Raw genomic sequence first — 60,948 nt, forward strand, 5'->3', positions numbered from 1 at the left:
GATATATTACTCTTAATTTATTATACTTTGTTAATGAAAGGCTGGACCTCTGGGTCTGCTTCCTCTATAGCTGGAAATTATTCCCCCCCTCCCCAGATGTTCTCTTACAAGCAAGTTGGGGTGGAGGTCATAGGACACCTTGAGATGCTGTAGAGAAACGGGTAGCAGGTGGCCTGTAGATAGGGAACATGGGGGAAAGGGGCTTGGTATTCCTGTGACCAGGCCCTTCAAAGTTTTTTTTTGCAGGGGGGCCCAGCCAACACTAGTTGCACCACTGGTCAATACAAGAATACAACATAAATAAATCCAAAATATACTTTAATTACAGTCAAGTGTTGAAGAGGCAGAGGAAGGCGGTCCATACCTCACAGAGCTTAACAGGAATGTAACGTCATAGGAAAGTAGGATATGCTGTATGCAACATAGTTGCTCAGAAGGAGCATGCTGGGCATTTACTTCAAAACCACTAGGAGCAATGGGCTAATACTTCTATGCTAAGGGGTTAATGTCTTTTTATTGTTGTTTTGCAGTTAAACGTCTCAGTGCATACTTTATACACATTTCAATGAACCCTTTCCTAATTCCTGTCTTTTCTCCTTGCCAGAATCATAAAGTAAATTGGTCAGAATCTTACAGGAAGCCAATCTACCTTGAATAGCGCCAAAGATCACGAAAAGCTGAGTTTGAAAGGAAAAGCCAAGCGAGTTCATATTTCACATTGCTGAACTTGGCAAAATACAGATCTGTAGCCTGTTGTTGGAGGAAAAAAAATCTTGTCAATTTCACTCAAAATTTGTATTGTTTTTTCACATTTCACTTGAAATTTGCAATCAATAGCCACTATTTTTTGTGCTGCATGACACACGTAAGATTTGATTGGCTGAGAAAACCCACACAGGCAAAGCAATTCATTACTGTTTTCTTGAAAGCTAGAAGCACATAATGTTTATTAATAAAGGACTAGGTTTACACAGATTTTATTATTATTGAGCATAAAATGGTTTATAGTACAAGCAAGGGTGAAATTACCAGCTAATTAGGCTGCGAAGATCAGGTTTAATGGAATATAAATCTGGATTCTTCACAAACCTTAAGGGCCTCATTCATTAAACATTTATACATACAGCGTTTCTGCTCAAGTAGGGGTTTTGTACATACAGATGGTGATCCAAGGTCAAAGAACTCATTTCAAAATGCAAATGACTTGCTGAGATATTAAAGATTCCCTAAGCACGAAAGGAGGGAAATCAAAATGTTCACAAATGGAATTCTGGCTATTGATATCTTTCTATGACATTTATTTTCTTTTTTTAATATGTATCCCTTCTTATTAGACCTATATGGCACAACTTAATATTAACAATAATATTGAACAAATAAGCAAGTAAATGAAATGTCCTTAGGCAAAATAAAAATCAGAAATTAAAAGTACTCATTCAGACAAAGACATAAGCATGCTATTCATTTGGTGAAAGTCAGTTTCTTTTGTAGCCACAACACACAAAGGGGCCCAGAAAATAATAACTCCCCAAGGCAGGTGTTGATTTTAGGGCTCCCATAGATCCATGCACCCTGAGCTTTGCACCTTATTCTGGAAAGCACAAACAACCAGCATGGTGGTGCAAACTACAAGTACAGAGAAGCATGTTCTGACACAAGTACTGTTTAAAAGGATGCAATTTTGCATGTTATTTTGCACTTTGCACTAGCAAATCATCCCTAATGAATGCAAAAAAGCTGAGGTTGTGAGTATGTATAACTTTAAATAACATAAGAGATATGGGATCATTTATCCAGAATGCTTGGGACCTGTGGTTTTCCAGATAAAGGGTACTGTATAGGCATTAAGTGCCATGTCACATATATAGGAGGTTCTTTTTAACTCTTTTTTCACTTATACAGGTATGGGATCCATTATCCGGAAACCCATTTTCGAGAAAGCTCCGAATTATGGAAAGGCCGTCTCCCATAGGGGCAAATTCACTAACCGGCGAAGATTCGCCAGCGCTGGCTTCGCACACATTGCAACACTTCGCCAGGCATAAATTTGCCTGGACAACGCTAATTCACGATGATCCGAAGTTCTGCACAGGGTACGGAACGCTGGCGAATTTGCGCTAGCAAAAATACGCTCAGCAGTTCGAAGTTACGATAGCGTTGCCTATGCATACGGCGTGCAGTTAAAGTACAATGGCCGTATATGCTGCAGCAAATACATTACACTACACAAGGCCAGGGAATCTTAATAAAATTATATAGAGGTGTTATAATGCCCTACACATTTGCCCACAATTTAGTTTAGGTGCCATATGTTATCAAATGTAGGGGGGAAGGATGGTACCCCAAAAAATGTTTTGATCTTTTCCAGCCTATCATCATCATCATTTATTTATATAGCGCTGTCAAGATACACAGTGCTTTACTGCAGTTATAGCAAACAGGGAATAAATGGTGGATAACAAACAAGGATTACAGAGTACAATAGGGTTAGAGATTAGAGTTTACAAACTAAAGGTTAGGGTACAATTGAGACATTAGGATTATATAAACACTTAGGGGCAGATTCACTAAGGGTCGAATTTCGAAGTAAAAAATACTTCGAAATTCGACCCTCGAATTGAAATCCTTCGACTTCGAATATCGAAGGATTTAGATCGATCGAAGGATTTTTCGAAGGATTTTAATCCAACGATCGAAGGAAAATCCTTCGATCAAAAAAAGGTTAGCAAACCTATGGGGACCTTCCCCATAGGCTAACATTGACTTCGGTAGGTTTTACCTGCCGAAGTAGGGGGTCGAAGTTTTTTTTAAAGGGCAAGTACTTCGACTATCGAATGGTCGAATAGTCGAACGATTTTTCGTTCGATTCGTTCGATTTCGTTCGAATTCGAACGAATTTAACCAATTCGATGGTCGAAGTACCAAAAAAATACTTCGAAATTCGAAGTATTTTTCATTCGAATCCTTCACTCGAGCTTAGTGAATCTGCCCCTTAGTCATTTTTGATGACTATTAAGCAATGATTAATTAAGGTACATCGAATAAGCCTCTTTAAACAGATGGGTCTTTAAGGAGCGCTTGAAAGTTTGGAAAGAAGGAGAAAGTCTGACAGCTTGTGGCAGAGAGTTCCAGAGAAAAGCAGAAGCCTGTCACCCTGTATAAAGGAAAAGACGCCAGCGTTTTTTGGGACATAGAAAAATGTTCAACTTTTTTTTGAGGAACTCCTATTGTAATGGAGTCCGAAAGCGATTTACAAAATGGTGGCCAAGATGGCGTCCAAGATGGCGGCTCCCTGGTCCCTCACGGACGCAGCCGGATGATGTCGACCTCTTCCCGCACTCTGATTGGTCGCCGGCGACGGAATGGACGTCGGCGTCAATAATTGGCGCCGGCGTCAGTCGCACACGTCAGCGCGTCGGTCGCTGACGCCAGCGCGTCCGCGCACACGTTATGACGCCGATGCGTCCAAATTGGCGCCAAATCTGGGACTATATTAAGGGGCTCTGGGAATTCACCTGTGCCCAATTATAGGTTTTAGCTTGCTACTCCTGGGTGTGATCTTGTGAAAATCCTTATTATCCGTGTACCGACCTTTGCCTGAATTCCTCGACCTTGAACCTCTTCTGCCTGGACTGATCTTGTTGCCTGTTTGACCATTCTTTCGTCTCATCCTTATCTGTACTGCGAACTTGGACATTGTTATTTCCTCCCTTGGTCCTCACTACCTCTGAGGCCTTTGGGCCTTACATTATAATTGGGCCATGGACCCTTCGGAGGAAAATCCAGCGCCTCCTGATGTCGGTGGAGCGCTTCGTGGTCTGGCTTCTCGGATGCAGTCCTATGAGGTACAGCAGTCTCATTTTTGTCAGGCCCTGGAAACAGTACTGGCAAAGTTGTCGGCCCTAACACCTGCTGATCCAGTTCCTGTACCCATACCCGTGGCTCCACTCCAGGTCTCCGAGCCCCGCATTCCGGCTCCCCCACTCTTGCCGCGGGTTTATCAACCAGTGCGAGGTCCACTTTACACTCTCACCCAGCCAATTCGTCTCCGAACGTGCCAAGGTGGGCTTCATATTCTCCCGCCTGCAAGGGAAGGCATTGGAGTGGGCTTCACCGCTATGGGAGAAGGAAGATCCTATTATTGACAATGCCAGGTCCTTTGTTCGCGAACTACGTGTTGTGTTTGATGCTCCGGGTCGTGCCACAGCTGCTTCCGCACACCTGTTCCATCTTCAGCAGGGAACTCGCCCTGTCTCGGAGTACGCCATTGAATTTCGCACCCTGGTTGCAGAAACTTCGTGGAATAATGACGGGTATCACGCTGCCTTTTACAACGGCCTGGCGATACGTATAAAGAATGATCTGGTGTCCAGGGAAATTCCATCCTGCTGGGAAGATCTAGTCGCCTTGGCCATAAAGGTCGATACTCGGCAGAGGGAGTTTCAAGCTGAGCTCGACAGAGAGCGCTCCCCAACCAAGAGATTCCACAGGTTTCAACCTACTCTGGCTCCTCGTTTTCAAAGACCCTTCCTTCCCAATCCGGCTTCCACTTTGTCTTCTGCGGCTTCTGCTTCTTCTTCCCTGCCTACGGAAGAACCTATGCAGATCGGACGGGCTCGTCTTACCGAACAGGAAAAGCTTCGGAGAAGGGCTGCTGGACTTTGCCTCTATTGTGGTGGAAAATCCCACTTCGCCTATGAGTGCCCAGTGAAGCCGGGAAACGCCAACACCTAGGTAAGACTGGGGAGACTTAACTGGGTGGAATTGGTCCCTCTCCCCATTCTTCTGCTCAATGCTTCCTCCTTCCTGTGCAGATTCGTTTTGGAACCCAGACGATTTCTTCCGAAGCCTTCCTTGATTCCGGCGCAGCTGGGAATTTCATGGATAAAGTCTTTGCTGAAAGTCACTCCATTCCCCTGCAATCTCTGGCTGTTCCCCTTCGTGCATTGGCGATTGATGATCGACCGTTGTCTTCTGCTATTATTTCTCACTCCACCGATGAACTTTCTGTTATTGTGGGAACCATGCATCTTGAAAGATTGTCTTTTCTTTTAATTGACTGTCCATCCACTCCCATTGTGCTTGGTTTACCCTGGTTGAATACCCACAACCCAGTAATAGACTGGGCTTCCTCTCAAATCTCCCGTTGGAGTCCTTTCTGCCAACAAAATTGTTTACCCACCAAATCCATCATTAAAGTTTCATCTGTGTCTCCAAATTCTTCTCTGCCCTCTGTTTATCAAGCCTTTTCTGATGTCTTCAATAAAAAGTCGGCCGAATTTCTGCCTCCCCATCGCCACTATGATTGTCCCGTCGAACTTCTTCCTGGGACCATGCCTCCCAGAGGCCGCACCTATCCGCTTTCCCCTTCTGAAACCCGTGCCATGAAGGAATACATCCAAGAGAATCTGCAAAGAGGTTTTATTCGTCCTTCTTCTTCCCCGGCTGGAGCCGGCTTCTTCTTTGTAGAAAAGAAAGATGGAGGTCTGCGGCCCTGCATTGACTATAGGGGTTTAAACAAAATTACAATTAAAAACCGTTATCCCCTTCCCCTCATCTCTGAACTGTTTGACCAACTCAAGGGGGCTTGTCTTTTCACCAAGTTAGATCTTCGTGGGGCTTACAATTTAATCCAGGTCAGAGAAGGAGACGAGTGGAAGACCGCATTTAACACTCGTGACGGGCATTACGAGTATCTTGTGATGCCATTCGGCCTCTGTAACGCCCCCGCGGTCTTTCAAGAATTTGTAAATTACATTTTCAGAGATTTGTTGGGCCAATACGTGGTGGTGTACTGGGACGATATTCTTATTTTTTCCAAGAACCTTGCTGAGCACCGTCTACAAGTCCAAGAAGTCCTTTCCCGTCTTCGGAGAAATAATTTATTCGCCAAATTGGAGAAATGTTCCTTTGAGGTTTCGTCCATCTCCTTCCTTGGGTACATCATTTCTCAACAAGGCTTCAGAATGGATCCTGCTAAAATTTCCGCTATCCAGGACTGGCCTCTCCCCAGTGTTAAAGCTATCCAAAGATTCATTGGCTTTGCCAACTATTACAGACAATTCATTAAGGGGTTTTCATCCAAGGTGGCTCCCATTCTTTCCCTCATCCGAAAAGGGGGTAAGCCTCAGCACTGGCCACCTTTAGCTTTGGAGGCATTCAAGACTCTTAAAACTTCTTTTTCTTCCGCTCCCATTCTCAGACACCCAGAACCTCTCCAACCATTCTTCATTGAAGTGGATGCTTCAGATGTCGGTGCTGGAGCAATTTTGTCTCAAAGAGCGTCTTCTGATGGAAAACTACATCCCTGTGCCTTCTTTTCGAAAAAATTCACCTCTTCTGAACAAAATTATGACGTGGGAAATCGTGAGTTACTGGCCGTCAAGCTTGCTTTAGAAGAATGGAGACATTTGCTGGAAGGTTCTTCTGTTCCTGTGACCATCTATACAGACCATAAAAATCTAGAGTATATTCAGACACTCAAACGCCTCAATCCTCGTCAAGCTAGGTGGGCACTATTCTTCTCTCGCTTTAATTTCATTTTAACCTTTCGGCCTGGTGCTAGGAACAAGAAGGCAGACGCTCTTTCCAGAAGCTTTCTTCTCGAAGATCTCAATTCTGCAGAACCAGAATCCGTTGTGCCTCCTACAAAGATCATCGCTGCTCTATTTCCCTCTTTGGCCTCTCAATTATTGTCTGTTCAATCTTCTGCTCCTGTTGGAACTCCGGTTGGTGTTGCCTTTGTCCCTCCTGAACTCCGTCATTCCATTCTGGTTCAGTCCCACAGCTCCAAGCAGGCCGGTCATCCGGGAATCAGAAAGACCACTGAACTCCTGTCTCGTCTTGTATGGTGGCCTTCTCTAAGAAAAGATGTCAAAGACTTTGTTTCTTCTTGCTCTGTGTGTGCTGTATCCAAATCTGGACATTCCCCTCCTAAGGGGTTACTCCTACCACTACCCATTCCCTCCCGCCCCTGGACTCATCTATCTATGGACTTCATTGTGGATCTCCCTAATTCCTCCGGTTACACAGTTATTTGGGTGGTGATTGATAGATTCAGCAAAGTGGCACATTTTACTCCTCTTCGGAAACTCCCCTCTGCTCCTGAACTTTCCTCACTGTTTATTAAACACATTTTTCGCCTCCACGGTTTCCCTGCCGAAATTGTCTCTGACCGTGGATCGCAATTCATTTCCAAGTTTTGGAGGTCCCTGTGTAAAGCCCTTGGTGTTTCTCTTCAGTTTTCTTCTTCTTACCACCCACAGTCTAATGGAGCGGCAGAGAGGGTTAATCAGGCCCTTGAACAATTCCTCCGATGCCATGTATCTTTGTGCCAGGACGATTGGGCTGATCTACTTCCGTGGGCTGAATTCGCACATAATAATGCCTTACATGTTTCTTCTGGAAAATCTCCGTTTTTCTGTATGTATGGTCTTAATCCTTTGGCTTTTCCTCAGGACTTATTACTCACCAATGTCCCTGCCACCAATGACCAAGCTGCCCACATGTCGGCCATCTGGCACGCCACTGTCGTTAATCTGGAGAAAAGTTCCTTGGTCCAGAAGAAATTCGCCGATCAAAGAAGAATTCCTTCCCCTCCGTATGCACCCGGTGACAAGGTTTGGCTGTCTACACGGAACATTCGTCTCAAAATCCCCTCTCCTAAACTTGGTCCCAAGTTTATTGGTCCCTTCGCCATCGCTGAGATCATCAATCCGGTGGCGGTCCGTTTACAACTTCCCCCGGAAATGCGGATTCCGAACGCCTTCCATGTCTCCTTGCTCAAACCTGCAGGTACTTCTTCTTCTTCTTCCTCCTCAGCTCCTGTCATGGTGGACGGTCATCAGGAATTTGAGGTGAAAAGAATCCTGGACTCCCGGGTTTCGAGGGGTACCCTACAATACCTCATTGAGTGGAAGGGGTTCGGCCCTGAGGAGTGTTCCTGGGTAAGAAGTTCGGATGTCCATGCTCCTTTCCTGGTCCGAAAATTTCATCGGCAGTTTCCTTCTAACCCAGGTGGTCCTGAGGCCCCCCCTAGGGAGGGGGGTACTGTAATGGAGTCCGAAAGCGATTTACAAAATGGTGGCCAAGATGGCGTCCAAGATGGCGGCTCCCTGGTTCCTCACGGACGCAGCCGGATGATGTCGACCTCTTCCCGCACTCTGATTGGTCGCCGGCGACGGAATGGACGTCGGCGTCAATAATTGGCGCCGGCGTCAGTCGCACACGTCAGCGCATCGGTCGCTGACGCCAGCGCGTCCGCGCACACGTTATGACGCCGATGCGTCCAAATTGGCGCCAAATCTGGGACTATATTAAGGGGCTCTGGGAATTCACCTGTGCCCAATTATAGGTTTTAGCTTGCTACTCCTGGGTGTGATCTTGTGAAAATCCTTATTATCCGTGTACCGACCTTTGCCTGAATTCCTCGACCTTGAACCTCTTCTGCCTGGACTGATCTTGTTGCCTGTTTGACCATTCTTTCGTCTCATCCTTATCTGTACTGCGAACTTGGACATTGTTATTTCCTCCCTTCGTCCTCACTACCTCTGAGGCCTTTGGGCCTTACACCTATCTACTCTATTGTCCTGGTCTGAGGTGGCGAAGGCAAGTCTGGTGATAGAGGTAACGGTCAGTAAAATCAAAAACGTAGTGAATTTGCGTAGTAACACTCTTTTGCCAGAGCGAAAATTTGCCTGGCGTTAGAGTGCGAAGTTGCGTCAGAGTCTATCTCCTTGGTGAAATTACGCCAGCATTAGCCACTTCACCCTTAAGTAAATTTCCCCCATAGACTCCATTTCATACCAATTATCCAAAAATTTTTAAATGATTTCCTTTTTCTCTGTAATAGTAAACAGTACCTTGTACTTGATCCAAACTATGAAATAATTGATCCTTATTGGAAGCAAAGCCAGCCTATTGGGTTTATTAAATGTTTACACGATTTTGATTCTAGTAGACTTTTTGATTCTTTTTTGATTCTAGTACACTTAAGATATGAAGATCCAAATCATGGAATGATCCATTAACTGTAAAACCCCAGGTCCCAAGCATTCAGGATAACAGGTCCCATATCTGTATTTCCTTAATACTTTTCTCATCTAGATGTATTTCATTATCCCAAATAGATTAGCCTAGTTGCAGCCAGCGGATCTAACTACAGGAATCTTTGTAATCTAATGATTTTCTATGGAAGTCACCAGCAGAGTACCTAGAGATAATAGGGTTCCATGGGAAAATCTTTTTAGCGCCACCCAGCTCTCTGGAATCTTCGACAAGATGATATATAATTGATTCCCACTCTCTTGGGCATGGGTCTGCTATCTCTAAGGGTACATCAAATAACATGTATCCATAGGTTTTTTACTCATAGGTCTTTGTTCAGTAGTAAAAGGGGTTTTAACATTATGTTTTTTGCCCAAATAATTTGAACAAATATTGAAAAATATATATAATGCACATGAACTATGAATATTCAGTAATTTATATCCTCATACGGATGGTGCTTAGTGATGTCACCAGTTAAAGTGATGTTATTGGTGTCACATGACTCTCTAAAACTTTGTGTATTGTACTAAAAGATGAACCCCCTGTTGTAAAATACATAAAAAAAAACAAATAAAATTAAAAGTCACCAAAGAAGTTTGATGACCTGTATAAAAGTACAATTGGATTTATAAGGGAGGAGTGCCAAGAAAAAACCTTGGCTGTCTAGAAAGAATATCAAGGCAGGAATAAGGTTTGCCCATAAACACCTAGACAAAGACCTGGACTTCTAAAACAATTTGTGCTGATAGATAAGGCAAAGAGTTATTTAGCCATAGTGAGAACCTGATACCAACTGTAAAGCATGGTGGACTCTTGTTGCATCAGATGAAAGTGGACCTTGCAACATGACAATGATATTCCAGCAAATTCAACAAGAAGAGGCTGAAAAAAGATATAAAGGGTTCTGGAATGGCAAAATCAAAGCCCAGATCAAAATCCCAAGAAGATTATTTGGGGGAATTTGAAACAGGCTGTGCATGCAATAAATCCCTTATATATCGCGCAGATGAAAAAACTTGTGCATGGAAGAGTGGGAAAAATATTCTTCCAGTCGATGTTAGAGTTGGGTATACACTTATAAGAAATACCTACTAAAGGCTGATTCTGCTAAAGGAGACTATACCAAGTATTAAAGGCAGGGATGTGCTTACTTTTTTCAAAGAAGGAACTGGCAAATCTGCTATTTTTTTTTAAAAAAAATTATTATCGCAAAGTCAATTTTTCCTTCCTTTTTGTTCAGTTGCATCATGTTTATCTTTATATACAGTGTGAATAAAGATCAAAAATTGCATGTCCACATATGTTAAAAGAGAACTTTACATGGGGTGTGTGGAATAACCTATACACGACCATATGTGCATTGTATTCCACAAGTTATGTCTCTTGAAAGTAAGTTATGGAATATGTTGTAAAGTATTTGTAGATGGTAACATTATCACTATAGCAAAGCTGTGACAATCCATCTATTGATGAACTACAAATTACAGTAGCTGGAAACTATTCATATGTAGCATATTGGACAGTTCTCCTTTAATTAGAGAATTGGGCCCTTACAAATGCTACTTTGCCAAAGGCCCAGCACTGTTCAAGCCAGCCCTGGTTTATGTAGTTTTTCACCACCATATCATTCTGTAGCTTGATAATTCCACTCAAAGTCCCAGCTGCATCAACCATTACAAACCATTACAAAGTCTGTACGAAAAAAAAAGATTTTCCAATTTTATTTCGCCTGCACAATACGCAGCAGAAGCAGTTAAGGGATTTAGAAAATGAGTAAAACCTGCAGGCAACTGAGCTTCACAAATTCAGTGCTGGGAGACTGGTTTATGTGAAATTATAGATGTCCGATTGTCCAGACCAACATTTCTAAATTTGCTTGGGGTCAAGTAATTATGATCATCAAGTTCCGCACTTCCAGCCGGGTGAGGGAAAACTGTATCATGGAAATGTTAGCTTTAGATTGGGAGCATGCGTGGGCACGAAGGACACAGGAAAAGATTTCGGTTCATTCAAATTTCTTCAAATTTCTGGCTTCCCTTGTGATTCGGAAGAAGCTTAGCTCCCTGGCTCTATGGCCAGCAAGGGTTACGCAGAAGCAGCTGTTTAAATAAAACAGTTACCCTCTTATGAAAAATGTAGGTTTAGAATCGGGAAATCCTATTGTAATGGTTAAAGGGGAACTTAAATGTAGACAAGGGGAATCATGCTAAAGTTCCCCAGCGCTTTACAGCAAATGTTTCTACTCAAGTTACTTGCAGGACAGTTTAGCGCATGCATGAGTCTGTGTGGTTGGATGCTACTGGCATTGTCCCACGTGAGGAAGTATGGACCAGGAGGAAACAAATAATGAATCTGCAAGCTGATGTAACTGGATCAGATGGCCCATGACCCTTCATATCCTACAAAAAGGCCAAAGCTGGGTCAAGTGACTAACAAGAGCATGCTTAGGTTATGGAGCAGAGGTCAGGGTAAACATCAGATAGGGAACATAGTGAGGAAAGCAGGCATTGGCTAAATTGGAATGGCAGACACAGGGGCCCTAGAACCTAAAAACACAGCGCAGCAGCCCAGGCTTCGATTTCATTATTCTAACTGCACTTGACCAGAAATAACTAACTTCTAATTGGTGGCTATGAGCCAATGGACCAGGGGAAACCTTTGCTGTGCAAACATTTTATTCATCAATTCCATAGAATTTTGCACCAACAAATCAGCAGCAGATGTCTGGTATGCTTATGTAGCACTCTTAGCACCCAGCAGAGCAGTTTTAAGAGTATTGAAGCACAAAACAGTGTCCATAAAATGACATAGTTTCTGTGTTATGTGTTGGTGCAGTATGTATGGTGCAATACTAAGGCATACCTTGAACACTGCCAGCAAGTCGTTACCATGTCACCCACCATTTTTGTAACTCCTTTTTCAACACTGGGCAAATTTGCCCATGGGCTGTTACCTATAGCAACCAATCAGATTGCTGCATTCATTGCCCTTCTTGCAGCTGGCTTTAAAAAGCTAATCACTGATTGGTTGCTATAGGTAACAGCCCATGGGCAAATTTGCCCAGTGTTGATAAATGAGCCCCACTGTGCCCATCTGGGTACAGCAAATGCTGTTTTTGTCTAATAAGAAATGCATTATGCAACTAGTTTATTCTTATTAAGCATTTAGGGATTAAGGGCAGGAAGGAGTTAACAACTTGGATAACCTGAAAAATGAATTTCCATTTAGTAATGCAAGGCTTGTTGTTTTGGTAGGTTAACCACAAGGGCAAAGGCATTTGATTTGCTCTGTTTTAGTCTGGTTGTAAATGGCTGAAGTTTACATGGAGAAAATGCCATTATGACAATATTTAAAGAGTGGATGATAAGAGATCAGACAAAACATAAGGAGGGTTAGGCATCTGAGTTGGGGCAATATGTTAAAATGCCCATCCAACCACCCACCACGAAGGATCCATAGGGATTTGCTATAAGAGATTAAAAGCAAAAGGCTTTACAATCCTTATTTACAGTGTTATTCTATATATGATTTTAGCATGTATTGTATATGATATAATTGTAGCACACCTTCCCTACTACCCAGTACATTAACTTTTTTTCTTGCTAAACGGGGCTCAGTGCAAGCTTCTCCGACAGCTAATGGGTTAACAGGGCCAATCAAAAGCAGCCTTGTTTATTAAAACATCATTGGGATGAAGGGTTACATTACATGACACGGCGCTGCCCCTGTAATCCTAGATGCTATGTGGCTGCCTTTTCAAGTTCAGGGTTGCACAGGTTTTTTTTTTAGTATGTTATATACCAAAAACTGGATTGCCATTTTATAAACGGTATGCGTGTATCAAATAAAGCAGCTAAACATGGTCCCTGAGCAATAGTGCCCATGTATATGCTGTAAATACAGATTAAACTGTGTCATCTTTTATTATGAATACATATACATTGTTTATAAGAAGCCTTTCTTTACCATTTATTTTGATTAATTATTTCAGTCTTTTTAGAAGAAATAATATAACAGTTGTTGGTAGATTAATTGAAGAATGAATGAAGTTTGTTAAATTTATAGACCAATTTAATCCCTTCGGGGAGTCTATATCTCTAAACCCCCCAAAAAACTGCTTTGAAATATTGAATCCCATAACAGGCAATGTTTTATTTGCATTATTTTATTTAATGCTTGTTTACTGTTTATTCATTCAACATTCATATTGGTATGTGGGCTTTTCTTTCCACTCCATCTGAATCAATATAATTGGATCAGATTCATCGTTTGCTAAATCCCAAAATTGCTGTGGGTTGATTGGAAATTTTATTTCATCTTTTAATGTCCCACTGCTTATGCAATATAAACAAGTCTTCATTTTGGGAACAAACTTAAAACTGTATTTTTGCTCCCTATTGAACGACGCAGGTTGAAAGTACTTAAAAATGTTTGTTTCAAAAATGACATTTTACTATTGCCAGATAAAATTTTCTGGCAAAATAAAACAAGATAGTGATAAGAAGGCATGTTGAACCCATTAGAGAACTAGACATAAACTGCCTAGTCACCAGTACAACAGTTGACTTTTTGTCCTGTTCTCACTTGAGCCCATATAATATAGAACTGTGACCAAAATATCAGATATTTTCAACAAATAAAAGCACAAGATGAACTACACACCTAGGGGTTGGAAGTAGAACTGTGGCCCTAAATAAAACCATCAAATTATGCTTCACATATGTCCATTTTGCATAAAAAATGCATTTTACCTTAATATTTTCCATTTTTTACAATTTGCACTTGCAATCAATGCTAGGCTGTAGAGAGGTACAAGTATAGGATCTAGGGACCTGAGGTTTTTCATATAAAGGGACTGTGTTTTTTTTTAAATCTGGATCACCATACCTTAAGTCTGTAAAAAAAAAAATAATATTTGAATATTAAATAAACCCAATAGGATTGTTTTGCCACCAATGTGGAATCATGCAACTTAATTATCTGATAATTACTGATTATTTTTAAAAATTAGAATAATTTGATTAAAATGCTCTATGGGAGATGACCTTTCCTGAAATTCAATGTGTTCTGAGTAACGGGTTTCTGGATAGGGGATCCGATACCTGTAATAATGAGTATGTTATGTCTATGGCTATTACTTATAAGCTGTATAATAAAAATAGAATACAAATGCAACAGATACCTAAAATTGCAACATTCTTTAATATTTACACTAATTTGCAAATACCAAAATATATGATGTTTAATACTCCTCATTAAGCTGGCATTATCTAAACAGAAAAGTATACTTCCACTGATCAGTATACAATATCTCTATATACCGGCATTGATCAGAATTGGATTACCTTTATTTCTAAGACGCTTTTGGGTGGGGCTAGAGTATAGGGGTTTTATGAAAATGTAAAATGAGGTGTAAAGCATAATACAATTTAAATTGACTTTAATTTCTTCAATGCCTCATTTATATCCTGTTTCCACCATCCCATGTATTCTTTAGTGTTATTCCCCCGTGCTTACCAACAAAGGTTCGACAGGCACTAACCTATCCTACTATCAGGCATTGTAAAGGAGAAGGAAACATTATTTTAAACAAATATAGGACACACCATAGCCTTATGCGTTTTGTGCACACAGAAATATAGCTGGCTCTCCGACACCCAATGTACCCAAATCTTCTACTTTTTATGTGTAATTTGTATCTTTATTGTTAATAACATTGTTAAAATGCACCCAGCACTGTAATTATATGACTTTATTACTGCACTAATCATTGCTATTGTCTGGCTATTTATGCTTGTAGTCACTAATTACCGTAGGCTTGACAAAGGGGCGTGACCCCGAAAACGTTGCTCACTTCCGCAATAAACGTGCAAGGGGTTCCTTGCTTGCAGCAGCCTGTGTGCCGTGGATAATTTTATAATTTTGTGCACACAGCACTTATGCAGAAGTGGTCAAAAAAAATAGCTTTTGTCTTTACCAAACTGCTAAATGTATGTCATTTTAGTTCTGCTAAGTCGCGGTATGAATAATACAAAAGAAAGATTTTTTTTTTACTATTTAAATTCTGTTTATATACAGCTGGCAATGTAGAGAGAAAGGAAAGAAAGTGAAGTTGCTAGATTGCCAGTCTTTTTATTCAATCAGCTAGATGTTTACATAGACACTGGCATGACTATGAGCCACAATGGCAAATAAGGTGCAACAGAAGAAATGGTCGTGGATGACTGCTGAGGCCACTCGGATCAAGATTCAGACACATGCTTTCTACTTTTTCAACCACAATAGAATAGCAGATAATCTGTATCTGTGAATTGTTGCAAAACAAACATGGAGACTGTACCTTCAAGTATCTTTTAATTATAGAATATAGGCAAATGCAAGTCGTTTTTATGCATTTCTCACAATAATTGTACCTCTCTTCACTGGATATTGTCTACCAAGCAATGCACATATGTTTAACGGCACCTGCTTCATCAAGAACTGCATCTCTGAACTACCACTAAAGATAATGTCATATATGTTGGCCCCGTACTGCCCCATGTATGTATGTATGTATGTATGTATGCATGTATGTATGTATGTAGTAACAGAATGTAGGACTTTTATACAAAGGCACTAATGATGGGTGAATTTGCATTGAATTTCCGCGTTTCGGTGCTGGTGAATAACTTTGTGAATTTGACGCGAAAATTTGCCGGCGCTGATTAATGGACGTCCATTGACTTTGATGCCAGCGCCCATTTTAATACCGGCGAATTGTCACTAAAAGGCACCATAGAGAGCTATGATTCTAATTTATAAGGTGTCACTTGTGATATGTACCGTAAGATATCAATTTGCAATTGGTGTTCGGTTTTGAATTACCGCAGCTATATACATAGTAGTTGTTAGAGTAGTTGTTAGAGTCCAAGCTACCCCAGTAACCAGACACTTTTTTGAATGACAGGCTGGAAGATGAATAGAAATGGGCCTGATAATAGAGATAAGTGATAATAACAATGTGCTGTAGTTTCATAAAGCAATAATTTTATGGCTACTGTAGTCAGTGCCCCCTACCTAAAAAGCATTTTCAACTGAAATCTGGACAACAAACAGAAAATAATTCAAAAACTATAATAGAAATGAACACCAATGCTAATACAGCCCATTTGTTGCTATCTGTTTGTACAGCAAATGGAAGTGCGTTAGGTTGAATTGAAGAAAAATATTATGCCACGCTGTCGGCCAGTCCAGGTTGTAAGTGACAGGTGAGATAGCACTTATAACCAGGGGCACACACACAGCTCTATATAGGAGAATGCAGAACCTATAAAGCATTTGTGAGTTACACACAGGCTGTGTTTTGGACAACCATTATGACAACACACACAGTACATGGGCACTAAGAACTCTCGATGCTCTGGAAATGAGTGTCATATTTTTATAGATATCTTTGGTTTTTTTAATATTTTTTGTAAGGAAAGTGAAATGTAAAGCTTAATGCTGCTCAGGCAAGTTGCTTATAGATTGTCCAGCACAGGTTGTGATATGCACCATTGCCTCTGCTTGACGGCTTTTCCATGCTAGCTTCTACTCAACATTGCTCAGTGTGTTGTACAGATTAACAGCACCCTCTCCTGGATCTTTTCAAAACACAGACAGTAACAGCCTTAAGGAGTATATAAATGGTTTTTTTTTTTACCTGTTTCTTTGCACTGAACACCAAGCTGTTGCGTCCCCCCACCCCGCATATACAATGTCCTGAGTACCCCTGATTGCACAACTGAATGACATATCTGTTTTTCTGATTCCTGATTTCAGCTGCTGCTGTATTTTGGTCACCCAAAGCAAAACAAAATGTTAAGCACAGCTACAAGATTGCCCAGGAACTTAAGGAGGCCACATGGGCAGAAATTATAAGATCTGTCACCAGTGCCCTATAGAATTTATAATCTATCTCTTGTAAAAGTAAAAGAACTGCAAACAATCGTGCATGTGCACCATAAGAGCATGCAGCACACTGGCTTACACTGGAGTACACGGTTTACATGCTATTGAAGTTAAATATGGAAAATGTTGAACTAAATTCCAGGCATGTCTTCTGATATATGCTGTCATTAAGTAAAGTATTTCCTGATATTTCTGGTTTTGCCTGAATATTTTTCATTGATTGAATGATTCTTTGTTTATATTTAGAGTCTGGGGTGAAGTTAAAAAGAAAACGTGTGCCTGAATGTAACCCCATTGAAACAGAGACACGCAAGCAGACATTATATTGGTATTTTACTTCACTGTTAAAGGGGCTTTACACAGTGGCGGTTCTGTGGGTTTTTTGTATGTTCCACTGCACAGGTACATAAGAGTTAACTGACCCATCTCCAATATGAGGACTGAAACTCTGAACGCTCATAACACACTACATGCAGTTTACTCCAACATTCATTTTTGGAGAAATGCACACAAAAGACAGAAACCTGATGAGAAACATCCCTTAAACACAAGGGATTCAAACACGCATTTGAACAGTTACTTAACTATTGGGGGTGCCTGAACCCCCTTGTTGCTCATCTGAGCTGTGAGTGGAGTGGCAGACAAATTCGTGTGTCCTGGTCCACAACCTGCACCAGGGCACGGCTGATGCTAATTACGCCACTGCATTTGAGATGCAATTTTGATTGCACCTACGCACATAAGGTAACTGATTCCATTATATTATGACTGGTTCCCACCAGCCTTTAAATCTGCATTTTAGCACAATATCGTTCCAAGTATAAGGGCCACTTTCGTAACTATGGAGGAAGCAGATCCCGTGGTCAGGGGGGGCAGGGGGGAAACAAGGGGGGATTGTTTCCTCTATAGTGTTTAAATCCTCCTCACCGCTGCTTTCTTCTTTAAATTTACGCACTCAAGCCTGAGCAAGCACGCTGTGGGGGTTGCAGGCAGGTGCGCCGTGTACCAAAAAATGTTATGGCGGGGGGGGCCATTGCGCTCTTGGTACGCCCCTAATAAGGGTAGGGTTGCCACCTTTCCGCTTTAAGGGCTCTTACAAACGGGCAGTTTTTCCTCTGCAGGCGAGCGCAGGTGAAATGCAACATTGCGTCCCACCTGCTTTGGCGCTTACATGCATCTGTGTGAGTACAGCCCCCAATAATTGAGTGTGTCTACTCCTGCGGCTGAACGGAAGAAAGCACAATGCAGGGGAGCGCAGGAAAACCCGCCCATGTGTAAGAGCCCTTAAACGAACACATATGGAATCCACAGCCCGCATGGCTAATTAGCAATTCATTTAGATGCATGCTCCAGACTGAACTGATCAGCCATGCAGGCCATGGATTCCATATGTGTTCAGTTTTAAAGAGGGTGAGGTAGAAACCCTAAATAAGGGCCCTAAAACTAAGCTGGCATTACAGGTGCATCACTTTTGGAGAAACATATTTTTAAAATAACATGCTGATATTGTACAAAGGGGGTGTATCCTCATATTTGCTCCCCCCTAAAACAGCTGACAAGAGCAGTGGCATAACAAGCTTTTGCTGGGCCTGACCCCAATAGAATCTGCACCTGAAATTAGTGAGCTGCCAAACTGAAACACCAGAGACACGAACATTAATCTTTAAACTTAAATGGTCAAACATAAAAAAAGGAAAGCAGCTAAAAAAAATTATTTCTTTCTGTTAAACAAACTGACAATTGAACTGAATAAAGTGTTTGGAAGGTGAACAACCCCTTTAAGATAAGATACCTAAAAAAAAACGATGGAAAGAGGGGAACTATTTGAACACAGGTATAGGATCAGTTCTCCAGGAACCCGTTGTCCAGAAAGTTCTGAATTATGGAAAGGCCATCTCCCATAGTCTCCAATGTTATCAAATAATTAAACATTTTAAAAACTTTTTCATTTTTCTCTGTAATAATAAAACAGTACTTTGTACTAGATCCTAACTAAGATATAATTAATCCTTATTCGAGGCAAAACCAGCCTCCTGAGTTTATTTAATGTTTCATTTTTTTAGTAGACAATATATAGAGATACAATTCTGGATAATAGGTTGAATACCATGTCTCTATGTCTATAAAATCCTAACCATTTCCCATTACTAAGGTGCTCTCTGCCTACCAACACAACAAAATAGACATCCACCAGACTAACCCATGTTGTAGAGTTGAGTAGTTACTAGATGCATTCATGTCCCAGGGCTCTGTTTAATCCATTTTAAGGCTGACCAATTGCTACAAATAACAAACAGCTATTATTAACAAAAAAACAGAAAAAAATAGCTATCATCTGGACAATTTGGGGCAGATTTATTATGTGGTATAAAAAACTGCAGAATAATTCGCCAGGTATTGCCGTGTAAAAATGGTGTAATTTTTTAATATGCTTTTATTTTGAGCAACTTCTGCCAGAACTTACTTACAAAGCTCTGAAGCAGTATAAAATAATGGTGGAAAATCTGGCTTCCGCATGGCATAAAAGAAAACATACCTTGATAAATCCGTAATTTTTATACACAGCTTTTTACATAGTTTTTTCAGTGAATTTCGTTTTATACAGTATGATAAATAGGCCCCTTTATATATTTTTAAATCGTGGTTCACCACTGACCCCTACTTTTCCCAGACGCGCTATTCCCCTGAGGGGGGTCTGCCCTCACTATATTTTGCCACTGCTATTAATAAAGGTACTTCTGCCTACACATAGGGGCAGATTTCTTATGCAGTATAAAAAACAGTGGGATAATATTATATTACCAGGCTTCACCATATTAAAAAAGAATGTAAAAAAAGCATCATAAATGTTTTATGTGTTTTTTTTTGAGTGACTTCCACCTGAACTTACTTACAAAGGTCTGAAGCAGTATAAAATAATGGCGGCAAATCTGGCATTCGCATGGCGGCAAATGTAGTGGATGCTATAAAACACGAAATTAAGAAAAAGGAGAATTTATAGGAGAACTAAAGCTTAACTAAAGAAGTAGGCTAGAAATGCTGTACATTATGTTTTGGGCTTCTGTACCAGCCCAAGGCAACCACAGCCCTTTAGCAGGAAAGATCTGTGCCCCCAAAGATGCCCCAGTAGCTCCCCATCTTTTCTGTTCTTTGCTGCTGTCACTTACTGAGCTTAGGGACCCACTCACAATATACAGTACACATAGAATATAAATGTCACAATTAATACAGATAATTACTAGATGGCAGCACAGAAACCAGTGCAATTAGCATCAGAATTTAATAATCAGTCCTGTAGCATCATCTTATATTACAAGCCAACCTCATTTTCTGCTTGATAATTTGTGACAACCCCTAAGCTTTGCTTCTCAACAGCTGCTCAGAGCCCACTGATCATGTGAGTGTCACAGACACTTTCCAAGATGGTGACCCCCCTGTGACAAGTTTGAAGTCCTGGATCATTGCTGCTATTGACAAGCTGAAACTTTAGTCTGGTGCAATAAATTCATTATATAAAATATGGCATTTTTAACCATATTCATTTTTAGGGTTTAGTTCTCTTTAAAGGGATACTGTCATGGAAATTTTTTTAAAAAAATATTAATCAGTTAATAATGCTGCTGCAGCAGAATTCTGCACTGAAATCCATTTCTCAAAAGAGCAAACAGATTTTTTTATATTCAATTTTGAAATCTGACATGGGGCTAGACATATTGTCAATTTCCCAGCTGCCCCAAGTCATGTGACTTGTGCTCTGATAAACTGCAATCACTCTTTATTGCTGTACTGCAAGTTGGAGTGATATCAGCCCCCCCCCCAGCCAAACAAAAGAACAATGGGAAGGTAACCAGATAGCAGCTCCCTAGCACAAGATAACAGCTGCCTGGTAGATCTAAGAACAACACTCAATAGTAAAAACCCATGTCTCACTGAGACACATTCAGTAGTTACATTGAGAAGGAAAAACAGCAGCCTGCCAGAAAGCATTTCTCTCCTAAAGTGCAGGCACAAGTCACATGACCGGGGGCATCTGGGAAATTGACAAAATGTCTAGCCCCATGTCAGATTTCAAAATTGAATATAAAAAAATCTGTTTGCTCTTTTGAGAAATGGATTTCAGTGCAGAATTCTGCTGGAGTAGTACTCTTAACTGGTGCGTTTTGAAAAAAACATGTTTTCCATGACAGTATCCCTTGAAGGAGGCGGGGAGGCCTATATATCAAAGTTTGAATTTGGGTAATTTGAGTTATTTAGTCTAAATTATATAATAAACAAAAAAGTCCTTGTTTGCGTGAAACAAAAAAGGCTTTACTTAGCCAAGCATATAGGCATACATGCAATGCCAGGGGTCTCAATAGGGAGTATGATTTATATGCCTTCATTTAGGAAAAATCATGTTGGGACTTGAAGGGGTGGTTCTGGGATTGTTATAAGTATGACACCACGCAAATGTAGAATTATTCAACTTTGGGTTTTGTCTTATAAATGGTTTGCCTGATATAAATGTATGTCATTGAAATATTGGGTTGTTTATTGAGAGGTACGTGATGTATAGTCTGAACCCTGTAAATTTTTGTTTACAAGCTCAAAAAAACATTTGAAAACTTGAATTGAAAAAACTCAACAGCTTTTAAATTTGAGTTTTTAATAAATCTCTGAAATTCGAGTTTTTGAAACTCTAATTCGAATTTGTGAGTTTTTAGCTAAATAAAATTAAAAAATGGTTGTATTAGTTCATCACCAGATCAAGATTGAAGGGAATATATATATTCAAACCAGTTCTAGCAACAATAGTCATACATGTTCAACTATAATTTATAGCAGAGGCAGTAGTTTATTATTTTAAATAAGTTATTATTTTAATGAATTGTATTCACAGCAATTTATTGTCTAAAGGCAGTACGCCTCTCTGGCATTAAAGGGTTAAAGAGCTTTTAGATGGCAGTTCAGTATAAAACCAGACCTTTCCACTTGTGCTGAATTACAGACCACACAAAAAGCCCTAATAGAAGCCAGCTGGTATCAGGCCTGTGTCACCAATGGAATCCAGTGTCTTGCTGATGTCTGTTTCAGGTCATACTTACCAAAGCCACTGAGACAGAGCCCCCAATGCCTGCCTAGTCTTGCATTTTAACCTGTTACTGCTCATTATATGGCTAATAGTAAGTTACCGTTGTTATCCTTACCATATTTCTTCCCTGCACGTGGTCAATACCACTATTTCTGAGACCAAAATCTGCAAGGAATTGTGATGGTGACCAGGTACAAGGAAGGTTGTGTGGGGTCTCCCAAAAAATCACAGTCTACCATACACCCACACATTGATGACTGACACATTGTTGCATTCCTTATTGCTCCCTTAAGATCAGCTCTTTCCACATCAGGGCCATTCAGCAATTGTCATCTACAGCTCCCAGCATTCCCAGGCAGACACAGTGGGGAGTAAACCATGGCAACCAATCAAATTGCTGCATTTATTGTTCTACTTGCAGCTGGCTTTAAAAAGCTAATCGCTGATTGGTTGCTATAGGTAACTGCCCTTGGGCATATTTGCCCAGTGTTGATAAATGAGCCCCACTGTGTTTCCATAGTGGGCAATGGCATTGCAAGGTGGTAGCAACTCACAGGAGCAACTTAGCATGGAAGTTGACATCGTCACCCTAGCTGCTCAGTATAGCCAAGTTGCAACAAGTGATACAAGCACAGATGTATTTTTGGAGGTATCATAAATAAAACTGGCAATGCATTTATCTGACACAGTCTTCTGGAATTATTATGGAAGAAACTGGCACTGCATCTAGCCTACCATCTGTACAGGGGTTATTATACATCAAATTGGCCCTGTATTTATCCTACCATGTGTTCTGGGAGTATTATACATGCAATCGGCACTGCCTTTATCCTGCCATATATTCTAGGTTGTATTGTAAATGAAAATGGGCTGTATATATCTTGTTGTGTGTTCTAGTGTATCTATAATACGGTATATAAATTACACTGGCCCTGGGACACTATAAAGCAATCCGTGCAGAATCCGTGCTTTTACTAGCCACCCCATCCACCCCGTCTATTCTGCTCAGTCCTACAATATGTATCTAATGTAAATATTCACAGTTAATTACACCAGACAATAACAGAAACAAAAGGTGACACTCCCCCCCTACCCAATCAATAAGGGCAGCAGGCTAGTGAAGCAAAGTTTTTATTTGTAGTACAAGTATGGAATTCCAGATAAGGTATCTTTCTATAATTTGGATCTCCATACCTTAACTCTACTAAAAAATATTAATTAAACTCAATAAGATTGTTTTGCCTCCAATAAGGATTAATTTTATCTTAGTTGGGACCAAGTACAATGTACTGTTTTATTAATGCAGAGAAAAAGGAAATCATTTTTAAAAATGTGAATTATTTTATTAAAATAGAGTCTATGGGAAATGGCCTTCCCATTATTGGGAGCTTTCTGGATAAAAGGACCCATACCTGTACTCTGTTTCAGATGTTCTTGTATTTATGAGCCTGACCCAGTGAAGTGTAGTGTATAAAAACAGTTGCCTTCCCCTACCCACAACCCCACCAAGAATATTCTCACTGGCTCAGAAGAGGAAGTGTTTTGTGTTATCTAAAGTAATAAATCTGGTCTTATTCATACCATATAAATAAAACAGGATGTTAATGCTATTTTCAGCTGTGCACTGAAACAACAGACGATAAAGTGTACCAGCCTCATAAACAGGTAAAATATGAGGAAAAATACTTGTCAAGTATCTGTTATCCACAAACCCATCATTCAGAAGAGTTTTACCATAGTAACCTATTTTAATCAGACAATTCAAAAGTGTTTTTTTCTTTATCAAAATAAGGCAGCACTTGGTACTTGACTTTAAGCAACAATAAAACCAAAGCATTCTAAATAATAGATCCCAATATCTGTATATTTAATACTACAATGGCACATTTTTTCCAAGAAAGGCTATATAGCACATTGATCTATATGAATAAAAGAACATATGCAAAACTTAATGGATATCACTATTAATTTATGATGAGAAAGTTTAACAAGGCAAGGTGGCTACTATGGCCTGATACATTGTATAATTCCTAGACCTTCTTATGCAATAAAATACATACTTTTCACATATACCAAATTATCCACAAAAGATTTGGATGAAGTGGAGTAACTGTAGAGGAAGCAGACTCATGACCATAGGGGGGCTGCTTCCTCTATACAGGAGGCCGAGTATGGGTCATGGGTGAAATCATTTTTAAAGTTTGGTTACATTTTTAAATATTTGGTTAAATTGAGTCTATGCCAGATGGCCTTGACCCATTTCATGTTTTAAATGATTTTTAAAAGTTAGAAATAGTTGGTTAAAATTGAATCTGTGGGAGACGGCCTTGATCCATTTCATGCGCCAAAAATCATTTTTTAAAATAAGAAATATTTTGTTGAAAAGGAATCTATAGGGTATGGCTTTCACCTAATACTTGGCTGATCTGGATATCTAGTTTCCAAATCCCATACCTGTATTTTTAAATATTCTTGTTCTGTTATACCAAGACTCAATTATCAGAAATAATGATGAGTGATGGTAAGAATGTAACCAGATTTTGAAAGCAAAATTCAGGAACAAACTACCATAATTGTTTGTAATCATTTTTGTTCTTGATTACTTGACTTTTTGCTTATTTATCAATAATTGGCATGTTGGCTTTATACATATAAACCCTTAGGCCAATAATTTGCTCCAATGAATGTTCTGCAAACAACTGCACTTATGGGCCCTAAGCACAAGCCAAGATGCAAAGTGCAAAGAACATGTTAATTTGCTTTCTGCCCAGTGATCATAAATAAGGTCCATAGTGCTTTAACTCTGAAGTAGTAAATGCGACATGTCATTTTCAAAATTGGTAGCACTCTGCTTGTGATGAACAAGAGATTGATTTATAAACAGATATGCTAAACTGAACAAGTGCAGCTGCCAATAGCAACTAGTCAGCAATTAGTGTCACATTTACTACTACAAGTTGGAATATGAAAACAAACACATGATTGGTTGATACTGGCACCCTGCACTGCTAGTTCTGACTACATTACTACAATTTTGCAGTAGTCAAGTATCTTTCAGTTCACACAAAGTGATGCATGTTTTGTAAATAAAAGATCTGTAAAAAAAAAAAAAAAAAAAAAGGAAAACCACAAAAATGTGAACAGAATTGGCTGGAGGAGAGCTGGTTCTCTAGCAATGGGGAGACAGATACCACTTTAAAAAATAAAATACATTTAAATATCAATGTATATTAAGAATATTTAGAATTATTTTACTGTATGCAGTTTATAGCTGTTGTTAGTATATTGCCACAATGCCAGTATATCATATTCGACTGTGTGTGTGTGTGTGTGTAATGTGCCACCAGCACTCCACCATATTATTGAATATCAAAGGCGAACTAAAGCTAAAAAAAAATAGGGTAGAAATCCTATACGTTATGCCTTGAGTTTCTGTACCAGACCAACTCCACCACTGCCATTTAGCAATGAAGATTTAAAGGAGAAGGAAAGCTCCAAGACAGTTTATTGCCAACAGATTAGCCACAATAGTGCATGCTAGAACGCTATATTTATTCTGCAGAATGCTTTACCATACCTGAGTAAACAGCTCTAGACACTGTCTGTTTAGGATAGAAGCTGCCATATAAGCTTGCTGTGACATCACTTCCTGCCTGAGTCTGTCCCTGCTCACTTACAGCTCTGAGCTCAGATTACAGCAGGGAGGGGGGGAGGGAGAGGAGCAAACTGAGCATGCTCAAGCCCTGCCCTGGAGGTTTATGCTGAAAACAGGAAGTCTGATGTATACACAATAAAAGGAAAAGGAGGACTCAGAGCAGCATTACTTTGAAGGTTTACTGGTGTATTTATATAGATCTTTCTGATAACGCTTACTTAATTTTAGCCTTTCCTTTAGCTTCTTCATCTGAAGATGCCCCAGTAGCTGATGATTTCCTCCCCTACGCTTAGTTTCTCAAGAGCTGCTAAGAGCAAACTGAGCATGTGCAGTGTCATTGACACTCTATAGATGGCTTTACAGAAGATGGGGAGCTGTTATGTTCATCTTTGAAGGCATGGGTCATTAATATAATAGGAATGCTGAACCTTTTGGCTGTACAGTAAGATCGGTATAGAACATACAGCAGAATCTCAATATAACTTACTTGTAAATAGATCACAAAACATACTTTGTTTTGGCCTGTTTTAAAAACCAGGTACAAAATACATACATGGGACAGAGAATTTGGAAGCCGTCCCAGGAAATTAAGAGATTTTTTAAAGATGCACAAGCCTATGATAGAAACTCATACACAAATTTGCCCTAGCAAAGTTTTCTTTCTGGAATCTAGGCTGATAACAATGGGATGAAATCTGTGGTCAGCAGTTAAGAAAGAGTCCAAAAGCATTTAATATTTGTGGTTGTTGTGTGAGCAAGAAGAAAACCATTTTGTGGCTCCACATCCTAATTCCAGATGGAAAACTTCTACTTAAAATAGAAGCAAAAGACCAAACATAAATTAGATTTGGTAGGGGAAAAAAACGAAGGAAAAAGAAATGGCCTCTTACTTACCTAATTTTCCATCCTTTACTTGAAATATAGTTACCTCTTTTTTAACCCCTTTGTTCTTGGCTCTACAATGCAGAATTTGTGTGCAGTAAAACAGTGTGAATATGCCATTATGCTAGCATTAAGATTATTTATAAACTTCACCCAGTCCCCATTTGGCATTTTTGCCACAGACAGATACAGTGAATCGCAATGACTTTGCCCATTGGTTGTACAGACAATTGACTCAATGCATATTTAAATATAGATATACTATTGGTAGATGACATATAATTTGCCTCCAAGGGTTTCAGAACACAAGATAAAATCTGGATATTTTTAGAATTTAAGGGGGATTTTCTATTTGTATATACGTCGTGCTATAAGACGGCTTCTGCTCATAAGCATAAATACATTCTTATAGCACTTTTTACTCCTAGCACTTTATTAACCGTGTGGCGGAAAAAAGTAGAAGCGTTATTTGGCCAAATGTAACTGGACACCTTTCTATTTCATTCCGGAACCACTGCATTCCAATTTATCCCACATGTTTTCACTTGGGCTGCAGTCAAAGCTCTGTGCAGGCCAGTGAAGTTCTTCTGCTCCCACCTTAGTAAACCCATACTTTAGGGACCTTGCTTTGTGCAACATTATTGGGCTGAAACAGTTAAAGCCCTTGCCCAAAATGTTGCAACACAGTAGGAAGTATGGAATACATGCTCCCCATGAAAAGTTCTTGTGCTGATGTTGATTCCGGAGACAGACACAAAAAATATTAAGTCTAATCGCAATGGTGGCACATGGGCAATTCAGGGTGTATTGACATCAGAGCAAGTTCCAGCTAGTTAGGAAACAAAACACTCTGAATTGCCCCAAATCCAATTCAATGGCAATTACCTGGCCCTGAGTGCACCCATGAGTCCAGGCAATTGCCAATAAATTGCAAGGTGGACAGTTCTAAATCTAAAAGATGGAAATCACTGAATTGCTTTGCCTGCCATTGTCCTAAGTAAACTCTAGGATTTCTCCTGTTTACAAAATACCAAAGCTTTCAATAACTCCACAATCAATCTAAATGGTAATTGCATGGACCCTGAATGACATTGTACCAGCAAGTTATAGGTGATTAACATTTAGACCAATAGATAACCAATTACAAGTGTTTTACCAACAACCCATCAAGCTGGAAATTGCAAGGACAATGAAACACTGGCAATTACCAAGGGTGCTATTGACCTTACTGGAGCCAAGTGGTGATTGTGTAGAGTAAGACATGCAATTTGTTTGTCTAACACTAGTAGTAGAGCATCATAGTTTTGAAGTTTTTTAAATGATGCCTGCAGAGAAAGCACACTATAAGAGAAATGATAGAATAGCTAGATGTATGAAGGTGTCATATAAGAAACATACTGGAACATCATATTGAAACGCACACCAAGAATGTGGTACAGTTAGGAAGAAGACACAGGACAATACTGTGAACCAACAAATTGAATAACTTCAAATTTCTCGAATGACCCCTGTTTATATTATCATTTAGTTGCTGTTGTTTTCTCAAGTTCGTATTTTATTTTTCCATAATACAGGTATGGGATCTGTTATCTGGAAACCCTTTATCCAGAAAGCTCTTAATTACGGAAAGGCTGTCTCCCATAGATTCCATTATAATCAAATAATCCAGATTTTTAAAAATGATTTTCTTTTTCTCTGTAATAATAAAACAGTAGCTTGTACTTGATCCAAGCTAAGATATAATTAATCCTTATTGGAGGTAAAACCCGCCTATTGTGTTTATTTAATGTTTAAATTATTTTCTAATAGACTTAAAGGACCAGTAACCAAAAAATTTTACAAAAAAATTTGTTACAATACAACGAAAAAAAACATCAAGACCAATTAAAATTTGAAATAGCAAATCCTTTATTAAGATATAACTTACAGAAACTCCACTTCCTGTCTTCTACAGAAACAGCGAAAGGGCGACCGTCCATCCTGTTGTGCTTGATTGCTCTTCCATGGCTCTTCACTGACAGCGTGTCGATCTCCTCCAGCTCTTCAGAAGGCCGCAGCGGTGTTATTATGCCTGTCCCCACTGTAACATAGCAGACCGCCAGCATACAAGGGTAACACAGAACCCCCTGCCCCTGCATTATTTTAACCCTCCTGGCACCGAGAATATTCCTTCTGCCTGCTGCTGTGGGCTGCTGGGGAGACGCGCAAGGCATGTTTGTGAATGGCAGGCCCCTGCCCAATGCTGTCCGGCTCTCTCCGCACATCCCCAAGGCGAACTGCTGCCTTTGCGATGGCTCCAATCACCTAGCAGCCTAGTTCCCTGTGCCGAGACTCCGCAGCTCCCGCCTCTCGTTTCCGGATTCCTCCAGAGCGGTTACATCAGTAACAAAACCGGAGTGATTCCGGCACCAAATGGAGAGCCTTGCACACAATAAGGAAGCCCGAGCGGAGCAAAAGGCTGAGGATTGTAAAACCTCCGCTCTGGAGGAATCGGGAAACAAGTGGCGGGAGTCTTGGCGCTGCTAGGTGATTGGAGCCATTGTGAAGGCAGCAGTTCGCCTTGGGGATGTACAGAGAGAGCCGGACAACATTGGGCAGCGGCCTGCCATTCACAAACACGCCGGCCAGCTGGTTATTAGGGTACCAGCATAAATACACAAACATATGCCTTTTTTCTAATGGACTCACATAAGAACTACATAAATGAAAATCTTGCTGTTCCTTCCAAGCATTTAAATATTATCAGGCAGTTACATGATATTGGAATTAAAAAGGTACACAAAGGCTGTTCAATTGATGACAATCTGGTTTATTATTAAACAGACTGTTGGTTGTTCTTAAGAGCTATGTAGGATAGCACAGCTTAGAAAATATGATAAGTCATGCCACTGGAACTAACAAGGATGCAGTCATTGAGGCTTAATGAAGCTGCTGGACCATAAGCAAATTTTTGAAGTGTAAAATAATAAAGCACATATCACGTACGACATCATAGGAAGACAGTACTAATGGAATGCCATTAAGTCTCAAAATTTGCTCTAGGGTGAACTAAATGTTAAAAATAAAAGAAAGAAACATGCTAATATCATGAATAATTAAGCTACACAACAGCCACTACAACAAAACAGCATTAACAAAAACGAGTTTTCTTGCTTACGGAGAGCAGCAGGTCATTTCTAATTAAGTGCCCCATGCGTCTATAAAAAACAATTACATTTTTAACATAGTCTTATTAGCTTTCTTTCGGAAGTAAAATCTTGAGTACAAACAAGTACATTTCTGCTGGTGAATGAACAGAGAAAATGGAATTCTTTTAATGCCAAAGGGTCTTAATTATATGAGTAAACAATCAAACATATGCATTAGATCGGCAGTGCCAGCAAGGAATCTGTAAGCTATAGGGTGAAAGCACATATGGGTTACAAATGGCATTTCTAGCCTAGAGTCCATTAACCTCATATGAGCCTGGAATCTATCACCTTGCTTCACTAAAGGGTTTAGAGGCATATTTTATGCACAAGAACCATATTTTCTATTATTACAGTAATTATTGTACAAATCTACTTTGTGCTTTGCAGCGTGTACACAACATAAGAATGTTGACCAGACTGCCACCCACAGAGCAGACTGTTTTTTAGACAAGGCAACATAACAAACACGGACTGACTGAATGCTAATTGTGCATGGGTGTTGTTTTGTGAACGGAAACACAAATTATTTCCCAGATTCATTGGCCAATACTGTACAGTGTTTAATGCATGGTTAGATAATGTAATCAGATGTTTGCATTCTTTGCATTTGCATGGAAAAACAATTTAGAATCGAATGCAAGAAGTAGAAAAAGGTTTAGATATGGGTTAAAAGTAACAATAATGAATCACTGGGGTTCCTTAAATCTTAGACCAATTTTTATTTTTTGCCTGCATTAATGAAGTAGCTCCAAGCTCTTATGGCATTGTGCTACTATTAGGGATGCACCAAATACACTTTTTGATTCGGCCGAACCCCCGAATCCTTCGGGAAAGATTTGGCCGAATACCAAATCGAATCCTAATTTGCTTATGCAAATTAGGGGTGGGAAGGGGAAAACATTTTTTACTTCCTTGTTTTGTGACAAAAAGTCACGCGATTTCCCTCCCTGTCCCTAATGAGCATATGCAAATTGGGATTCAAATTCGTCCGAATCCGAATCCTGCTGAAAAAGACTGAATTCTGGCCGAATCCCGAACCATACCCTGGATTCGGTGCATCCCTAGCTACTATACCACCTACCTTGGCCAACAGTCCTATACTTGATAAATGTCAATCTCTGTTTAAGCAAAACCTTTCATGAGCTATTGACTTGGCCTTCCTCCTTATTCCTCCTCCTTCTGTTTAGGCCCCAGAGTGTTCAAGGTACTGGTGCACAAGGACAAGAGTGTAGTTCTAACAGCTTCAGGGAGGGTTTAAATATGGTTTGATATTAAGAGGTATTTTGCACGGACATGGGATTAACCCATCCTGACCCGTCTGTTTAATGCTACATTACATTATGGGTACTTCACCCCTTTGTACAATAGTCTAAGGAAGGGATACCACCAACGTTAAAAGCATGGGATGCCAGCAGCCTGTTAGATAGTACCACCAACTTAGTATAAATAGGCCACATGAAAAATATAGAGCTTGACAGATACCTGAGTCAGCAGCAAGTAGCTGGCTGTTTTTATCCTATGAGTCATTTGGTCCCATATTTCTAAGAAATATGTGTCATTTGCGTCACTGCCATGCCAACTGTAGCACACAAGACAATGGAAAATTATTCAGAACATTAGGGGAGAATTTAGCAGCATTAAACATGCCCAAAGTCAAAATTTGGTTGTACTTAAAAAGTGTCAGTGGTTTTCATTTTTTTCCCTCTTGTAGAACCATCCATTAGGGATTTCCATTGCAAGCAGTTGACTTGGCATAAATGGCATATTTACAGGTGTGCTGGAATCATCAGAGTAAGTTAAGGACTCATGTTAATTCCAGACATGCTTTGGTTACAAAAGGTCTCCTTTTATTTGGAGCATGTAAGTCAGGGAAATCATTACAGTGTCTAGCAAAGCACGCTGCCTAGTTTCATTATATTTCTGTAATGCAGTGTGGTTACGAAGGGCTGTGTTCCATTGTTCACAAGGCATTGCTCAAGATGGTAGCATTTACAGAAGCCTACCTATAAATTAATGCATACCATTGGGGTCTTCTCATTCGATAACAGGGCTGTCTTGAGCTGTGGTTCTGGCATTGATACCGATAGCCCTGCCATAGCCTTGCTTGTGCTGCATACAACATTTATTTATTTACTATTTACTTTTCAAAATGAATAGTATCTATAAAAGGACTTTAACCTTTACAAAGGTATTTCTACACTATTATGAATTGACTGTATGACCACAAACTTCCTTTAAACTACTTACAGCCCTTATCTCATGTTTGACTTTGCTTACAAAAAGCCCTCAATGAGTACAACATTTTAAACAAATGTATGTCCAACACATTATTAGGGGTACATTCAGATTAAAAAAGATGGAAACAGAAATAGACAGGCAAAACTGCTGGAAAAACAACCCAGGTTTGCACATAGCCACAGAAAAAGCTGCAAAAAAATATTCCTTTGTATAACGCAAAATTAAGAAATGTTTGTATATAGCGGCCCTTTAAATAATGCAGCCCTTTGGGGTGAATGCCCCTTCCCTATTGAGTTATGGGAACCCTTGCTATTATCCACATAATTTGTCCCTATATTACATTTATGTTTGCACCATAGTAATGAGCATCCTTCTAAACAGATAAACATTTCCGTTTTCACTTTTGATATGTGTGTACCTGATACTACTTTTTGGATTAAGCATAATGCAGTCAGAATTACAGAACAACAAATACATACACACTAAAAAATATCAATAGCAGAACACAGATCTTTGCAATAGATATTACTTAGTTGTATTATACCACAGGGACTCTTGCTACAATAAATTGGACAATGTGTGATGTGGTGAGAAAATGTGCAGAGACAGACAATTATACATATGCAGCTCGTTTGCAGACATATGAGTGGCATGTTTCAGCATTTATAGCTTCTCACTTTTTTCAGATAGAATACACTTGTCCATATAGCACTGCTTGAAATGCTTGACATATTGGAAACATGCTTGGCTTTAGACAATTTACATGGTGGTTAGTATAATGGTCTATTGAGGTTGCCATCAAAACGGTTACTGAGAGTATGGCTGTGCGTAGCTCCATCAATTGAGAGACTCTAGAAATCAAGTCAAATTAATGTAGCAATGTTGTAGGAAGCCTTGTTCTCCCTTATTGGCCCAGACCCCAGAATTTGAACAAAATGGAGTTTAGTTTGTTGGCAAGTTAGTAGACAAGTAAAGAAGCATAGTATGTGCTGGGCTGGGTAGAAGAGGCACAGCCTTGATAAATTAGTGGACATGACAAATATTGTCCAGATTGCCACCATTAGACATTCCTTAAAAATATTATACATAAAATAAACATAAAACACACTTTAAGTGTGACTCAAGTGTTTGAAATGAAACTAAGTAAGTATACTACTCCCTCTGTGTGCCAAATAAGGGGTAAAAGTAATTTCAAAAATGAAGGCCCCTCATGGAGGTAGGGTGTGTATGACAATAACAACAGCAGCAGCAAGCTATATAAATTCATACATACATAAAACAGAAACATGAAAGGCAAGTAGAAAAAAAACCTCAGGATGGGTTAAAAAAACAAAGGAAGCAGGAAAAGAAATGGAACAGTTAAATACACAAAGGGCAATGGAATATAGAGTTGTATAAAAAAGAAAATGGGTTCACAATGTGGGAGTGAAAACTATTATTTTTTTTTTATTACGGTATATAAATGAGGAGAGTCGATTATAGTCAGTGGTAGAAATATTAAGAGGCTGTGATAACCTACTGCTTTTATGCAGCTACAACATTATTGTGTATATTTACCAGCTATATGTGTTTATGTAAGCCTGCATCTAAGCAGGCACAGAGTTATGTCGCTAAATGGTCAGGAAGTGGAAAACATACACACGTACATCATTTGCTGGTCTCCATTTAGTTTTTGTGTACAAAATGTGTATAGAAATCTTAAATTAGGATTGACCCGGGCCACTGTTAGAGAAGAAGTGGCTCCTGGCAAGGCCCCCTTTTAAGGTGAGAAAAATACATACATTATATCCAGTTTGTTAGTTATTGGTTTGTGCAAGGAATTAGCAACAGATTAAAATTTTTAGATTTCAACCGCAATCCAAGTTTTGCATTAAAACTCAAGCATTCAAATTAGAGTTCAAAAAATTCTAATTTGAGAGATTTATTAATCTCAAAAAAACTTGAATGTTAAAATGCAGCATCTAAAAGCTGCCAAGTAGAATGCAAATTTAATTTATGGTTTTTTCGTGTTTTTTAAATTCAAGTTTTTTTAAAATAAATAAAAACACATTCCAGTGAGGCAAGTTTTAATTTTTTTTTTTTATAAAAATAATTAGGGATGCACCGAATCCAGGATTTGGTTCGGGATTCGGCCTTTTCCAGCAGGACAAACCGAACCGAATCTGAATTTGCATATGCAAATTAGGTGTGGGAAGGGAAATCACGTGACTTTTTGTCTCAAAACAAGGAAGTAAAACATTCTTTTTCCACTTTTTCTTTCCCTGACTATAATTTGTGTATGCAAATTAGAATTCAGTTCAGTATTCGGCCAAATCTTTCACAAAGGATTCAGGGATTCGGTGCATCCCTAAAAAAAACCCACAAATTTGAATTTTGCTCTAATCGTATAATTCAAAACTGGTTAGTATACTTAAGGGAATTGTTTTATTAAAAGAGAAGAAAAGTCAACAATCACTGAGGGACACCCCCAAGTAATTGTATTCACTTACTTGAGACCCCAGTGCTTGTGCTCCTATCAGCAGAAAACTGTATTTGGGCTTGAATTCCAGCAAGCACCACAGAGTGATGCTCTTCCTGCTTCTATTTAATCAAAAAAGTCAGCTTTTTCAATCAATTGTGCATGCGTCGGCCCCAGGATTTTGAAGAATGAAGCAGATAAAGAGGAATGCTCTGTGGTCGGGTCAGGACACTTTTCTGCTAACAGGAGCAATGGCCTAAGGTATCAAATAAGTGATTACAATCACTTGGGGGATGCCTAACTTTTAGCACCCCTATTTTATGTGACTTTCCTTCCCCTTAGTTATGCTAAAACTTGTGTGGGTTTAAAAAGTTGAATGTGGCTGTAAGTTAATAGCTGGTAAATTTATAATGGTACTTTGTTTTAATTCCTGATCCTTTTGCACTCACTATAGCCTTTATGTTTCTGCTTCTTTTTTGAGAAAAGCAATTTGGAAACCTTTCTGGAAAACTTTTGGTAATTTATTTTATCTGTAAAAGATGCCAGAACATTGTAATCTTACTTTCACTAATCACATTTTATGCTTCAAGTATATTAAATTACCCCCAACATTTACAAGACTGACACATAACAACATAGGTAAGAATTCTATCTTTGTTTACTGGATACAAAGAGAACAGTCACTTAAGAAAGAGGTAGTTTAGTAAAAAAAAAAAAAAAATACAGAATTTTTTTCTTTTGTTTCTCAGATTTAATGCTACCTTATAAAACAACAAAACCTACCCATGTGTTATTACGGTCAATAGTAGTAAATTAGTACTTGGAAAATAGCTGCACATAGAGGGGATTGTGGGCAATTTCCAAAAGTGTGACATAGTCTCCACTCTAACTGAAGTTAGCTTTGAACTTTATGCTTTTAAATATGCTGCAAAAGTGGTTTCCTTTTAAAAAGCCAGGACAATCTTTCTTTTATTTTACATAAAAATTCCTTTTCTCGTTTTCCAAAATTCTGCTATTCCATGAGATAAAGCATACTCTGTAGTGCTTTTACAAACTTGGGGTGAAAAGCCAATAAGTGCAGTCCCTGCTATATCAATCCCTTGCTGTGCGGCCAGCCCTCTAATCCGAGCTTCTATATGCAGAGGAGACATGTATGAAAATGTCTTGCTACAACTGTTATAGGAGATGTGTTTCTCCACATTTGTTGTAGAGCTGGAATCTAGAGCATCTTGGAAGCTCTCAACATTACAAGCTATTTCCACCAACCCATTATGAGGGAAGGCCATGGCTTGCACTCCCTTTAAACCCCCTTCTGTACGACTGCGAATTGCAGTTGCTATTTCTCTTCCAATGGTCAGATCCTGAGTGCAGAGAGTCACGTTGCAGTTCATCACATAAGGACTTGCACCGACACCTACAAATACAGAAATACGTCTAATGTTACATAACCGCCCTTTTTTTAAAAAAAATAAACATTTACACTCAGATTTCTTTATAACAATTTGGAATATAACAACTGAAAAATGATTCCGACAATTATCAGTGTAGGTGTAGTAAATGCATTTGCTTTGACACAAAGTAAAAACAAAAACTTGATGAAGCCTGAGATGCACAGGAAACACTTGCTCAACCAATTCCAGGACCAAAATTGACATCAAAACATATTAAAATATAGTAGAGTCATATTTCCTGTTGTTTGGATTGATCAATGTATTTTTTAAGAGACTTAAAGGGGTTGTTTATCTTCCAAAAACTTTTTCAGTTCAGTTGTTTTCAGATTGTTCCCCAGAAATAAAGACTTTTTTCAATTACTTTCGTGTCTCTGGTGTTTGTCTGGCAGCTCAGTAATTTAGGACCAGACTAAACTGTTACAATTTTGCAACATTTAGTTGCAATTTCTCATTAGCATCTCTGGAGTATTAGCAACTATTGTATCAATTGTAACAGCTGTCTGTAATGAAACCCAGGGATTCTGCTCAGCAGTGACAAAGTTAAGAAATGTATCAACTAAATGTATCCATTTAACACAGTTTACAGGGTCGGCGACCCCCCTCCCCCCAGGGTTGCTTCAGAAGGTGAAAAATGACACTTTACACTTCATAATTAGAAAAAACTGTTACACATAGAAAATAGAAAGTCATTGGAAAAAGTGGTTATTTCTGGTGATCTATCTGAAAACAACTAGTTGTTTGAAGGTTGTTTAACATGTCATATATATTTAATGGATGAAACCTAATCTATTGCACACTTCTTGTCAACCCTAACCCACCCCTAATCAGGTGCGCCTCCGTATTTATAGAACAACACCCACCCATCTCGGAATCATGGAAGGGGTGGTGTATGAGAGTCAATAAAAAGGAAAGACTGGAGGTGGAAGGGGTAGGTCGCAGGGTGGGTGTATGGTAAACGTCAGCCTGCACCTGCCAGTGGCGCACGAGATTTGTGAGGATGTTGGCCTCAAGTCGTCCCAAAGAAAATGTACAATGTTGAAGTGGAGATGGGTTTTGGAAGCGATGGGTTAAGGACTTCCTCTAGGTTGTATCAATGACAAATGTATAAACTTCCCATTACCTGTTTCCCAGCAAGCCAGAGTTATCACAATTTCATTGGACTACCCTTCTATTTTATATGGAGTAAAATAACATGATTGCATTATCTGGGACACAACAGCATTAATGCATGAATGAAAAGTAGATTAAATGGGATCTATCATGCACTCCATCTTATTTGTAAATCAACCCAGCAAAGGAGAAGGAAGAGGATTGTATACTGGTAATCTAATAATCTGTTTTGCAATGACCAAATATGGAGTCACTTCAATGTACCTATTTGCCAAGTTTGTTTATTAACATATTTAAACAACTGTCAAAAAGTATGTTCAGCACAAGACTTATTAATTGAGCTCATGTTGAACAGAGGGTATACTGCCCCTTTAAGTGGTTACTTTGATTGCATGTGATAAAGCTGATATAAAATGTTTGTTTTTGTGATAAAATGTGGTGTCTCCATAATACTTGAACAAGCTGCTGAGTAGCAATGGTGGAAATGGAAAAAAGGCTTAAAGGCACAGGTTAAATAGTGGATAACAGATAACATTATGTTCTACAGAGCTTATCTGCTATCTGCTGTATAACCTGAGCTTTTTCTCATTTGAATGGCTGCCCCCATTGTTATACAGCAGCTTGTTTATATAAACAATAGTAGTGTTCTGAAGCAAACAACCCTGTTTTACCAGTGCAGGGCAACGCTGCATTATATTTGTATTTCTTTAAAACAAGTTACTGTTCATTTAAGTGCCTACAGAAGCTTACAGAAAGCACTGCAGTTCAGGAAGCCCGACCATACTGTAAAGTAGCTGGCATGGAGGTAGCAACATGTAATAGACATCCAGTTTTAGATATTTAATTACTGCACATATAAACATTATGGCAAATGCATCAACAATGCATCTTAAAGCAATACTATATATTATTCACATCACATAGTCCTGGGTCCATGCAGGTAGTTTTCTGATTCTCTCAGTATATAGGTTCACTTTCTAGAGGCCTATTACAGTTGACATCAGGAGTAAGAAAATATCCTTCATCAAATGGAGCTTCTCCAAAGTCATATCTAACAGGAGCAAGACGACTTGCATTCCATATGTGTCCATCAGACAGTTTATATGTGTATGGTCCTCACTGGCGTCTCACTTCAAGTGGTGTAGTAAATATAGATTGTCCTTGTTTCAGTATTCCTGGTTTCTTAATTCAGACTAAAGATCCAGGCTAAAAGTGTACTTTTCTTGCACCACGATTTTCTGTCAGTATAAGCCTTGCATTTGGCTTGTTGACTTTTCACAATGTCAGCAGTAGATGATTTTTTAGGCACAGTATTTTGTGGAAGTTTGATGTCTCAACAGTGCGCATCTGTTGAGTTGTGGCATGGCACATTGCTCTGTAGTAATGTAGGAACTCTGTTGTAAATACTTTCCAAGATTTCCCAGTAAGATTTACTGTCTGTAGTGCTTCTTTCAGACTTCTGTTGAATTGCTCAATTTCTCCATTTGCTTGTGGGTAATACATTGAAGATTTCCTATGCACAATATTCCTCTCTCTCAGAAAGAATTCAAACTCGGATGAGACAAACTGTGGTCCGTTGTCTGATATTAACTCCTTTGGATTACCTTCTCTGCTGAAGACTGCAGACAGAAATGTTATAACTGTAGCTGATGTTATATGAGAAACAAATGCAATTTCAGGCCATTTACTGTAATAGTCCATCAAGGTTATAGCAAATCTGCAGTCTATAGGAGCATTTGTAAAAGGACCGACAATATCAATAGCAAGTTTTTCCCATGCTGAATCAGGAAATGGTACTGGTTTTACATCTGGTCTCAACGTAACTTTGTGTACAAAGTTCTTTGCACAGCCCAGTGAAGTGTTGCTTTGTGGTGAAATTTTAGACACTGGCTGTGTGGCAGGCACTGGTGCTGTAGTAATGAGACCATCAACCTACCAATTGTAGGTTTAATGCAGCAAAGAGATCCCTTCCAAGTATAGTAGTACCCTTATTCACAATGTAAAAGTCACATTTTGCAATATTTGATTCAAATTGTACAGTCACTGGCAAGCAACCAAGCACAGGGATTGGATCCTTTAAGTAACTGACCAGTTTCAGGGCAGGTGCAACAAGTGGATCTTTTGCAAAGTATTTCAAGAAAATATGCTTTGGTAGTATAGAAACAGCTGAACCTGTATTAAGCATCAGGTTAATGGAGTGTCCCTTGTCAACAGAAGCAGTAGTGACACTGACAGTGCATATAAACTTGTCTGGAATAAATGTACCAGCTTTATCCACACTTAATACTGTGACATGTGTAGTAGTGAATTCATGAACATCTTAAGCAGAACTATTGCAGATCTTAGCAAAATGTCCTACTTTTGTGCATTTGTGGCACCGTTTAGCTTTTGCAGGACATAATTTGCAGTGTGTTGTGTTGAACCACATCGAAAGCACGGTTTTGCAGTGTAGGTGAATCCCTTTCCTTAGCACTGTATTTTGCCTGTGACTGTGCATTATTAGGCCACAGTGCTGAATTCAGTCTGTACATTCCCAGCAGTTCCCTGACTGAGAGTTTTAGCTTCTGCCACTGCTTTTTCAATTTGGCTAGAAACTGTAATAGCCTTTGCAAGGGTTAAATCCTGCTCTAGGAGCAGTCTCTCTCTAATGCGAGGTGAGTTTGTTTTTTCCACTATTTGGTCTCTTAGCATTTCATCTGTTAGATTCCCAAACTCACAGGTAACAACCAGCTCTCTCAAAGCGGCTACAAATTGTTCTGTGGATTCGCCATCACGTTGTCTACGTTGGTGGAATTTATATCTTTCAGCAACCATATTTACTCTTGGCATGAAAATGTTCTTTATAGCAGTAAGTGCAGTTTCATAAGTCTCATCAGCTAATGGTTATATATAGAATATACGCTGTCCCTCTGCTCCCAGGCAGTGAATAAGTAAAGCACGCTTTCTAGCAGCAGAAATCTCCCCTTGGTCAGCAGCAATAATATAATTTTAAAACATACGGATCCAAGCAGTAAAAGGTATGGTAGGCTCACCAGGGTTTGGAAGAAAAGGTGCAGGCTGCTGAAGAGGTAGAAGATCCCATCCTCTTCACCAATCTGTTTTGTTTTGGGTAGCCGAGGATGAGTAGAGTATAACAGTGCTTTATTAGCAGGCTCTCATGCAGGCATTATACAACAGTAACTTTCACTTTTAAGCTGTATGAAGTATGCACAGTATAAGTCTGGGCACAGTGACATCTACAGACCATTTGTATAAACACCACAATAACAGTTTGCACAAAATGGCTGCTGCCTGCTTGCTATAATTTTGAAATCCCAGACTGAAGGAAACAAAATTCAAATAATTTATATAGTGTAATTAAAGTTCATTTTGCTTGACTAATGTGATAAAATAGGATTTTGAATAATTTTTTTGGGTGACGGGTCCCCTTTAACTAGTGTCCTCTGCCCCCAAGTGAAGTGAGACAAATTATATGAATTGTTATACGTTTTGTATCTGGTGCAGTTCTTGTGCCAATGTGAGCACATTTAGGGGGTTATAAACTAAACTCCAAATTTATCTAGTAGAGCTTTTTGGGGCAAAACTCTAATATTTTGATTTTTATAAAAAAAAATATAGAATTTTTCAACATTTATTAAGGCCCAATGCTGCAAAAGTCAGAATCTGAAAATACACCATCTCAGACTTGCCGAGGTTGTGTATAAGTCAATGGGAGACGTACCTATCCTATTTGGAAGTTTATGTGGTCTGTGCTGGAATTAGCATGAAAATCCAACCATTTCAGCAAAATTCCCAAAAATTCAGGCTTTTCAGGAAAAAGCCCAAATAAATCGAGTGATTGTGGGAAAAAAAACACAAGAAAAAGTACAGTCCAGGTTTTCGCTCAATTTTGAGTTTTTACTCAAACCGATTAAATTGAGCTTTTTTAATAATAAATATGGTTGTGCTTTTTTTTTATTTAAATAATGAGATGAATTTGGATTTTAGTAAATAACCCCCTTTAAGTAAGGAATAATCTTTTTCAATTGAATATTATTTCATACCCAGAATGTTCATTTATTTGTGTTTCAGAAGACAAGTATGGAGTCAGCCTTAAGAAAGCTGATTATGCTAGAACATCAATGGCAAGGATGTTTGCGGTAGGCATGATTATTGAATCCATATACACAAGTAAGAAGTAGACAAAACAATGGAGAGGAACACTACAAAAAAAAAAAAAACAGGGGAGTGGGGTGAAGCAAACAGACAAAGGGATATGCTGTTTTTATTGTTCCCTCATAACAAGTTGACCCAGAATCAAAATCATTTTTTCTGTACGAGTGAACAATAAAAAGAATATGTCATATCTTATGTATGAAAAGTGTGTTGGATTGGCTCCATATACTTTAAATCTGACATTTCAGTAAAACAGGAAGGATATGGCTTATTTAGGAGTGATTGGAATGTAAACATCACAAAACTTGTTAGATTGCCTCAAAACATCTTTGTATGTACCTATATAATAATACATCGTTTAAATGTAAAATTTACTTTTCTCCCATGTAAAGGCAGCTCTTCCTTTGGACTGGGATGCTAGGCCACCAGGAAACACATTCATGTATTTAAGGCCCTAGGTAGCATTGGGACTTATTTTCCTTCATAAATTAAAATTTAAAAGAATTTTACTTTTTTGGGTTTTATCCCAAAACCTGTCTTTTTGGGATGATATTTGCCATCTGTAACAGAAATGCAAATTCCGCCAAAAAATACCACCATTCTTTCCAAATGAATTGCTGCGCAGCATGAATAAAATTAGTTTGATAAATTACTGTACAATGCAAAGTATTTTGACATATTACAGAACTTGTCATTAAGCTGGTAGAAAACAGGGCCAACATCTGTATATCAACTTCCATTTATATGCAAAACCTTATACATTTGTGCTCTACAAACAACCTAAATTTCATATAATGTGCACATTGCTGATCATTTTTAACCTGGTTAACTGATAAAAGCTTTTTTTTTTTGGAAACATCATTAACAATCAATGGGTTACAACAGAAAAATATATCCTGATCCTATAATCAATTATTTTTCTTAGTATATTTTTATTCTTATAAATGTATAGTTAAATATTTGGGCCCATGTTATTGTATACAGGAAATCTTTTCATCAGCTCATTAGTAAATGTGTGCAGGAGCTGCCATTTTGCTTCCTCTGACAAGGATTTCCAAGAATTCTCATTTGCACAAAATAAGGCCTCACTCACACAAAAAGCTATAAATCAACTTCTCACTTGTGCTTTGTGCTACGTTACAAGAGGGTAAACCTTGCCGTAGCTAGGGGCAGCCTAATGTCTAGGTAGGCATGATCCATATTGAACACAGTGTTGTGTAAATCTCAATATTGTGTCACACTAACCTGTTACTCCGTATCTCCATGATGGCTTTGCTCCAACATCACACTTTAGTTTGTTTAAATCAATTTCTTTTTTGTTCTTAAACCAACCCAAATCTCTTCTTTTCTCAGCTAGGCTTTTCCTTCCTTGCAAATCAGCATGCCCGAAAAGAAAGATACTGCATTCTGGAATTGCAGTGGCCATCCCTTCAGCAATGTCTGGAAACATGATATATTACATATATATCAAAGAAAGGACAGTGAGAAGCATTAGAACATTTAAGAGATAATGAAATATATATACTAAAGTCCTAATCAAGCTTATAGAACACAGCCTCAGTCAGCTGGGAGTTACTATTTAATTGGCCACACTCAGCTTTGTTGCAGTGCACAACCACACTCTTGCTTTTTAAGTACTTACCACTTATGTCAATTTCTGAAAAAGACATGTAGTGTGCCTATACTAGTTTATTCTGTATGTAATTATTGGCAAGAAAGGTTAGAAGGCAAGTGGTATCTACCAGCTTAGAAGAGATACAATAGTGACATCTAGTGGCTTCAAGACTATGAAAATTCTATAAATAATTATACAACATAATCCTGGTTTAATAGGCACACTCTCTGAAAGCACATACAATTGTTTTAAAGGCAATGCCCCATTGAGGTATTTGTATTTAATGGTGTCTGCCATTTTGGTATTTCGTAAAGGGCGTCTACCCCAAAATAAAAATATGAAAACATTTCCAATATATACGTACTAAAAATTTTCAGTGCTGATTTGTAAGTTGTAAGAGTTATTTGTAAAACCAATTGCTATTGAAAGCAGTGTTACTTTTAAAACAATGTTTTATAAAAGTCTTAGTTCCCCAGCAAAGACAGGTCTGTTAATCAGCTGTCTTGTCTTAAGGGTCAAGTAAACCCCAAAATAGAAATTTGCCTAATAAAAGAAAACATGATTCTAAGCAACTTTCCAATATACATTAATTTAAAAAAATGTAAATTCAAATTTTAATTGCTCTTAAAAGTTATTTGTAAAAATAACGGATCTTAACCCGATATGCCCACTAACGGCTGGGCGATAGCAGATGAATACGAACGTTCATCAGCCCTGGGGCTCCGACGGGTCGCAGGACCGCATCAACTAGCCGAAGCGGTCCTGGAACGTAAAAAAAAAAATCAAACTTGACCGATCGATATCTGGCCGATTTTTGGCCTGATATCGATCAGGAGGACCCGTCGGGAGCCCCCAAACATGGGCAAATAAGCTGCTGAATCTGTCTAAAGGACCGATACCAGCAGCTTTAATCTGCCTGTGTATGGCCTCCTTTACATTGTATCAACAGTCTTAGCGATCAAGCCAGAGAATAGAAAGGGACAAACACTTCTTTCAATAGCAATACATATACAAATAAATTAAACCCATAGAAAATCTGTAATGAATGTATACTGCAAAGTTGCTTAAAATAATATGTTCTTTTATTTAATTTTATTTAGGCTAATTTTTATTTTGGGGTTGACTTGACCTTTAACAGTGTGAGCCACCAGGGCAGACAATAGACAGGGACAGACAATGCTTTCAGTAGCATTAAAAGTACAAATAACTTAAGACCATAGGAAAAATTTAATGAATGTGTATGTTTTCTTTTATTAGGCAAAACATTATTTTTTGGGTTGACATTCCATTTAAGTGTTCACATTTCTTTGCTTTATTTAAACATAGTTTGCAAACTCACCCCTGGCTACTTCTCCACATTTGTCCAATGTTACACCTGACAGTGGATAAATAGGAACAAGGTCTATAGCTCCAAGACAGGGATGTATTCCATGATGCTCACTTAGGTCAATGGAAGCAAAGCCTTCAATGCATGCAGATACCACCGACTCTCCTATATATACCAAGGCATTAAAAACAGATATTGAATACACACAGTATAATTCTGAATAAGAAAAGGTAAAAAGAATGGACAATGTATGTTTGAAATGAAATTATGTGTAAAGAAAGCCCATTATGATCCGGCAGACTGGATAGTAACATCACTGCATAGTTAGCTAGAGAGATTAAGGGAGGTAAATGTATGGGACCAGTTATCTAGAATGCTCAGGACCTGAGGTTTTCTGGATAAGGGATCTTTCCATAATTTGGATTATCATACATTAATTCTACTTAAAATTAATTTAAGCAATAAAAACCCCAATAGGATTGTTTTGCGTCTCATAAGGAATAATTATTTCTCAGTTGCGATCAAGTACAATGTAATGTTTTATTATTACAAAGAAAAAGGAAATTATTATTAAAAATGTTAATAATTTGATTATAATGGAGTCTATGGGAGATTGCCTTAGTGTAATTCTGAGCTTTCTGGATAACGGGTTTCCAGATAACAGATCCCATACCTGTATATTATATAGATGGAATTAATTATAGATACAAATAATACGCAAAAGTGCATAGATATTATGTGAATGATAATTTAATCTAGAGATTAGGGAGTGCATACAAATTGATGTTCACAATGTCTTGGAACCTTGTAGCTGTAACACAACAATAGCTGTACCTTTACTACATATACTCTCTGGCCAAAAGGGTCTGGTCTTTCCCGTCTACCCTAACAAAGGCTCTGTTTAAGAAATATAGAGCTGGGAAAGCATTTCTGCAAGATTCCTGGCAGTCACTATGTGAATACATGCTTTCTATTAGTGCTGCCCTAACATTAAGTATAATTACATTTGGACAGCAGTGTAAAGAACTTATGAACAGAAACATTTTCCAATGTAAGTAAAAGAAAAAGAACCATATGCATTTAAAAAGATGCTCTCGCAATACAGAAATAAATATAAATATATGTTTCACTCATATGTCAGAACAGTTAAACAGGAATGCATGAAAAAGAAATGAATGGTTAGTGTCTTCACAAAGAGTTAAACATTTTATGAGCATCTCATTTCTTGAGCAAATGAAGTAATTTAATTAACATCTTTTTTTAATTCCCTTCGGACCTGTTTTTCACTTGCTCAGCTAAAATAATGTTAACAAATGTTCTTCTGAGCTCTTAAAGTAACAGCAAGCTTATTTATTAAGTGATAAGGCCTTTTATAGCCAATTAATTACATCCACTGACTAACTGCATAGCATTGCCTAGCAACCAAGGGTTTCTTCCCTACAAAATAATGCACATTTTAACACAAAAACACATCATTTGTCAGTAGTTAATGCAGCATTTATTTTCCTGTGCATTTGGGAAAACGTGATTGCCACTATATCATGCATCTCAATATTAAACACCGTCCACATACTCCCAGATTGATGGTTGTACAGGTATGGGATCCGTTATCCGGAAACCCGTTATTCAGAAAGCTCTGAATTACAGAAAGGCTGTCTCCCACAGACTATTTTATCCAAATATCCAATTTTTTTTAAAAAAATAATTCCCCTTTTCTGTGTAATAATAAAACATTACCTTGTACTTGATCCAAATTAGGATATAATGAATCCTTATTAGAAACAAAACCAACCTATTGGGTTTATTTAATGTTTAAAAAAAAGTCTCGAGCATTCTGGATAACAGGTCCCATATCTGTACCCACAAATTCCACAATGTGGCTTACAAGATTTGAAGAGGTCAGCTTTAAAGAAATCTGGTGTAAAATGGGTTAAAGTTTGTCACTGGGCCTGCAAACAATATGTGATATTAAGTAAAGAAATGCTGGATAATAATTTACTTAAAATTTAGAAAAACATAAGAGGGGTCATTTACAGTTCTTCTGCAAGTGTAGTAAGCAAAGTGCAGTATTGAGGGCAATCAGCATGTTTTTGAATAACCAAATAGCTCAATATATGTTTCAAGGTTTCGCTTTGATCAATGGTGTGGTGAAGCAAGACCAAACAGACGTAGAAGTTTAAGGGTTAAGTAAAGAAAATAAGGGCAATTATCCCTTTTTAATTTCGCTGCAACTTATGGTTATTAATGGCAAATAATCACCATACTATTTAAAATATATATAAATATGGAGCACCATGACATAAATCTACTAAAAGCATTTAAGCATTAAAGGACACGTAAAGGGTATTTTACTAAAAGGTGCCAAAATGTTAGGCACCCGGTCCCCCCTTCAGTGGAATAAAAAGGTTTTTCCCTGGGCTGGAGCCCTGTTTGCCTTCTTTTTCGCACATGCATGGTAAAGTAATACCCGGGGATAGAACTTACCGATTTAAATACCCTTTACATGTCCTTTAATTACTACTTTTTAACAAAAAAATATTCAAAAGATGCTAAAGAGACACTACAGAAAATGGCATTGCAGAGTTTCCTGCATAATGTGTGTCCACAAAGCAATAAGAAGCCTTATACTTACTACCTGCTTATAGGAGAAGCAAACCTTTAAAATAAGTGAATGTAAAATTAATGGTGCTCCGTATTCTAAGCACTTTTGCAATTTACATTTAGTTATTTTTTTAATACCAAGATATTAAGGGATACGTGCACTGTTAATATGATTAGCAGGTTACCTGCTGGTGGAGGAATTTGCCAGGAGAAATAAAGAGGACAGATTCTTCTGATTAGGAAAGATGTGATAAAAATTATCTGAGATTTTTTAAATGTTTTTCCTAACCTGAAGACCAGCGTTCTTTCTATCTCCTGACAGCTTCCTAGACCAGCAGGTGGCGCAAAACAAGATTCAATCGTATTAAAAGTCCATGTATTTCTTAAAGGGGTGGTTCACCTTTAAGTTAACTTATGTTATAGAATGGCTAATTCTAAGCAACTTTTCAATTGGCCTTTATTTTTATTTTTCAAAGTTTTTGAATTATTGGCCTTCTTCTTCTGGCTCTTTCCAGCTTTTAATCTAAAAAACAAATTAATTGTTATTGCTACTTTTTATTTTTCTATTTAGGCCCTCTCCTAACCATATTCCATTCTCTCATTCAAATTAATGAATGGTTGCTAGGGTAATTTGGACCCTAGCAACCAGATTGCTGAAACTGCAAACTGGAGAGCTGCTGAATAAAAAGCGAAATAACTCAAAAACCACAAATAATAAAAAATTAAAACCAATTGTAAAGGGTTCACCTTCGGGTTAACTTTTAGTTTGTTACAGAATGGCCTACTGGCAATATCACTCTCTACGTCATATTAAAAGGTTATATAAAGGTGAAAATCCCTTTAATATCTTGGAATTAAAAAAACAATAATGAATCAATGTAAATTGCAAAAGTGCTTAGAATAGCACTCTCATCAATTCACTTTTTTTTTTAAAAGTTTACATATCCTTTATGGCAGGCATTACTTACAAGGTTTCCTTGCTCCCATCAGGGCTTCACTCTGTGCCTTGATTTGAATATTCCTTGACGCATGACACTGCTGGAATGGCTTGGAACAAGTGTTTTACGCATTGGGCTATAAATGTGATTTCAGGGTTGCAGTATGGAGGGGACCCTATGTAACCAACTGACCACACCACACGCCATCCAATCCTGTCAACCTCAGCCCTTTTATGTCAGCCCAGGCCACAGATTTTTGACTAGGCCCTTGATGCTACCTCTCAGCCCTGGGTTATTGTATGGTCCATAGCATTACTGCACTTATACTGAGAAGGAAGAAGCAATGTAAATGCTGGGACCCATTCTGTGATTTCACATTGTGTATAGATTATGTTAAGGGTGATAGATGACATATAATGCTGCACATAACCATCAAATTAAACGCACTGCCGTGCTATGTTACATACCTATTTGTTCAGCAGTAGCTGCTATAGTGATAACTGATCGGTTGTAGTCATAATCTGAAAATATGTTCAGAACGGTTGTATTTGGGTGCACTTTACCTGCAATTACAAAACAACGTCTATTTCCTGAGAGGTGAATCATACTGATAAAGCAAAGATGTAATAAAATTCAAAAACACATTAGCAGATGGGGAACAATACACAATATAAAGAATATCGTTTATAAAATCTATACAATCTATACAATTGCATTTAAAATTACACGGGAGGGCTGATTCTCTAATTGTGTTCCTAAATACAGACACACATGTGAGTGTTATAAGTGATGGGGTAGGTTGAGGGAAGTCAAACTGTTTGTGAGAAGACCCCTGTGTTGTTAGTCCTACAGGCAGGACTGGAGACAGGAGGTACGTTATGTATCTCTCTCTTGCAGGATTTGAAGCTGTCAAATCAAGAAACTTGAAGGACAATGACTGGAGGAAGAGCAATCACAGGTAAGCAAAATGTAGGCGATACACTGAAGCAAATCTGGTCCAATGGCAAGTTCAGTCAAGTAGCAATTTTCCTGGGCATGTGACTGGTGATCCATGTGTAGAACACCATAACTACTGCTTTACATTTGCCTCAATGTTACATGGCAAACAAGGTAAATGCCTTAAAGCTGATAACGGTGGTATAAATTATGGTTAAAGATCCACAGCGGCATATTTATTACCCAAGGCAGCCACAAGGGTTCCCTGGAGCAAGAGGCAAGATGGTGCTGCAACCCTGAATACAACAGTACCACTGGCTATTGTGTTTTTTCTGCAAAGAAGATCCCCTGCCCAGCACCTCAGTGATTAGCCCAATCCCTGTCCGTTAAGCATGGCTTTTATATGCTTGAAATGTCTGTGTGCGATTGCTGCTGCAGAGTTAGAATCTGCCTATCTTACATACAGCAGGGCCTCAGTCTACTAGTGTAATGATGTCAGTTTATGTGATTTCTTCTGCAACATGCTTTCACAGATACAGTTTCTTGAATTTCCATACAGAACATGTAAAAGAAAAAAAAAAGTAGCGTGGATGAGCTGTCAATGTGATTCTCTGCAGAAGTAAATTGTTTTGTCTGTGTAATGGTGTATAATGGCTATAATTTCACTTAAACTGCAGCCTCTAATAAGGCAAAAAACCGTAAGGCCTAAAGCATCCTAGCAGCACATGGCTGGCACACGGCTAGTAGACTGCTAAATTCAATCGCTTAATCACTAGGCTGATAACTTAATCCTACAGAGTTAGTGAGGAGCCAGGAAATAAAAGCCTGCACATGGCTGATTTTAGGACACAGGAGGCTCACTAAAGGAACAAAGCACTACAATGAATACTTCGGTATGTTGATGTTCAGGTTTCCTGTTGCAAACCAGACACACTTTACAAAATAGCAAAAGTTTAAGGGGTTTGTTTACTTTACAGTTTACATGTGTTGTTTGGTGTATAGTGTCTGATCTGATCTGTGCTGCAATATAACAGAATGCACTGGACTGGCCATTATTCATCTAATTGTTTCAGGACACACAATGTTGCCCGTATTTGCTTTAGTGTGGTGGCCCCACTACAAAAAAAAAACGAAATAAAAGAAAAAATGTCCCCAAGACCATCACCAAACACTTGTGGTTAAATCTGTCATCGGAATGGAGCAGGTGTGAATACCAACCTGGAACAATTTATCCTAAGACTTCTGTTGGGGTGGATTTCACAAAATAATTTTTTACATAATCCTGATAAAGGACCTTCACCCCATACGTACTAGACCATTTCAGGTGATTTGGATTTAAGTTGCCTTTTCATCCAAAATTTGTCGTCTTGGACATAGTGTTCTTCAATTGCAACAACAATGAAGGTGGAAGACTTTGGGTGTGGCTTGTACAATGGGCATATTATGCTGTAGGGCATAAAATGGGTTAGCTTTTACCCTTCCTGTGTTTGAATCATTCTCAAATCGCAGCATCACCTGAGCACCTGAATTTGTGGACAGAATATCTTCACTAGAACTAGAAAGGTAGAGGTATACATTTGTTTGGGTTTTAATATAATTTTTTAGTACGGTAAGTGAAAATGCAATCAACTATGAGGTTGTTTTTATAACTGTTGCTCTCTTACAATAGGTCATTGAATAATATATATTTCTTCTTAAAACAATATTTTTGTGACAACAATTGTTATTTACATAGAACATAATCATTACCATCATGCTACAAACAGAGAATATCTTTAACAGAGTTGAATATTTAGGATATTGGTAGATTCTTCCCTGCAAACACAATTCCCTAATTTGTACAACTGAGAAAGTTAATGACAAAATACGGCTGAGTGGTTAAGCGAACAGTCAATTCTTATTAAACAAAAATCCCTTACTAATGTACAAGTGTATTGCTACACCCCTCCCCCCACACACACAAATAAGCCACTTATACCTAGTGAATGGGAATTTGTACCATTAAAAAATTGGTAAAAACTAAAAATTAAGAGCCTAAGGCATTTTCTAGCAAATATTCTTTATAGTGTTTCTTTATGTGCTAAATGAGAGTATCTAATTTGTGAGTGATGAGGCAATGATTCTGTCAATCTGGCTCCCATAAAAACTTATGGGCAATACAAAAGTTCAAGACAATAGCTCTTTCAAAACACTATCTGAGGAAGGAAATCGTTATTTCCTAGTCAGTATGGTTTAGGAAGAAAGAGGGAGAAATAATGGGTGAGAGACAAAGAGACAAATATATATTTGTATAAACTACATTTCGGTATAAATGAGCATGCCACAAAAACATAACGCAGACAAACAATGTTGGGGCTAGAATGAAGATAAGCACTGATATGCTGATATATTCTGTGGTTTTGGAAATATCTGCAAAAAACCCAAGAAAATAATTTGTGGAGTCTAGGAGGCAAATTAACATTCCGTTTTGGTTTCACAGTCCAAACCAGTATCATAATCCGAACTTCATGACAACTGACATAAGAACTGGCCAATTCAAATCAACTACAACTATGGCTTTGCTTGTTTTTAATAATTCTGCATAGCTTGGGCAGAAATTAGCACACACTATTAAAGGAACAGTATCGTTATACTAAAAGGGGATTCTTTTTGCCAGAAAATTGATTCCAAAACAGGATACATACATTTTTCTTTGGTCTGGGGAACTATATATCTTTTTCTCATGTACTGCAGGATACTATGGTGTTTTAGCTTCTTCAATAATGTACCATGAATCATAAGAAACTGTGGACATCTTAAAGAATGTGAGTTACACCTCAGAGCAATAAACAGCAGAGTGGAGCAGATAAGCTATATCACTAAAACAGACTAAATATAAGTATACATTTATATAAAGGCATATTTGTTTGAAATCCAGCATGTAAAAAATGTAGCTATCAAAAGAATTGGAATATAACAGTGAAATTTTAAAAATTGGAGACTTTTTAGGTGAATGTCTATAAATCCTAATTTCAGTGGGTTCCCTAAACCCTGGATGACCAACATTACATTCAAACAAGTATACTAAGGGGGTGATTTACTCAAACTCCAATTTATCTCATATTTTTATTAAATCAAGCTCGACCAAACTCTCATCCACAATTTTATCTTATTTATAAATAAAATAACTCGAAAAAGTTGGGTCAGGAAAAAATTTGATAAAAATCGAGCGAAAACTCTAATCATACAAATTTTTCAGACTTCACTCCTGCATCGCTCGTTTTTTTCAGTTTATTGTCTGAAAACCCTGAATGTTTCAGATTATCAGGCTGAACCCAGAGCAACACCACGAAGTGCAAATTGCAAAATTTAAGTACAAATCAAGATGTTTCAAAACAAAAATTTTCCCTAAAATTCCAGAGTAATATCAGGAACAAGTTGTGTCTACTGAAACTTGTTTGTGATGCACCAAGATGGAAGTAAAGTAGCAGTGGCGTAGCTCTAGAGAAAGCTTCATGAAAATCTGCAGCCACGCAAGTGAGCAGTAGAGGAGGGTCGAAGTATGGTGCAGACAGGAGCACCCTGTGTGCCGAGCCCCTCTGAAGATTTTTTTCGGGGCCCGGCAACTGCTTAGCATCATGGCAATTTGCATGAAAGTCGGTAACACACAATTTCCTAAAAATGTGTGTTAGAATTTCATCACTTCCTGAACATTAACAATGGCATTAGCGTCCAAATCCTCTTGTAACAAGTTGGTTGTGGTTGAGGAACTACTGGCATGCGTCAGTGGGTGCACTTGTGATCCATTGATCAGAGAATGTAGGATTGTATAGAGACACAAGAAAAGATGTGGAGGAGAGAAGAAGACTTGATTGTTTTGAAAGTCATGAGAAGTTATTCATGCTTAATGATTTCAACTGCCAAAAGGCATTCAGAGTATACAACAGACTAAAGCAGGATGAGGGGTTAAGGAAGGCAAGGAGTGTCTTAGCTGGTCCTTGAAAAAAAAGGTTTTTGCAACATTGTATAGAAAAAAATGACAGGTTTTAACTGTGATGTCATATATTACTAGGTGAGCACACCATCATTGTAATCATAAAGGGTTAAGTAGCCCTAGCCTTGTTTAGCTGGTACTCTAAATGAAAAGAAATTACTATAAAAATAAAATGCAAAACAGCAATCAGGCACAAAAAATAAAATGAAAACTTATGATAAGCAGAACATTTTTTTCCATGTCTCATTAGTGAACTACAGTGACATCTAGTGATTCCATTTGAATATTACCAAATATTGGTTGTACATGCACTCTGCATGGAAGCAGTATGTAGATTTTTTCATTATAGATAATTAAAATAAGTATTCCCTCGTATAAACTCTTTTTTAGTCCACTGAAAAAGCACCTCTGAAAAACACCAGAGTTCTAATTACATTCGGCATTTTGGTAAAAATGTTCCTGATTCTTAAGATAATCTTTCTGTCAAGAATTTTCCGCTGTATATTGTAAAATAGGAATGCTGGGAATCTTTCTAGACGCCCCAGTTTGATCCATAATATAACAACTGTTAACTATAATAAAATGAGACTTACCATTTTTGTCATACAATGCAGCTCTTGCAATTTTCTCCACAACATCCTTTTTCCTGGCCTCTGAAACGTTTAAAAGACAAGCTGCTAAACGCAGACCCAACTTGTTGGATGTCATTGCAGTTTGCTAAACACAGAAGTATATTATTTTTAATTGTTTAATATTATCATTACAGAACATTTTAACCAGAGAATCACCTGAATCTACACACTCATTAAGTCAAAAGAGCTTTCTCGTCCCTTGAACAGACTTTCACTATGGGCAATTACATAAAGGGCAATTCCAACGGTTATATCCTCACAGTGATTACTAGCTCTGTGGGCTATAAATCACCCCTCATCCAGTTGCCTGAAAGTAGCACTTACTTGCCGCCTCATTGTTGTTGGGAAATGTGCCAGAGAGTTTTTTGGTTTCTAGGGGTGCAAAAGCTGTAGGCAATGCCATTCAAATAAATAAACATTCATATGTGTAAACCAACAATTACTTACAGTCATATGAAAAAGTTTGGGAACCCCTCTCAGCTTGTATAATAATTTACTCCACTTTCAACAAAAAAGATAACAGTGGTATGTCTTTCATTTCCCAGGAACATCGGAGTACTGGGGTATTTTCTGAACAAAGATTTTTAATGAAGCAGCATTCAGTTGTATGTAATTAAATCAAATGTGAAAAACTGGCTGTGCAAAAATGTGGGTACTCTTGTAGTTTTGTTAATTTGAATGCATGTAACTGCTTAGTACTGATTACTGGCAACACCAAATTGGCTTGTTAAGCCCTTCATAGACAGGTGTGTCCAATTATGAGAAATAGTATTTAAGGTGGCCAATTGCAAGTTGTGATTCTGTTTGGCTCTCATCTGAAGAGTGACAACATGGCATTCTCAAACCAACACTCAATATCGGAAAACAAAGATTACACACCCCACACCCCCGGTAATGCCACCCCTGTACTGATTACCAGAGTCAAGGAAGGGTAAAGGGCTCTATAACTACATTTACAAATGACTTTAAAGGGATTCTGTCATGAGAAAACGTGTTTTTATCCAAAACGCCTCAGTTAACAGTGCTGCTCCAGCAGAATTCTGCACTGAAATCCATTTTTCAAAAGAGCAAACAGATTATTTTATATTTAATTTTGAAATCTGACATGGGACCAGGGTCAGATCTAGGGGTAGACAGAAGAGGCATGTGCCTAGGGCACAACAATGAGGGAGCATTGGGCAGGTGCCTGTTAAAGGCCTGCTGCCTATCCCTAATGTGGGTTTGCGTGGCTCCTGGTTCGCGGAGATGTCTCTTTTCTGTTTGTCCCCTCATTCGCGTGTGATGTCACTACGCTTGCACGTTCACTCGTGTGCACAGAGGAGAGAGATGTGGCTGGCTGTGTTGCCTAGGGCACGTGGTTGGCTTGGACTGCGGCTACATGGGACTAGATATGTAGTCACTTTTCCAGGTGCCCCCAGTCATCAACAGGAATGTAACCAGATAGCAGCTCCCTGACACAAGATAACAGCTCCCTGGTAGATATAAGAACAGCACTCAATAGTAAAAAATCCAAGTCTCACTGAGACTTTGTCAGTTACAGATTCAGGCATCGGAGTTCATGAGTGCCATCTTCTTCTCTTCGGGAATCTTCCGAATGAGACCGGCGCATGTGCAGTTGGAACAATTTTCTGTTTGCGACAACTGCGCATGCGCCGGTCTCATTTAGAAGATTACTGAAGATGGCGCCCGTGAACTCTGATGCCTGAATCTGCACTGAGGGGTACATAAAATGTTAGGGGCATTTGCCTGGGGTAACACTTAGGCTGGGGGGAGCAGGGAGGAGGTCTATGTAGGGTAGGCATTTTTCAAGTTTAGGGTCGAATTCTCCTTTGAAGGACTATAGGATTAGGAGAGTCCACGAAGGGTCAGCTAGTTTAGTTCTAATTCAGGGATTTTTAACATATGGATTCCCATGTTTTTATAAGTTGAATCTCCATGATGCCCCCCACAATAATGCATAATAATTCCTTTCAACAATACATTACAGTAAAACAAGGTGCTTATCTGATTCTAAACCAATTTTGGGGACACAAAGCTGCTTTTGCAACTTAAACGGAATGTTCAGTTAATGTTTAGTATGATGTAGAGATTAATCTTCTTAGACAATATGTAATTGGTTTTCATTTTTTTTTTACTGGTAGTGTTATTTTGAGTAGTATGCAATATCCATAATATGGTTGCTAGGGTCCAAATTACCCTAGCAACCATGCACTTATTTGAATGAGACTTAAATATGAATAGGAGAGGCCTGAATAGAAAGTTGTGTAATAAAAAGTATCAATAACAATACACTTGTAACCTTACAGAGAATATTTTTTGTTGGGGCCAGTGACCCCTATTTGAAATATGGAAAGAGTCAGAAGAAAGGGGAAATAATTAAAAAACTATAAAAAAAAAATAAAAAAAAAGACCAGATTAGAATTGGCCATTCTATATCCTACTTAAAGTTAATGGGATATTGGAGCTCCCTATAGATGTTCTCTGGTCCCTGTTTCAAATGAGGGGTGGGTGTGTCCTAATGGTCCCTGCCAGAAGCATAATAGGAGGGGGACAGCCAATCACAGCCCTGCAGTCACACAGGATTCAGTTCCCTATCAGGTCCTGCTAGCTGCTGATTGGTTCCTGTTCTACAGTGCAGTGAGCTGAGAGCTGCTGGCAACTCCCCTGCACAGCCTGGGAATTCAGGGACCAGGAAGTAGAAGATAAGGGAGGGATTATTAGGGGTTTTTGCAGAAATATTCAATAAACCAGCCTGAAACACACAATTCTTCTATTTCTAAATGAGTATAATGCACTGGTACGTTCTTATTTCTTACACAATATGTCTCCTTTGAATTAAAGATGAACCACCACTTTAATTCAAGTCCCCCAAGGCAAAAAAGTTGAATATTCATTGGTCTACATTAATCCAGGGAGCGGGGAAGTGTCACAGTTATGTAAACAGCCTGGCTAACGTGTCTGCAGCAGAGACAGTCGATTGTACGACTATCGAATGTGCGCATACAATAGGGCATGAGGAAGCTTATTCACAAATATATCCTCGCACACGTGACTCTACTCTGACAATGCTCACAACATTGACACATGCCGACACTGTACTCGCCTCTGTTTCCGGTCTTCTCTCGAGTGAATTGCTCTTCATTTCCGCGCTCCAGCTACCCACGTGGGGCGGTGATGTCACGAATGACAGGGGGAAGTCCATTGCAAATCCTAGGACATGGGCGATAGCATTGGCCCCATTTACCAAGTACCGCGAGCGGTGCGCTCTGCCCGCAAGCTGCTGCTTCACTCAGTGGCCGAGGTCGTTAGCATGTGTGCGGGTGTCTCCTCCGTGCCCGGCCCGCCAGCTATCTACAGGTTGTCCGCTGTGCCCGGTTGCGTGGCTACCAAGAGCAATGACGTTTTGCTGTGCCCGGCTCGGGAGAGTAGTCAGAAGCCCCAGCATGTGCTTTATTTCCCAGGGGATGTGCAGGTGAGCCAGAGGCAGCCAGTTGAAGGCGCATTAGCTGGAGACTAGGAGTTACAGAACAGCAGGGTTGCCAGGTCTAAAGTAGCCCAAAAATAGTACAATATGTGCAGTGAAAAAAGTCTAAAAATTTTCAGATTGACAAATTTTTCCATATAAGTAAAATGGTACAGATTCAACCACCACCAGAGGCGTAACTACAGAGGTATAGGGGTCCCATAAGGCCCTAATACATACACAATTTCATTAAATGTTGGTAAAACAGCTCAACCTCTAGACATTTTGGTGGCCGGCAGATTTTTGCCCCAAAATTGACTGAAATTGAGGAAAGTCAACGGAAAATGCAAAAATACTTAAAAGTGATGGGAGACTGGAATACAGAGCCCAAAATCTGGTAACTCCCAACTTCTACAGAAGTCAGTCCCATTGCATGCTGGGTATTGTAGTATTACATTAAACTTGGCAGTTGGAAAAAATTGTTGAGCAAAAACTACATTACCCAACATGCATTGGGAGACAGGATTGGCACACTAGGGCAAGAAAAAAAACTAAGGCTGGTTTCCAAAGTAGCCCAAATCCTTACATTGGCTAGTCTGTACTTTCAAAACCAGCCTGGGCTTTAATTTAGTAGCCCAATTCGGCTGGAAAACTGCCAACCCTGTTACAGAGATTCACTCTGCAGGGGGATGCTCGGACTGTACTAGTGCACTCTGAATGAGGGATTCTGGGAACTGTAGTTCAGTAACAGATTCCCGAGTCTGAGCTAGTACTTACCTACTACCACTGGTGTGCATGTGTGCCAGACAGAAACATTCAACCTAAGCTTAATGTGTTACAATGCCTCTGTCTATTTTGTCCAATCTGTGTAGAAAAGTGGTGGCCGAACCAGGTCTGGACTGGGACTGAAAACTCTGATATTTCAAGTACACAGAGGATCAAAAAGACCCACCTCGCCCCTTTAATATCGGCCACACATAATGAATCCATGCCCTGTGTGGCAAATTACCAATTAATTTAGATGCATGCTGCAGAGGCCCATTACATAGCGACTATCTATGTCATCTTATTGCAAGCCCTCTGGCATTTGCTAGAATCTTCATTTCAGGCCCGAATGGGAATCTGTGGATTCTGGCAAATGCCAGAGGGGCTACTATAAGATGTTATAGACAGTCACATTGTAGTGGGCAGGCTTGGGCCTTTGTTTACTTGAAATGCCAGGGCCTATTTTAAATCTGAGAACTGATCCAGATTGCCTGTCCAGACCTGGGCCAAACTAGAATTTCTAGCACCCCGGAAGCTGGATGTGTATTCGCCACAAATGGAGAGATAGCAGTTACTGATCTGGCTGTACATGTCCAGTTTGATTTCAACTACTACCTGACCATCTGGGCATATATGGGAAGTAATTTAAACTGATAATCCTGTGATCCTGGTGGATAAAAGATTATCGGTCCTGACTGACAATTTCCATCAGTTGCCAGATAGGAAGTGAAAAGGAGCCGCAGGTATGGGACTCCTGCTCTTCTGATAAACTGGGTCCCAGCACTGGAAAAAATACATAGGTGACCATACACCTGGAAAGCCTGCTGTCTTTACTTTATAGGGACAGACACTCATATTGCCTTTGTCCCTGAAAATGCCCCTTGTTAACATTGATCAATTCCAAGTATGTTAAGTAAGTTATCAGTAGATATTGCTTCTCAGGGTCTGCATTTAGTCTGTTAAGGGAACAGTGACATTCTTGTAACCATGATCGTTACCAGTTATGCTACTGTTTTTGCAGTTCCTGTATTATAAAGGCCTAGAACACATCCACACATCCTATAAGGATTATATTTCTACCTGTGTGCTATACAGAGACATAGATTTTTGTCAGTAAAACTTTAATATTTTGTTCTCTCTTTCCCCTATCTGAAGCATAATCTAACAAGCTGCCAATGCGATTTGCTTTCAGAATTATCGTGATGTGATGGCAAGCCACTCGGAAAATTTCCGATGGAAACGGTGGAGTCTAGAAGATGTTGCCAACATGCTTTCCCAGCGCTTTCCCAATAGTTAAATCTGGATAATTAAGTCATCGCAAATGCACTTACACAAATTCAGCTGCTATGACAACTTTGTGGAGAGCAACATGTTTGGAGCTCCGAAGCACAGCACTGAGCTGGGAGCATTTAATCAACTCCAGTCACTGCTAACCAATGCTTTCAGTGCAGCACAGACTATTCTATTATCACAGAACAACAAATACAGTGTAGACAGAGACTATGATCTGTCTAAATTTGATATTTGTACTTACACTACAAATGGTTGTCCTTCCAAAAAAGACAATTTAATCCATTCTACAATGAATCTAGGTTTGCCTTCCTTAAAAGATTCATTGTCCATTACAGTGATTGGATTCAGCAAAGGGTGTGTTGTATTAAATCAGCTACTTTATGAACTGCAAGAAGCTATCAAAGACAAGGATATTCAGCCTTTCCTTGCTAACATTAAGGCCATGTACTGGCTTGATGGGGGCCATTCTGGTGGCTTTGACACGTGGATTACATATCCTGATCTCTTGAAAGCCTTTGCTCAGACAGGGATTGCAGTGCACATGCATGTAACACCGTACCAAGTTAGGGATGTTATGCGTTCATGGATTGGGGAGGAGCACAGAAAATTTGTGCAGCTCTTGAAGCAATACAATGTAAAGGTTGATAACCGGCTGCATTTTTCATATGAAATGCCTTCCCTGGAAAATCATTTTCGAGTTCATGAAGTGTTCTGAATTTATCACAAACGGGTGCTAGTAGCACTACAGCAAACTAAAGGACAATACATAATTTTCTATACAAATATGATTTCAGCAACAGGAGCTTCATCCTTGCATTAGTATGATCATAAAGCTAGGCTGACTCTGCATGCATTATTATTCCATAAAGTTTGCTGCATTGTCATTTTTACAGTTATTGATATACTTGGTTAATGACCTATGCATCGACTGTGTCCACAAGATTGGATTTTGTAGTGACTCCTGTTCACATACTGTGATTAATGTAGTAGGTTTTGGGAACATGCTATTGTTTAGTCTGTGGACCTCTGCCTATGTGCTTTGTTTTCAATGTTAATAACTGCTGAATTAAGTCTGTAGCCACACAGTTCTGTAGTATCATTATTTATAACAAAAGTTATTCTTAATCATTCCAGAGTGTACATCTTCGTAAGTCTCAGCTGGGCAGATGGTGGCTGTCTTTCTAGTGTTTGTAAAAAGTGTACTTGAGGCAATGTTGGAGCAGACGTTGAAGTGGGAATAAAGGTGGCCATAAATGGGGTGATAAAAGATGCCGAATCAGCCGTTCTGGACAGTCAGCAATTAATTGGCCCATGTATGGTGCCAGCTGGCTGAAAATCAGCCAGATATAGATTGGACAGGTTTGATTTTGCCATTGGATTGGGACCACATCAGTGCATCAATTTGGTGCTTGTCCTGACAGGTTTCGTAAGGGCAATTTTTTTTTTTGATCGTTCACCTAAGGGCCAAATGATCATATCAGCTCAGCATATTGGTGAAAGATCCGCTCATTTAGCAACTAACCAAATGAATGGATCTTTACATGTAAGCCCAACTTAAGCTGAGTGGCTAACAAAAAAATACCAGGCAATACATCTGGCAGCAGTTCTGTAATGCTTTATGTGTTCATATTAACACTATTTTTACAATAGAGCATTTGACGACACTGGTCAGAGATTTCATTTGAATACTATTTTTTAATTTATTTATTTAAATGTTTTACTCTGCTGCTAACTATTGCGCCCTTAACAAGATTAAGCAACAGTGACTGAAATATCAAAGGAAACAAATTGGCAATTTAAAATTTTCAAAAATTACCCAGAGCTAGTTAATTTCCATTTAAAATTTCGTAGAAATGATTAAAAAAAAAAAAAGCGAGCAGCAAGGAGAGATCCTCTTCCGGCATCTTTTTTCTTCAAATTTCCCTGGGCAAACGCATGCACAGTAGAGCGAAATAGCCGACTTTTTAGTTAAAGTTCGGCTTTTCGTTCTACTGCGCATGCGCAACCGCGCGAAAAAAAAGGAAGCAGGAAGAAGATCTCTCCGTGGGGCTCACTGGTGTAACTCAGGGCCTGTGCAGTTTTCTGCCAATATGAACACCGGCCCAGGGTTTCAGGTAAGTCAATACAATCACTTGGGGGTGCCTAAATATTTGGCACCCCCAAGTGCAAACTTTCCTTCCCCAAATAAACTCAATAGGCTGGTTTTGCTTCCAATAA

The 60,948-nt window shown here is 38.9% G+C and overlaps 1 protein-coding gene and 1 pseudogene across 4 annotated transcripts; one reads left to right on the forward strand and one right to left on the reverse strand.

Moving 5' to 3' along the window:
* Positions 1-34,971: 34,971 nt before the first annotated feature.
* XB5818974.L (uncharacterized XB5818974 L homeolog) lies at positions 34,972-56,433 on the reverse strand. 4 transcript variants are annotated; one of them, NM_001095959.1, is given in 6 exon segments: positions 34,972-35,886; positions 42,434-42,628; positions 44,143-44,295; positions 48,137-48,232; positions 53,172-53,295; positions 53,658-53,837. In NM_001095959.1, coding segments are annotated over 5 exon segments (999 nt in total). In that variant the 5' UTR covers positions 53,287-53,295; positions 53,658-53,837; the 3' UTR covers positions 34,972-35,446.
* Positions 56,428-60,634, forward strand: LOC108701444 (annotated as a pseudogene).
* The last annotated feature ends 314 nt before the right edge of the window (positions 60,635-60,948 follow it).

This window comes from Xenopus laevis, chromosome 9_10L, assembly GCF_017654675.1.
Source record: "Xenopus laevis strain J_2021 chromosome 9_10L, Xenopus_laevis_v10.1, whole genome shotgun sequence".
NCBI lineage: Eukaryota > Metazoa > Chordata > Amphibia > Anura > Pipidae > Xenopus > Xenopus laevis.

Bases quoted from the DNA above. Each gene is read 5' to 3' on its own strand.
- XB5818974.L (XM_018234576.2), bottom strand. From the start codon at position 56,412: ATGGACTTCCCCCTGTCATTCGTGACATCACCGCCCCACGTGGGTAGC. The intron at 53,296-56,313 runs GCGAGTACAGTG...TTCTGTGTTTAG, and splicing joins AGAGAAGACCGGAAACAGAG to CAAACTGCAATGACATCCAA. The intron at 42,629-44,142 runs GTGAGTTTGCAA...TCATGTTTCCAG, and splicing joins ATGTGGAGAAGTAGCCAGGG to ACATTGCTGAAGGGATGGCC.